The sequence below is a fragment of the Coptis chinensis genome, chromosome 8, assembly GCF_015680905.1.
Source record: "Coptis chinensis isolate HL-2020 chromosome 8, ASM1568090v1, whole genome shotgun sequence".
Taxonomy (NCBI): Eukaryota; Viridiplantae; Streptophyta; class Magnoliopsida; order Ranunculales; family Ranunculaceae; genus Coptis; species Coptis chinensis.
In genome coordinates, this window is record NC_141463.1 from 75,640,061 (window position 1) to 75,712,149 (window position 72,089).

General features: G+C 36.9%; 1 protein-coding gene, 1 long non-coding RNA gene and 2 pseudogenes across 4 annotated transcripts; 3 read left to right on the plus strand and 1 right to left on the minus strand.

Annotated features, from left to right (window-relative positions):
• The first annotated feature begins 13,848 nt into the window (after positions 1-13,848).
• Positions 13,849-15,888, plus strand: LOC147483077 (secoisolariciresinol dehydrogenase pseudogene; annotated as a pseudogene).
• A 1,216-nt stretch (positions 15,889-17,104) lies between these two features.
• Positions 17,105-17,422, plus strand: LOC147483078 (secoisolariciresinol dehydrogenase pseudogene; annotated as a pseudogene).
• A 513-nt stretch (positions 17,423-17,935) lies between these two features.
• Positions 17,936-20,128, plus strand: LOC147483079 (uncharacterized). Its single transcript, XR_015206144.1, has 2 exons — positions 17,936-18,496; positions 19,900-20,128. It is a non-coding gene; the product is annotated as an uncharacterized LOC147483079 (long non-coding RNA).
• A 4,221-nt stretch (positions 20,129-24,349) lies between these two features.
• On the minus strand, positions 24,350-35,688 carry LOC147483080 (TLD-domain containing nucleolar protein). 3 transcript variants are annotated; one of them, XR_015204524.1, is made up of 9 exons: positions 35,508-35,688; positions 35,327-35,429; positions 35,120-35,224; positions 29,276-29,361; positions 27,921-28,162; positions 27,190-27,376; positions 26,508-26,691; positions 24,922-25,278; positions 24,350-24,472 (listed from the first exon to the last, which is right to left on the minus strand). XR_015204524.1 is itself a non-coding variant. In XM_086577355.1 (8 exons), exons 1-8 carry the CDS (start codon positions 35,561-35,563, stop codon positions 24,973-24,975), a joined length of 1,269 nt encoding a protein of 422 aa, XP_086433481.1. In that variant the 5' UTR covers positions 35,564-35,688; the 3' UTR covers positions 24,720-24,972. The 3 variants fall into 3 exon arrangements, 1 of the variants encoding a protein (XP_086433481.1); XR_015204523.1 differs by lacking the exon at positions 24,350-24,472 and adding an exon at positions 24,667-24,693; XM_086577355.1 differs by lacking the exon at positions 24,350-24,472 and having other exon boundaries at positions 24,720-25,278.
• Positions 35,689-72,089: the final 36,401 nt, after the last annotated feature.

Consider the following 72,089-nt stretch of genomic DNA (forward strand, 5'->3'; position numbering starts at 1 on the left):
AATGCAATATTTTTGGAAGAAATAAAGGTAAACGCTCCATTATCATTTCTGTGAGATGCTACTATGAGGTAGTGTAATAATTGTAGATATTTCCCACAGGATTGTGGCTTAGTGCAATAATTAATTGGCACGTGAAATAAAAATATATTTGAGATATTCCATATAGTGTAGTGCAATATATGATTGGCACGTGAAATAATAAGTTTCGAGATTTGATATAGAGATACTTGGATATCGTGCAATGAATAGTATTGGCACGTGATAATGTGGATTGTATTATAACGAGAAACGTTGAGCTTCAGTACAATTAAGTATACTGGCATGAGATAGAACAAGAATTATTTTGAGATATAAATGTATGACACTTGAATAAATTACGTAACGAAAATCCTATAACCTAGTTACCACAACTCATGTGATTTGGCCCTTGTGATGGGCGTATGTGATATGATTGGCCCTTTTGGCGTTTCAGTGAATCTGAATGGCTCTTTGGACGAAAGTAATTTGATTGGCCCTTCTGGCGTTTCAGTAAATTTGAATGGTCCTTTTGGTATAGCCGAATAGTGGCTTGATTATTCCGTTCGCAAAATTAGAACGAGACGCGTGATATTTTAAGCCGAATAGTGGCAATACTCACATAATGGCTTTCGTGTGAGGGTTACCTGGTATGCGATATCCCGCTTAGGGTAGCTACGCATGGAGTGGTTCATTATGTGAGGAGAGGCATGATGATGTACATGTTCGGCTTTGGGTAGCGATTGTGGTAGCCAGGGAAACTAGGTAAGACATAGATACGACGTGATTTTAGGAACACGCAAAGAAAGCCTTAAATAATATAATTATGGTAATATGTTGGTTAATGATATATCTTTAAATATATGATTGTATATAGTTTTGCAGAAGGGTGGGTCAAACTAATTACTTGTGCAGAGACGACCCACTTTGTAATTGAGCATGAAATGTGGTAAGTATAGAATATGCTTGGCTAGTTAATAGTTTAGTTAGAACCTAAGGCGCCTCAGTGGAGGAACTGAATGCCTTTGTATTATTGTTGGGAAGCTAAGGCGCCTTAATGGAGGAACTACATGCCTTATTTATTATGCGTATGGTTTGTTGTATGGTTAGTGGGAAGTTAAGGTGCCTCAGTGGAGGAACTACCTTCCTTAATTGTTGTACTTAAGGATGTTGTATTATTCGTTAGATGTTAAGGCGCTTCGGGAGAGGAACTAACTGCCTTATGGAGTGTGTATATATATGTTTTAGTATAATTTGTATTTTTAGGCTACTCACACCAGCATTGTTTATAATGCTGACCTGATTTGCATGTTTGCTTATTGGGTGTGTTCATTAAATGAACATAGTTGATAAGTCTTGACAGGTTTAGTGTTAAAGAAGGTTGGTTGTTGTTTGTGGTTTGCGTTAGTATCGCATTTCAGGATATGTTTTGTTTTCCCTTAAGGTGTAATAGATTTTAGTTGAGACAAATGTTGTTTTGTATTTTCAGTTGTAATTATAATTGAAGAGTTGTTGAAAGGGGATTTGTAACCTAATCTTATTTGTGAATTTTTGTAATGAAGAGGACTTTTGTTTAATTTGAAATTTTTATTGGTTTTTAATTATCGGCATATTTAAACTGATTATGGATTTTTGGGAGTTGAGAGTGCATCACACCTCAAAAATCGAAGAGTCGGGAACAAATATTGTTTTTCTGAATTCTGTTAAAATTCGGGGTGTGCAGGGTATGAAATTAAGGGGTTCAGACATCACTTTTTATCTAATCTTCTTATTTACTGAATTAATGTATTAATACGAAGGAAAAGTTTCCTGAATGAACATGTTAAAAGGTCTAAGTTGTTTACTGAATTAATACATTTCAAAATGATTGCTAAATGAATGTATTAAATGGATAGAAAAAATGGTTATCCTAAAAGAGAATCCGATTACATAATTCAAATTTCCGATTTACTTCCGAATTTTGCCGATTTTGAAATTTCTGAAAATTTTTCGATTTTCCAAACTTTTCGAATTCGGAAAAGAAATTGTCATTCGAAAAATAATTGGATCGGATTTGAAAAGGATATTGCCATCTGAAAAAAAATTGGATTTTTTTTCAAAAACCTTTTATCCAATCCGAAGTCATCCCTACTCAAATTCCTACAAAAGTTAAAAGAAATATAAACAAAACACACAAATATTGGAGTTAGAGTCTTAGGATAGTGCGGGTCAATAGGGTTAGGTCAACGACTTTTGGAACGGTGTGGGTTGGGCAGCTCAATGAGTCAGGATTGAGCATATAACCCATAGCCAAACCACTTAGAAATGGTGGTAAGGCGGGAGCAGGTCTATTTTCGGGTCAGTGCAGGTTTGGGTGGCGGGTGATGATCGGGTGCCCTACCAGATAATGGGTCAACGGGGGTTTTTTTTTTTAACACTCCTATTTGTAGGTGTAAATGTTATATATATGGCTACCATATTCAAGATGGAGCGCGGTATTGGCAACCCACTTTATGGGATTGGCACCCGTTTGGCAAAAAGTAAAACAATAATGGTTATTCTTTATATGTCCTTTTACACCCCACATGCCCGATAGTTCTACGGCATCGGGTTGCCACAAGATCTCATATCTCACGGCAGGCAATAGCTGTGAGATCGCACAATCCACGGCATCGGGTTGTCGCGAGATCCCATATCCCACAGCAGGCAGTTGTCGCTGAACATTTTTTTTGTGTGTTTTTTGCTTTATTTTCACTTCAAATTTTGCATATTTAACACACATGACATATGGATACTTCATTTTATTCTTTAAAGCTTCTCTATACACTCAAAGAACAACACCAAAACCATGACAAAAAAAAAATACAATTGAGGCATAATTTTGCTATATCGCGGCAAATATTTTTATATGCTATAAAAAAAACTTGTGATCAAATTAATGAAGAAGAGTTTTAATAATTAACACAAGCAAAGACTCTATTTTAGTTAACACAACCATCTCGCGGCAACTAACTTTTTTTACGGTGGCTATTAAAAAATATTTAAAAGAAAAAAAGACCCACGGCAACCACCTTCCGTGGGATATAGGATCTCGCGGCAACCAGATGTCGTGAATTGTGCGATCTCGCAGCAACTTCTTACCATGAGTGTTTTTTATGTGATTAATGGAGGAGTGCTAGTACTTTTGAATTAGTCAAAGGGGTGTCAATTCCATAAAGTGGTGTGTTACTACCGTAACCCATTCAAGATTTCATTGGGATATATGGATTGGAATAGCATTTGTGACTTTTAGCTCAACTATCTTTTTAGGCAGACCCCTAACTCTATTGAGAATCAACATCTTACTTAACATGTTGTTTCCCTCTCCCAAGGGGTCCCACCAACTGACAAAATAAAAAAGTTTATTTTAGATTGTGCATCTACCATTATTATACCAGGCGTTTGTCCAACTTTTCATAAACATAATGGCCCACAAATTTTAAAATCCGGTTTTAAAAACAATTTTAAAATAATGTAATAACCATATTGCCCCTAGAAAATAACAAAAATATATAAAAAAAAATAAAGAAAATGATAAAATTGCCAAAATGCCATTGTGATAGAAAATTCACTATTGCTCGCACCCTAGATTTTTTATACTATTTAGATTTAGATTTAGATTTAGATTTAGATTTAGATTTAGATTTATATATGGCTTCTACATTATCCTCTCAACAAATGTTGTACTGTAGAGAAAAAGGGAGAAAAAAGGGTTGTTTGCGTTTTTTTCTTACTTAGCCAAAATTTTGGGTCGAGAGAAAGAAACAGTACTGGACTTTTCTCGGAAAAATTTTGTCAGGCGTACGCGCGCTCGGCTAAGCCTATGACAGGGCGCACCCATGCTCCACCGCATCTGCAGAGCATTCGACTGTTTTCGGAAACAGGATAAACATAAGCTTTTTCTCTAAAAACTTAACCTAACCAAAACCAGAAAAATGAGAGAGATTGTAAGAGAGAATTCTTAGTGAGTTGAGTGTTCATTCTTTATGAGTGAATTGAGAGCTCTTGTAATCTGTTACTCTGAACATCTAGTAAATGTTAGAACTCGCCGGTGGACGTAGGCACATTGTCGAACCACATTATATCCATATCTTGTGGTTTGTTTTCTTTTGCATTAGTCTCTTTACTTTATATGCTAGTTAATTGATATTGAGAAGTGTTGGGATAGTACTTGGAGGGTGTTGAAGTCTTGTTTAGAGAGAAAGATCAATCATTGTGTAGGGTTGATCTATTTGGAGTGGATAACGTTCTTTTCGCAGTTAGTTATCTACAACAATTGGTATCAGAGCGAGGTATACGACCTAGGATTTTGAGTTTTGGTGAATAACTATAGTGCTCAAAAAATTTGTAGACAAGGTGTTCGATAAAATTCCCGAGTGAAATATTTTTTGGGTTATTGTGTGTGACTTGAAAAATGGCTCCCAAGATGTCAAATGCTAGGTTTGAAGTAGAGAAATTTAATGGAAAAAATAACTTTGGAATTTGGCAAGTCCAAGTAAAGGACATCCTAATCCAACAAGGTTTGCACAAGGCTTTAAAGGGGATTAAATCAAAGGCGGCGAATATAAGTGATGATTATTATGAAGAGTTCGATCTACAGGCTTGTTCATCAATCCGGTTGTGTCTTGCTAATGAGGTTATGTATAATATGATGGGAGAAAATACCGCTGCAGGTATTTGGCTCAAGCTAGAATCTATGTATATGACCAAGAGCATGACGAACAAGATGTACCTTAATTAAGAAGCGTCTTTATCGGTACATGATGGTGGATAGTTCAATAATGCAAGAGCACGTTAGTGAGTTCTGTCGACGCCTAGCAGATTATTTGAATGTTGTCATGAAGATAGATGATGGAGATCAAGCGGCATGTTTAATATTCTCTTTGCCTGAAAGCTATGAGCATCTAATGACTACTTTTATGAACAAAGAATATGTTGATCTTGAAGAAGTTCAAAGTGTGCTTCTTTCTTATGAGTTGATGAAGAAAACACGAGTTGAGAATAGCATTGATGCAAGACAAGGGCTAGTGGCAAGAGGAAGGTCGTATGAAAAGGCCTCTACAAGCAATGAGAGGTCTAGGTCCAAGTCAAAGAAGTCGTTGAAACATGTGAAATGCTACAATTGCGATGAAAAAGGACATTATGCAAGTAATTGTCCTCACCCGAAGAAAGATAACAAGAACAATGGTAAAAAGAAAGGTAAGGCTAAAGTTGAGGCAAGTTTTGCTTCAGGCTTTGAAGGGGACGATGTGATTCTCTGTGTGTCCACACAAGACTATATGGCCGAAATGTGGATTCTTGATATTGGATGTTCCTACCATATGTGCTTGAATAGAAAGTGGTTTACTTCTTATGAAAGCATTGATGGTGGTTCCGTTTTGATGGATAATGACATTACTTGTAAGACGGTAAGAATTGGAACTATACGGGTCAAGATGCATGATGGTGTAGTGAGGACTTTAACCGATGTGAGGCATGTTCTTGAGCTAAAGAAGAATCTTATTTCTCTTGGTACCTTGGATTCCAAAGGCCACAAGTTTGTGGGAGAAAGTGAAGTCTTAAAAATTGTTAGTGGCTCTTTAGTTGTTATGAAGGGTCAAAGATATGGAACCTTGTATACTTTGATAGGTAATACAGTGACTGGTACTGTAGCAGTGGGTGCATGTAGTGATGATTATGAGTGCACTAAGATGTGGCATATGCATTTAAGGCATATGAGTGAAAAGGGTTTGTCTGAGTTATGCAAGCGAGGGTTCTTGAAGGACTTGAAGAAGCCAAGTATGGGGTTCTGTGAGCATTGTGTCTATGGGAAGCATTGTAGAGTCAAGTTTAGTTTAATCAAACACACGACAACAGGCATCCTTGATTATGTGCATACGGATGTTTGGGGACCCTCCAGAGTGACTTCAAAAGGAGGTAATCGTTATTATGTCTCATTCATTGATGATCATACTCAGCTCACTATGTGTGGGTGCATATGATGAAAATGAAAGATGAAGTGTTTGAGATATTTAAGAAGTGGAAGGCAAGGGTTGAGAATCACACATATAGGAAGGTGAAGAACTCTAAGGTCTGACAATGGTACTGAGTATACCTATGGGCCTTTCTTAGAGTTTTGTCTAATGAACAGGTATTGCCGCATTAATCGACAAATCGAGAAGCGCCTGTGAGAATGGGATGGTAGAGAGAATGAATAGAACCTTGCTTGAAAGAGTGAGATGTTTATTGTCTAATACTAGTCTAGGCAAAGAGTATTGGGCAGATGCAGTGTCCATGGCATGTTACCTATATAATAGGTCACCAGTTCCAGTTATACATTGCAAGACGCCTTATGAGGTGTGGTCAGGCAACCCAGCTGATTATAGTATTTTGCGAGTGTTTGGATCGACTACTTACTACCATGTGAGGGAAAGCAAGCTAGATCCTAGAGTTAAGAAGGCAATATTCTTGGGCTTCGTAAATGGGGTCAAGGGATACAGATTGTGGTGTCTAGAAGACTACAAGTTCCTGGTCAGCAAAGATGTTACCTTTGATGAGACTTCCGTGTTATCTTTCAGTAAGCCAGAAAAAGCTGGGAAGAATGGTGAGTCTGTAGAAGTTCAAGCTACTGAGCTTGAGTTGTCTAATGCAGCAGATGACTAGTTGGCTCATGATGAGGTACCAGATCATGGAATCATGTAACAACAGGAAGAAGAGCATGAGCATCCGCAACTTGTAGTTCCTGACCCTAGGCTAAAGAGACAAGTTAATGAAGTACACAAGTATGGGAACGATAAGCCGGTGAAACACTATGGTCATGTGGATTTAGTGGCATATGCACTAAATATTTAAGATGATGAGCCAGATAGCTTCAAGGAAGTTGCATGTTAGAGATGCTCATTACAGAGATTGGTTGGTTGCTATGCAGGAAGAGATGGAATCTCTTGATAAAAGTCACACATGGGACCTTGTTTTATTGCCAAAGGGCAAAAGGACTATCGGCAGTAAATGGGTGTTTAGAAAGAAAGAGGTCCTTCCTGAGTCTGACAGTACTGGGTACAAGGCAAAAGTGGTAGCAAAGGGTTTCTCACAAAAGGAAGGAGTCGACTACAATGAGGTATTTTCCCCGATGGTCAAACATACTTCTATTCGTGTGTTATTGAGTTTAGTTGCTCACTTCGACTTGGAGTTAGAGCAACTTAATGTGAAAACTGTTTTCTTGCATGGAGACTTGGAGGAAGAGATCTATATGAGACAACCTGAAGGTTTTGTTGTTGCTAAGAAAGAAGATCATGTGTGCAAGTTGAATCGGTCATTGTATGGTTTAAAGCAATCGACAAGACAATGGTACAAGTGCTTTGACACGTTCATGATGCAACATGAGTATACCCAAAGTAAGTATGACTGTTGTGTTTACTTTCGTAGGCTTCATGGTAATGACTTCATCTATCTCTTGCTTTATGTGGATAACATGTTTATTGCTTCCAAAAGCATGGTGGAGATAGACAAGTTGAAATCTCAACCTAGCTCTGAGTTTGAGATGAAGGACTTGGGTGGAGCCAAGAAGATATTAGGAATGGAGATTGACAGAGATAGGAAGAAGCGACGGATAGTTGTATCTCAGAAGAAATACCTTCATAAAGTAATTTATCGATTTGGTATGGAGAATGCAAAGTCTGTTTCTACTCCTTTAGCTGGGCATTTTAGGCTTTCAGCTAAGTTCTCTCCTAGTTCGGTGGAGGAACAAAAGCATATGGCTCATGTTCCTTATGCTAGTGCAGTGGGCAATTTGATGTATGTTATGGTGTGCACACGCCCAAACATTTCACAGGCAGTTAGTTTAGTAAGCAGGTATATGGCAAATCCTGGGAAGTAGCATTGGGAGGTAATGAAATGGGTATTGAAGTACTTGAAGAGTACCTTGGATGTGGGATTAGTTTATGGTGGAGGTACTTGTTATGTCAGTGGTTATGTGGATTCAGATTATGTAGGTGATCTAGATAGACGACGATCGACTACTGGTTATGTGTTTATGATGCATGGTGCACCGGTTAGTTGGAGGTCTATGCTATAGGCTACAGTTGCTCTATCTACTACAGAGGTAAAGTATATGGCAGTGGAGCAGAACAGTGTTGCTTTGTATTGTGATAATCAGAGTGCTATTCATTTGGCGAAGAACCAGGTTCATCATGCTCAGACCAAGTATATTGATGTCCATTATCACTTTGTACGGGATGTCGTTGAGGATGGTGATGTAGCACTTCAGAAAGTGGACACCCATGACAATTCTACTGATATGTTGACGAAGGTTGTCACCGGAGTTAAGTTCCAACATTGTTTGGACTTGTTCCAAATCCTACATGTTTGGAAGAGCCCTTTGTGGGCATGGCCCTTCGGGGCAGTTGACGGCGAGTTTCGGGACTAGTGCTTCTTCTGGATGTGTTCGACTTGGTTTTATGTTTTCGACTTGGTTTTATGTGTTAAAACCTCACCGAGGTGGAGAATGTAGAGAAAAATGGATGTTTGCGTTTTTTCTTACTTAGCCAAAACTTTGGGTCGAGAGAAAGAAACAGTACTGGACTTTTCTCGAAAAATTTTTGTCAGGCGCGCGTGCTCGACTAAGCCTATGACAGGGCACGCCCGCGCTCCACTGCATTTGCAGAGCATTCGACTGTTTTCGGAGACAGTATAAACATAAGTTTTTTCTCTAAAAACTTAACCTAACCAAAACTAGAAAAAGGAGAGAGATTGTAAGAGAGAATTCTTAGTGAGTTGAGTATTCATTCTTTGTGAGTGAATTAAGAGCTCTTGTAATCTATTACTCTGGACATCTAGTAAAGGTTGGAACACGCTGGTGGACGTAGGCACATTGCCGAACCACGTTATATCCATGTCTTGTGGTTTGTTTTCTTTTGCATTAGTCTATTTACTTTATATGCTAGTTAATTGATATTGAGAAGTGTTGGGATAGTACTTGGAGGGTGTTGAAGTCTTGTCTAGAGAGAAAAATCAATCTTTGTGTAAGGTTGATCTATTTGGAGTAGATAATGTTGTTTCCGCAGTTAGTTATCTACAACATATACACTTGTTGATCTAAGAGGGAGACACAAAATACAGAAGAGGCTCAACTGTACTGTACTTGACTAGGTGCAAACAATAATAGTAAATACAAATAATTGCTGCAATTGAGACTTCGTGTATGCTTCTAATAAGGGTTATTTAGACTTTGGTCCTACTATTAATAGCGAAATTAGGCTTTGGTCATACTTTTCAAATTTATTAGGTTTTGGTCCTACTTTTTCCTTTGACTGTGAGTCAATATAGTTGACTCTAGTCAAGCTGCTTGTTATTTCAAAATGGCCAGAATACCCCTCCTGCATTTTGAAAACTATCGTCCTGTAGATGACTTCTGGAATGAGATCTTCTATCTCTCATGAATAGGAGACCTTGTTCTCTTACTAACATGGCGATCTTCGTGGTATCTATCATGATATGGAGAGTGCACAACAGTTGCGTACTTGTCTTCCCCTCTGTCCTCAGGGGACATTGATTTCCTTCGATGTCCACTGGTTCTGAATGCTTCTTCAAGCTACGTCTCGCTAACTCAAAGTCTTTAACATCAACATCTTTTCCATAAACTGGAGACCTCAACCTACCATGAGCAGATTCTGATTGTATTTCCAAATGAGGATAAGAGTCCAAGCCTCCTTCTGTCCTCAGAACATCTTTATGAGATTTGTATTCGATGTCCCCATTGACACAGCTAGATGTTCTATCTTTGTGTCGCTTCTCCCGTTTCTTCTCCTTAAGCTCCACTGACTCATTATAACGCCCGTATTTAAAATACATATTTATTTATTAATTAATTAATTTAATTATTTATTTAAAATTCGCTGGATTGGATTTGGGATATGTGGGCCTGATTTCTGGGCCCAAGTCTGTGTTGGGCTTAGGTTTCAAACCCAAGTATATATTCATATTTTTCTAAAGAATAGGGTTTGTAGAAAAATAAAATAAAATAAAAATGGAGGCGGAGATAAAAGCTTGAATTGCTAGAGCATTGGAGCGCGACAATTCGGACGATGAGGGATTCGTCGAGTTTTAATATAGGTGAGTAGTTATGTTTTTCTTTTTCATCGAAACTAGAGTTTGAAAATAAAAACATTTACTGCCGAGTTTTTCTGCTCAGTTTCTTTGTGTTGCCCTTACTCTTCCTTCGATATTTTTCGTATCGCGCTGAAGTGTTAAACTTGCCAAATTGTTAAACTGATTACTGTTATATATGGTTTGTTGCTCTTAAATTATTAAAATTATTGAACTGTCGAAGCTTCAAGAAGCTGTTAATGGCGTCGCCAAGCCAAAGGAACAAATTGTCATGCTTTCTGTTTGAACTCTTTTTCTTTGCTATGGTTTTGAATTTGTTGATTGATGTTGGGGGTTAAGTATTTGATGTGGTTGTTGGATGGAATACGGTGGTTGGGCTATCGATTTGAGCTTGTGATGTCGGGGCTGTTGAAGCTTGGAATCCAGCATCAATGGCGTCGCATGTACTGCCCGTTTTTATTTTGAACTCTGGTTGTTGTAGTGATGTTTGGTTATTGATGGTTGAATGGGTGCTGGAAAGGGGTAAGATTGAAGCTTGAAGAAGCTTTAATGGCGGCGAGAAATTTTAGATCTAGTTTTGATGAAGAATAGTAATTGAATGATGTGAGGGTTTTGTGTGAATTAAAGTTTAGGGGTTTTTGTTGTGAGTATTTTTGGTTAGGTTGGAGTGTCGGACGAGTGGGGATTAGTGGTGGTTGGTGGTGGAAGAGAAGCTGCAGGCGCTGGAGGTGAGGAATCGAGTTGGAGCTTTCATTAAAGCTATAGGGTTTTTGTTCATGAACAAAACCGCTGGAAGGAGGAGGTGAGGAGTGGTGGTGGTGATGTGCGGTGGAGGAAGAGGTCTTTGGAGCGGTGAGAGGAGACGACTTGGTTGGGCTTGGGTCCAAAATCTATTTTAGTTTTTGGGCCGGTTTAGTTTAAGTTGTTTGGGCCAAAACTAATTAGTTTCCTTTGGGCCGGTTTCTAATTTTATGTGGGTTGGTCCTTATGTCCCCAATTGGGTCAGGTTGAAAATAAGTTGGTTTAGACTTTTGGGGCCGGGTCCTAAGGTTTGGGTTTATGGTTGGCTAGTTGGGTTAGAACCATTACCTTAGTCATGAGCCCAAGAGCCATGCACCTTGCCCTTAGCCATGAACCATAGCTATGACCCTGAACCTGTTGAACATGGAAATGACAGTTTGAATTTGACAATGACAGGTTGACTTTGACATTGACCGTTGACCATTGACCGTTGACTGTGGACTGTTTAATTGTGCTATGTTTTATGTTGTAAACTGTATGGACAAATCAAATGTTAAAATGGTGCGGAAGCCTGCATAATTGGTTTGTCATTATCTAAGAAAGATTTGACGTTGATGTTGTGTATTTTAACACGTGACGAGATAGAAATCTTAGGAGACATAATATTCCTAAAACGCTATAAAAATATTATGCGATACGTTTGAAGCAATTGTGACATTATATAATATGTTGGGATATATATATTAAATGCAATAGTTTTGGAGAAATAAATGGATATAAACGCTCCATTATTATATATGTGAGATGCTACTATGAGGTAGTATAATATGTGTGGATATTTTCCCACGGGATTGTGACTTAGTGCAATAATATATTGGCACGTGAAAGAATGAAAGTTGTTATGAGATGTATTGAGATAATTCTAAATATATTTGGCTTAGTGCAATAATGTATTTGACATGCACGGGATATAGTGAAATGATTATTCCGAGATATAAATGTACGACACTTGAATAAATTACGTAACGAAAATCCTAGAACCTAGCTACCACAACTCATGTGATTTGGCCCTTGTGATGGGCGTATGTGATATGATTGGCCCTTCGAGCATTTCAGTGAATCTAAATGGCCCTTCTGGCGTAAGTAATGTGATTGGCCCTTTTAGCGTTTCAGTGAAACTGAATGGCCCTTCTGGCATAGCCGAATGGTAGCTTGATTATTCCGTTCGCAAAACTAGAACGAGACGCGCGATATTTTATGCCGAATAGTGGCAGTACTTACATAATGGCTTTCGTGTGAGGGTTACCTGATGTGCGGCATCCCGCTCAGGGTAGTTACGCACGGAGTGGTTCATTATGTGAGGGGAGGCATGTGGATGTGCACGTTCGATGTTGGAAAGCGATTGTGGTAGCTAGGGAAACTAGGTAAGACATAGATACGACGTAATTTTAGGGACACACAAAGAAAGCCTTAAATAATATAATTATAGTAATATGTTGGTTAATGATATATCTTTAGATAGATGATTGTATATGGTTTTGCAGAAGGGTGGGTCAAACTAATTACTTGTGCAGAGACGACCCACTCTGTAATTGAGCATGAAATGCGGCAAGTATAGAATATGCTTGGCTGGTTATTAGTTTAGTTAGAACCTAAGGCGCCTCGTGGATGAACTAAATGCTTTTTTATTATGCGTATGGTTTGTTGTGTGGTTAGTGGGAAGTTAAGGCGCCTTAGTGGAGGAACTACCTGCCTTACTTATTGTAGTTAAGAATGTTATATTAGTTGTTGGAAGTTAAGGCGCCTCGGTGGAGGAACTAACTGCCTTATGGATTGTGTATGTATATGTATAAGTATATGTTGTATTTTAGAGCTACTCACACTAGCATTTTTATAATGCTGACCCGATTTGCATGTTTGCTTATCGGGTGTGTTCATTGAATGAACATAGTTGATAAGTCTTGACAGGTTTCATGTTGAAGAAGGTTGGTTGCTGCTTGTGGTTTGCATTAGCATCGCATTCAGGATATGTTTTGTTTTCCTTTAAGGTGTAATAGATTTTAGTTGAGACAAATGTTGTTTTATATTTTCAGTTGTAATTATAATTAAAGAGGGTTGAAAGGAGATTTGTAAGTTAATCAGATTTGTGAATTTTTGTAATGAAGAGAACTTTTGTTTATTTGAAATTTTTATTGGTTTTAATTATCCGTATTTAAACCCGATTATGGGTTTTGGGAGTTGAGAATGCATCACACCTCGAAAATCGAAGAGTCGGGAACAAATATATATTGTTTTTCCGAATTCTGTTGAAATTCGGGGTGTGACACTCATAATCCTTGTCATCAGCTTCGTCAGTTTCATAAGAATCCTTATCAACAGATTCCAAGTCTCTCCTATTAGCAGGTGATTTAAACACGATATCATTTTCCACTAAAACATATGATTTCAACACCCTATCAAACCAATCATCACAAACATAAATTTATATCCTTTTAATCTAAACATGCCTCAAACTCATTCTCCAAACAATTGAATTACAATTCAACCGATAAAAGCTGGGGCCGAAATATATCGGATTGAATTATCCTCCAGGCTTAGTTTCACCAGATTTAGCATTAGATTCCACTTTATTATCTTCTTCTTCAAGAATCTCACCTTCCTCTTTATCATAATTATCATTAATAACAACTGGTACAATTTTTTCTTCTTCTTTCTCATGTTCACATGAACATCTTAACAAAAAAGCTACCACTATTCCAGCGAGATTCGAAAACGAGTCTCTTATTACAGGTGACTTAACTTATATTAACATAAGTAAGTTTAAATAGTTAATATTTTTTGGAGTTTTGTTCAACAGTGATGTGAAGTCAATTTGAAATCTTGCTAACTCTACTTTGAATTTGAAAGAATTAGGGCATTATGTTTGTTTTGGTTGATCGGGAGTTGTAAACATGACTAGAGCAGTTGGTTCTAAATTTATTAAAGATGATAATGGTGGCTGGTGGAAAACTTGAGATTTCTGTGTCTCATGACAAGCACACTGAAGGGTAATGTTGTCATTTTGAAAATACAAACAGATTGAACAGGGTTAACTATATTGACTCACAATCAACAAATAGATGTAGGACCAAAGCCTAATAAATTTGAAAAATAGGACCAAAACCTAATTTAAGCTATTAATAGTAGGACCAAAGTCTAAATAACCCTTCTAATAATTTGTGTTTATTCTAAAAGGAAGATACACCATTTTTTCTTATATGGATTCTGGAATGTATTAAATCTGTTCCTGAACAGATTTGGAACAAAACCTAAGCGTTCCTGTGAACTGCGTCCCTAAAATGATGGCACATATTTGGTGCGTTCCTGTTTAAAATTTTGGAACGAACTGCAGGTGTTAGTTGTTACAAAGCTCTCCTGGGACATACCTGTTTTAAAAGTTTAATATCTCAATCACAAAAACGGATAACACGAGCTAAATTCATCTAGAGTCACTCTATGTAAGAAATAATGTATATGTTATTCTTTTTCATAGCACCTGTTACTCTTTGCCTTTTGTTATATATTCCAATATCTAATCTCGACAAATGCAAGACCATTTGAGCTGCGCGCTAGCTCCAAAGCCCAGACCCCTTTCACTTGCTAGATTGAGGTGAAGATGACATGTATTGTTGGGCTGTGGAACCGTCGAGCGAAACTCCGGTGTCTCACCAGCAAGCTTGGACGACGTCGAAGCGTCGATGTTACGAAGCCTCTACGACCTGCCGAGGTCATTTGAGAATGATGCTCTTGGAAATAGCTTGAACGACATGTTGGCATCGTGTGGGAAGAGAGCCAAACGACTTGGCGAAGTCGTTTGGGAAAAGCACTGAGCGGTCTACATGCACCATTTGGAAGTAATGTTGCTGGCTTACCTCCCAACGACCTGATGGTGTCGTTTGAAACTAAAGTTCTGAAACTTTTCGGAATTTCGACAGTTTAACAAAATTTCGGCCCAAAGCCCATTTTCTCACCTTTTTTCTTTGTACACCTATATAAAGGAAATAGATTAGGGTTTTGAGACAACTTTTGAGAGATTCATTTCTTGGGTATTGTGGGAGCTCTATTGAGCTAGGGTTTAAGTGAGGCCTCTTGTTCTTGATTCTTGATATCTCTTGTAAACTCTCCAATTTTTGCTATAAAGGAAACTCGGCTCTTGTGTGGATGTAGGTAACATTTACTGAACCACCTAAATCTTTGTGTCTCTTTGCATTATTTACTTCCTTATTTATTGTTTGCTTATTATGGGTGATGATAAATTAGTGGTTTTGCTTGTTTGAGTTTGTTGTGATAACTACCAAAGTCTTGGGTGGGTGATTTATTTGGTGTGAGCTCAAAGTTGAAATCATTTGGGATAGAAAATAGCTAGATTGAGGTGTGACTTTCTAGTGAAATTTCCCAACATGTATTTCTAAGCAGGTACCCTTAGCGAAAAGGTGAGGTGTATAAATGTGTATATGGATTTTAACTTATAGCGCCTTTTAGTTTTTTCGCAAAATCAAGATTAAATTAAAAGAACTAATAAAGCCAGGAATTCTTGTTTTGCAGGTTAGAAGGTAAGGTAGCACTAATAACTGGTGGTTCTAGGGGAATTGGTGAGACGACAGGGTGATTGTTTGTTAGCCATGGTTTGAAGTAGTCATTGCGGACATTTTAGACAACCTTGGCCACTCACTCTGCAAGGAGATAGGCTTGGGAGAAAATGTATCGTTCATTCATTGCGACGTTACTCAAGAAAATGATGTCAGAAATGCCATTGATACCACCGTTGCTAAACATGGGAAACTTGATATCATGTTCAATAATGCTGGCATCAGTGGCGAATTTGGTCAAAGTGTCGTGAACTGCACAAGCGAAGATTTCAAGAGAGTCTTCGATGTAAATGCCTATGGTTCATTCTTGGGTGCTAAACATGTCGCGAGAGTGATGATCCCAGCAAAGAAGGGAAGTATAATCATCACAGCAAGTGTTGCTTCGGTTATAGCTGGAGCCTAGTGGCGGAGCCAGGGGGGCCAGGGTACGCCCCGGCTCACCCTCAACTTTCCGGAAAAAAAAAACGCCATAAACCCAAACAAAAAAACCCCTCACGCACTCCACTTCTCTTTCCTAACTCCCTTCTCAATTATTCTACTAAAAGATTTATACTCTTCTTAACTTCTTGTGGAGTAACTAAGTAAGACTCACATTATTTAATTTATTGTCTTCTTTTTTATCTTTTTGTACTGATTCCTAGACCATATTATTTAATGGCAACTCTTACTTAATTTCTTGTCGTGAATTCACTAAATACTTAGGTTTACAACTCTAAGGGCAATTTGTCGGTTGTCTATTCTGGTTAATTAGGTCCATTTATGGTTGTATTTAAGAGTTTTTGAGGGGAGTCAATGTGTTCTAGTGTTAATTATGGCTGTCATTATTGCGACTGCCGACTGAGACATGAGGTGTGTTTAATTAAATGGTGGAGTTTACTTTTTTTAGTCAATAGAGGTTGTGTTAGGGACTTAGGGATGAATTTTTATACCAGACGCAAGATCCCATATTGGTGTTGCTTATAAAGATTGAAGATGTTCCAACCCATGCTAGAGTGTTGGAAAATAATGACTGTAAATAGGTCCTTACGTGGATATGATGACTTTTGGTCTAAGGTTGTGGAAATGGACTTGTTACTCGTTAGTGAAGCTGGTAAACTCCGTATGTGATCTTGGTTAATGGGACGTTTGGTAGCTGCTTTTGTACGTGCTCAAGAAGGAATTTGCACCGTGATCTTGTTCTACTAGTGTTTTCATTATATATTTGTTCAGTGGTGGATTTTAAAATATTAAAATGCTCATATTGAGATCTTTTACTCTCGCAACAATGCTCTGCTTGCCAGTCTCTGCCTCAAGTTTTTGCAAAGGGTTGCATACCTTAGCGTTGACATTTACCCGTTCACTTCAATATTCCACATTGTCTAGTTGTCAACGCTTTCTACCGGTTATTGCCCTCTTCTCCGGATATTACATTTTAGAGACTCTTGATCTAATGTTCCTATTGTATCCTTTTATAAGATATTTGATGTTCGAAATATACTTGTTTTGTAGTTGGGTTAAGTTTGAATTATTACTTAAAAGAAATTAGTTATTATTTTTTTTTTGTATGTTTGGTTGTCTGGGTGGCTCACCCTCACTCAAATTTCTGGCTCCGCCCTGGAGGAGGAATACCGCATTATACTATGTCAAAGCATGCTGTGGTAGGATTATCAAAGAGCTTGTGTGTCGAGTTGGGACAACATGGAATAAGAGTGAATTGTGTTTCTCCTTACGCAGTTGCAACAACAATGGCAAGGAGCATGATGAATGTTGAGGAAGACAGAGAGGTGGAGGAAATATTTGGTCAGGCTGCAAATCTAAAAGGAGTACAGCTGAAGGCGGATGATATTGCAGAAGCAGTGCTATATTTAGCTAGTGATGAGGCTAAATATGTGAGTGGCCTTAACCTTATTGTTGATGGGGGTTTCAGCACTACAAATCCTATTCTTCCCCAACCATGAGACCATGATAAAATGTAGAAGTTGGTTTTTCTAATTATGTTGTGTGAGTTTCTCTCTGAAACAACTAATTTGTATTTGTATTATGAATGCTTAATTATTATTAAGAGGTTCTTGCATTAAATCTACCATGATTAAGTCGCTTAGTGTATTAGGTTCAAAATCCAAATAAGTTTATCAGGGGGAAAATTTGGGAAAAGAAATTGGTAAAGAAATTTATCAAGTAACACTAAAAGGGTTGTAGACTTGTTGTAGGAACCAAAGACATGCAAATGAAACACACAGCGTTAGATGTGAAAGGATGCTCAATAGTTTTCAAAGGGAAAACCTACCAATTTAGATACCTTGCATTAGATTGGCCGAATGTAATTCATGCGTATGATCTGTACCGGTAGGTTTATTGAGTAAGGATTTATAGTTTGATTTTCAAGTGAGGATCTCACTCACCAGTTGTACTTTTTGTGTTGTATACACCCTCCAAGTGTATATTACTTAAAAAAAAAAAAAAAAAACAAAGGAACCAGAAATTTGCAAGTCCCAAATTATCATAATGAACAATCTGGTAAACGATTTTTTTTTAACATAGTTCTAGCAGGAGCACCTTCTCCCATCTAGAAGAGATATTTGTTTATTGTGTTGGCCAAGCATCAAATCGAAAATACCAACAACCGGGTAGATTCTTCTTTTTACCAATTAAATATATGCGGATCCAATCACCATCTTATAATCTTCAAATAAGAATCAATCATTCAGTCCCTTGTCATTTGAATAATTGAGTTTGCATTTTTGAGAGCGAGAGAGAGAGAAGTATCCAACGTGGACCAGTTCGTGGGATATCTTTGAAACTTGAAGAAGAAGAGAGAGAAAGGAGATGGATTTTGTTCCTGAAGAATCTGCTATTAAAGTTGAGACTATTGAAGTGGATAAGGAGACTATGGATATGCATGCTGCTCTTGGTATGGGTGATTTAGAAGGTGTTAGTAGGCAAGCTGAACCTGAGAGGAATGCTCCTTTTGTTGGTGGGTATGGTGGTGGCCGTGGTTAGGGTGTTGGTGATCGTGGTGGCGGTGAAAGGAGGTACTGGTAAAGTTTTTTACTTTTTTTTTTTAATGAAATGGGGTTGTTTGTGTGTTTGGGTACGTTTTATTTTGTGATTGTTTAATGGTTTTGGACATGGAGGTTTATGTATCACTTGCTGTTGTGGGAAATGGGGGTAGATTAAATGTTATTTATCATTGATTGGGTTTAAGAATGATATATCATGAGTTATTATTATTTGTTTCAGTGTAGATATTTGAAAATTGAATGATTTTTATGCTGTTTTGGGGAATTTGATGAGTGATACTTTAATGGTTTTAGGGTAGTTTTGATTTGGTTTAGCAGTCTTGGGTATGATTTCAAATTGAAGATTGCTTGTAGGTTATTACTTCTCTTACTAGTTATGGCTTATGAGCTGCATTTTTGTGGTGGTTTTAATAGAGATAGTTGATTTAGATGATTCTCATGTTATTGTGGTAGAATTTGTGAGATACTTGAGAACTTTGAGCTTATATGAATAGACCTGTTTTAATATTTTGAATTTGGTTCATAAATGTGGTGCACAATTTGGTTCACTGTGAGGCGAGGCTAGGTGCTTGAGTCTTAAGCCTCGATAAAATTAAGTAAATAATAAAATGAGGAAAAACATGTTTGGAGTTTGGACGATGGAAGTTTGTAGTTTAAAACAAGGACCAAAATATCGATATCGGTGTATTCAAAAACCGATATATATCGGATATATCTATTTATTTTGTGACTAGTTCAAATTATTTAAAATATCGGAAATATTGGATATATCGGAAATATAATATCAAAAATATCAGAAATATATCGAAAATATATTGGAAATATCGGATTTATATTAAAAAATGGTCAAAAAGTCAAACGATATATATTGTAAATATCGTATATATCGATTATATCGGCGATATAAAGTTTTATATCGGAAATTCTGATATATATCGGGAAAAAAAGAATTCAATATTTGGTAGATATATATTGGAAATATCGATATCGGTGTACAAAAAATCGGTATATATCGGATATATCGGCGATATTTTGGTCCTTGGTTTAAAATAGAATTTGGTGTTTTAATGCTCAAAACATAACCTAATTAGGTAGTTTGTAGTATTTAAAGAAGTTACGAGGGGTCAAGTCATCAAAGAATGTGAAAGAAGCTGAAAATAATATGAAATTATGCAAAGCTTAAGCCTAGTGCATTTTTGAAAATCTTGGGCGTACTTTAATTTGATGTTTCGCTGGTAATTGTGTTGGTTTATGTGTTAGAAATGTTTGTTCTATAGTTGTATTGAAACTATAGTTGTAAGACTATAATTTCAATATGACTGCTATTATAGATTTTAATAGGGATATTTTCTTTTAGTGAAATTGATAACTATGTAAATGTTTTTTTTTTTATAATGTTCTGTGGTTTGTTTCAGTTCTGTTGGTGTTGCTGCGCTTAGCTGGGGATTCTGAGAGCTGAGGATTTTAATGACTTGGTTTAATTTTGGTTTTGTCCTATTGGAACTGTTTTAGTTTCGTGTTTTTCTGTTGTTATCGGTACTTTATTTCATTTTAAGGCAACTATGGCTTAAGACTTGAAATGTTCATGGTTACTATACTCTATTACTTGGTTCAATGGAGATATTTGATGACTGCAATACTTAATTTTTTGTTAGGATGCAAGGAATTTTGCATTTATGGATTGGGGTTTGGTATTATGCTTAGTTTGTTGGCATGGATCTGAATCTGGTTGTGATTTTTTTATTTGTGTTATGTTGTCAATCATGAATGGTTACTTCCATAGCCCTTTACCCCTCGTATACCGCCTTAATCTTTTCTGTGTGTGCTTGCCTGCTTGGGAGGGGCAATTCCAATGTTTGCAATGATCAAGTATATAAAAAAAATGAGGTAAATTGCGGATATAGATGGGTCTTCTCTTTAAAGCCTAGGTTTTCTTTCCTACCTACATGTTTTTTTTACATGCGCGAAATAAATTGGATATGCATGTGGTTTGGGATGGAGATGTGCTTTTGTGCTCTCTTGTTTGTTTCAGTTCATTAGTTTTTCTTGTGGAATGCTCATTAGATAGTAGGTTTTGTGCCCCATTCTCTGTCCTGAAGTGCATTTTCTTTTTGTTACCATTTTTGAACCTCAGTCTCTTTCATAGGGTGGAGATTTTAATTTCTCTATCATCAAATTGATTCATGTACTTTCTTAGATTCAGGTTCTTCCTCCCATTCTTTTATTCTCTTTTCTTCGTAATTATGGCACATGACTGCGGCCTGTTTGGTGTTTCCTATTTGGCTTTTAACAGTTATGTCTTTCCTGCAATTGAGAGAACAAAGTTGATTGTGTTAATTTTCAAATTGTACGATAGCATTTTTGTGTGATGTTTCAACTGGATGGGTTTTGGTGTGTCATTCACGTGAAGTAGTTTGTTAGAGCATTCCCAATGCAGGTCGGGTGGGTCTGTGACTTTATTCACCTTTTTTTTGTTCAAAACCTTTGCCCAATGCAAAGGTGAATATGGTGGTGACTATTTTCCCAAGTCAAAACGAAGGTGAAATTTTCAACCGAAATAGTGGCTGAGTTGTGAACTTTGGACAGAATGTTGGATTCCGTTTCGTGTTTTTTTTTTTTTAAAAAAAAATGGGTTTTTTTTTCGGACGAAATGTTTCATTCCGTCACGTGTGATTTTTCGACTCTTTTTTTCGGTTATTTTTTTAATTTCAGATGAGATGTTTCATTCCATCTGGAGTGTTTTTTCGATTTTTATGTCCAGACAGAATTTAACATCCTGTCCGAGATTAATATTTACCTTTGCAGTCAGTCTCATTTTGTTTTTCACCAAAACGGTGGAAAAGAGGAGAAATACTGCTTACGTGGAGGTGAATAATAATCGACTGCATGTATTGGGAATGCTCTTATAGGTTGAATTTGAATACTTCAGGTGATTGTAGGATTTGTAGCGGTGGGCATGACTTTAATGTTAAGAGAATATGTTTTGTAACCTTCATTCGTACTTACAGATAGGCATCAGATGTTGGAGTTGTGGTGTGCCTTTGTCGGGGTTGTGCATCTAAATGGGTTTAGAGTGCGGTCGGTTAATAACACCTGTTTGAGAATGTTTGTTTTGTTCAAAGAAGAAATAGTAAGCAAGAAATTGGGCCTAATACCCAATTTTGGAGAAAATGAAGTCTAGAAGACACGGTTTTTGGTGAGTAGCTCACAAGGACAAATTCTAGCAATTAGTAACTCACTAACCCACGATTTCAAATTTAGTAACTCTCAAGGACAAAATAAGTCCCGCCATTTTATTTTTTAAAATGCCGGTTATACCCTTTTCGTGAAAATAACCCTCGAGGACAAATGACCCGGATTTAAAATAAATATTTTCCAATTTTACCCTTTTCATTTTTTATGAACAATGAGTGTTCATACCTTCTGCTGGTGTATGAACAATGATTGTTCATATCCAAATAGGTGAATGTACCTTATACAAAATGTTCATACCAAAAGGACTATGAACATTCAATATTCATACCCAATCAATATTCATACCTAAAGACTATGAATATCGAATGTTCATACCTAAAGGACCAAGGACTATGAACATCGAATGTTCATACCCAAAGGACTATGAATATTGAATGTTCATACTTAAGGACTATGAACATTGAATGTTCATACCCAATCAATATTCATACCCAAGGACTGTGAATATTGAATATTCATACCCAAAAGAGTATGAGCATTGAATGTTCATACCCAATCAATATTCATACCCAAGGACTGTGAACATTGAATGTTCATATCCAAACATTGAATGTTCATACCCAAAAGACTATGAACATTGAATGTTCATACCCAATCAATATTTATACCTAATGACTGTGAACATTCAATGTTCATACTAAATACACGAGGTCGTTTCGTCTGGGTCGGGCCATTAATTATTTTCACTTGACATTTTATCTACCCGATCCGTTTTTTATTTCACGTCAAGGGTATGACATTTCATCTACCCGGTCCTTGAGAGTTATAAAAATAAAAAGTGTCCTTGAGAATTACTTTTTCGGCATTTTTGTTCTTGAGAGTTATTCCCTGAATAGTAAATTACTACAGTTCAGCAGAGCTTTCCCCTGAATTTTTTATTTGTCTTTGCAAGTTCTATTTTATTTTACTATTTTTTTTTTCACGATGATAAAGTTTATTTTACAGAACTGCCCTCTTCTATACTATCCGTATTTTACTACTCCAAGCATACAACGAAATTGAGGTCTTGTATACATGCTATATGATGTGTAGCAAACCAGCATTTTCCCTTTAATCTTTGACGTCCTACCTCTGTTGCTGTTAAGGATTGTTCCTAGACTAGCTTGCCCACTTGTTAAGGTGGAGGACAATGCATTGTAGTCATCTCATTAAAGAGTAGCCCGGCTTGGCGTTTCCGTTTCCAAGTGTGAATATTAAACGTAGACGTTTCAAGTGTAGAAGTTCAGAATCTTCGTTGAAACATAAACCTTGCACATAAGAGGCCAGTCCTGTACGCTAGCTTTTCTCATTTGATTTTGACCAATGAGGGATCATTGTCAAATGTTTGTAATTTGATCTTATTAGAGGCTTTCAAATGGGTGGTTGGACGGTTCTTGTATTACCTACTGATATGTATCTATCAGCCTAATGAGGCATTTTTATCCTTAGGCAAGTGAAAAGAGTACATTGGTGGGAAAGTTAAGAAAATTGTGAAGATTCGAGAGGGTTGCACCATCCTCATAATCCTATAATAGTATTAGAGTGAATTTCACTTTCACTTTCCAAAAAATGACGTGAATGCCATGTCCAGATTAAAAAAAAAAGTGCACGACAATAGATGCTACATGATCATGTGTTGAACACATCAACATGCTGATTATTAAGGAAAAATTGATACGAAGATTTTCGATAAATAAGCTAAGGCTAAGAGCCTAAAAGAGAGAACAAGTAACCGTACTGGGCCACAACCATTTTAGGGTCCCGAAACCTTTTTTGAGCCATGAACATTTCCCATCGAGTTGTTACGTCTTGGGCTAACGAAAGACGATGGTGGGCTGGATACTAACTTGTTTTACTGCGATTTTGACTATCTTTGGACTTTTAGAGAAGAAAAAAGATGCAGGTGATTGGGCTTTCACAAAAGAAGAAGATGCAGTTGGTCTCACGAAATGGTAATGGTACTTACGGATTGTCATATTCTTTTGGTTCTGCAATGCTATATTTGCAAGTCAATTGTCATACTTCTCGGTTTTTCATCAGGAATGAGTTTCCTCCAATGCGTGCAAAATACCTGTGCAAAAGCTCCTCACTTGTACGTCGTGATCTTTAACGAGTTTGAGAGTTATTATAAATGCATATTATAACTACTTATCTTAGTCCATAGAGTTTAGTTGGTGAATCTCATACAATCTTTGTTTAATATAGTGTAAGGAATTAATTAAGATGTTGAAAGAAACCAATAATTATTGTATATACGGGATTGTGATTGAACGTGTTCGATTGCAATATAGATGTTTCTGATTCACAATAAATTAAACAATGGAGCCTATTCAATCAGAAACAAAATGGCCTCACCTATGCATTGTATATTTCGAATTCTGGCGTTGTAAATAAAATTGTGCTTTTTTTATAAATGTACTTTCTCGATTTCTCCACCCTTTTTTTTTGTTTTTTTATCCCCTTGCTAAAAGCATTTATTTTTACTTTTATCCCCTTCCTAAAAGCAACGAAAAAAGTCAACATTTGTAAGCCTCTCAACGACATAGTGACATTTGGTAATTGGAAAAAAACTCAAGTTTAGTAATTCACTACACTGAAACTCTAAGAGCTCAAACATGTACCTGCCTCTCCAGTGCTGGTCAAAACAGATACACTATCTCCGTAATAAGCCCGATGGCAAAAACATTTAGGTTTCAAGCTTGTCGACAAACATATCTCTCAAAACCTGTCACAGTGTCGCCCCAACTAGCAATCCTGAATAAGATAAAAATGTAGGTTTCAGCAAGCAAAATTTGTTACTGTTAGCAAAAATGATACCATTAATGGTGGTTTCAAGTGGCCCGTGCTAGAACCTGCCTCCCAACAACTCTAACCAGAAGCAGAACAGTATAAAGCCCGCTTGTGTTCCAAAAAGAAAAGGAAAGAACAACGAATCCACAACTGTAAAGTACATTCCAGAGTTCCCCTGGCAAACTCTACCGTCGAATAAAAAATTATAATCAGTGTATAAAGTCATTAACTTATTTTATATTTTTCTGAAGAAAGCTGCGGGAAAACAAAGATCATAACATAAATTCACAAGAAATGGGGGAAAAAAAGAAATAGAAGACGCCGGAAGCAGTTCTATGGTATATACACTAATACACATTACAAATAGCATTCTGCACAAAAAGGTTCCTGATGTCAGGATTGATCAAAACTACCTGCAAATGGTACATATTTTGATGTTTTAGATAAGAAGTTGATCACCAGAATCATTCGCTTGAATTTGCAAGACCAACCATGTTGAGCATGTGTCGATCCTCCTTGAACCTATCCAACACACTACCCTTGATAGTGTCAGACTTTTCCTGTTGGTGCACTTTCGATACAACTCCCCAGCATTCTATCACCTCTGGATTTATTTGAGTAGCCTTGGAAAGGCATGGATTGCCAAAAGTGCTACTGGTGAATGTGTGGCCTTGGTCAAAGCTTGCCGAAAGGAACAGGCCAAAGTGATTTACTTGTCCTCCAAAACCAAGTCCGTTAGGAATGCTTCCCGAAGTGAAATTCACTGCACACTATCGATGCATACCCATTACTAATAGAAACACTAAATAATACTAAAATGATAAGACAATGACAGAGTAATGCTATACATAGTTTTGTAAAAATTTGTGTATGCCTAGATCCTGACATGCACCTCCATAAGGACAAACTGAGGGAACTATGATTGACACAATGGCCACCCACGACAAATAAAAGCAATAAAAAATTAGATTGGTCAATCTTTAGCAATGAGACGTAAAATTGGTACATGTAAACCTGATATGTATGGATGAATTTCTCACAGCAATTCATAATGAACTTCTCATCTTCCAGTGATGTGAATGAATATACACTTAAATATAAGGGTTAACTAGTATTACCCCCCCACTAGATGGGAAATTAGGGTCTCCCCCCTAAACACACGGTCAACTTGGTTTGACCGTTAACTTTCAAGTCAAACAATTGAAAATTACACAAATGCCCTCATTATTTTCAAAAAGAAAATGTTCAATTTTAATTAGGTGGGGGCATTTATGTCATTTTTTGTTGTTTGACTTGAAAGTTAACGGTCAAACCAAGTTGACCGTGTGTTTAGGGGGGAGACCCTAATTTCCCATCTAGTGGGGGGGAAATCCTAATTGGCTCATCTAGTGGGGGGGTAACACTAGTTCACCCTAAATATAATTATATACTATGGATGAGTTTGCCAAAGCAAGACCAAAGGATGAGTTTGCCATCTCTACATAAAAGGTGTTGATTCAAGAGAAACATATGCCCTGATTTTTCAATGTTTAGTAGCTTGAAAATGAAAACTATCTAAATGTGACAACACATATCAAAATTCTTGGAGTACACTTACGATAAAAAACTCAACAGAAACGAGTAAGATAAAACTTCAGCTGCCCGTATATTACGACTATCTGGGAAACTGAATTAAAGTAGTAATATTGTACAATAGTATATGGCTGGAGTAAAAATAAAGGATACATTATAGTTCATAGAAAACACAAGTGCTTTACTAGGTAACAGAAAGATATACAGAAAAGCAGATACAATTAACTGGAAATAAGGCTTGGATGATGGGGTAAGAAGTATGATATGCCTAAGGACAACAAATTGCTAGCTTAAGTGATAAAACATAGAGAAGCTGGAATTGGATTAATTAGAGAATCAGCAGAAAGACTAAAAACTGGAATTCTTAATTTCAAACAACTTCTGAATAATAAATATGCTTCTAATTATTTATACAAGTAAACCTTACCCATTGCAAGTTACTATTTGCCCCTGTAGGTCGGAAAATGGATGCCATAGGATATAGCTGGAAAAGCAAGGACTTCATATCCCCATAGAATCCACTATGTTTATCCCAAGGCTGAGATGCATAGCCTCCATATATGTAACCAGTTTTATCCTTGATAATTAGCACCGTTGACCCTTCTCCAGCCCTGTAGTGTAACATAAATTAAATATTCAGCTTTCTAACTGAAGGAGAAAAGCAGTGCTCCAGGAAAAAAGAAAATCTGACAAGGACAGTTTAGTAATAACCAGGCAGTTAAATATAAGATAACAGAGTATCTCAAATTCTCAATGTGCCCGTTACATCTGTTTCCATATGATACAATAACAAAACTCACATCAACATTACATATGTTCTATGTTATGGCATATCTTAAAAATAATCTTTGTCGCATATGTGTCCACATATCCATGTCTGACACAACACAAATGCATATTGTATGTGATATACCTTGACCTCGAGCTTTGGTAGTTCAGTGTCGGACACTTTGTATCCATGTGACATAGGGTACTAGGTAAGTGAAAAATAGATTCAATGTGCTTCAACGAACCTACCTTACAAAGGTAACACTACTGCCCATGACTGTTTAACCATTATGATAATCTACTTGATGGCAGATCAAACTAAGGAAAGCATAGATACTCACGATATGCTGCCCAAGAAAGTGTTGAAACTAAGACCATTCACTGAACTATGGTACAAAAGCTTCCATTCTTCCAGTTGATGTTGAGATAGAGTGCCCGCTATATGCCATGCATATTCTCTCCTTAACAAAAGTATATTAGAATCAATGTTTCCTGAAAGTAGATGAGGAACTTGAAAACAAGGTCTCCCTGCGCAAAGATGTATTTTATCAGAGATAAGATAATCCATAATCACATTCACTCTAAGAAGTATTCTTGAAGTAGAAACATCTAAAAGTTCAGGTTATTGCTAATGATTTATAACAACTAAATTAAAAGCTAGACCCTGTTGGTAAGTAAATAAATGAAATTACTTAGCAGAAATATTGACATGCACAATAAATATATAAATAATTTTAGAAGTTATAAGTGAATAGCATGTAAGCCAATCACTTCAGGGACAAGTCAATTGCTTCAGGATTAACTACAAGACGACTCAAATCAATTAGGAAAGACCATAAGTTCCGTAACCACAAAAGGGAAGTTCTGTAACCACAAAATGGAGTCGTCCAATAAGGTTCCCCTTATTGTCGTGAGGGGATAATGTGGCATGTGTACATGGACTTCCAAACAAGTCTTTTTGAGTAACAATAAGCATCATATTTTGGCATTATTATACCGGAGCAGCTGGTTGCCTTATTACTTTATCATTCTATAGATCATGCACACATAAAAGTATGAAATCGAAGAACACCTGTATATGGGGGCATTAACAAGCTTCCGAGAAACTTCCTGACAGATGGCAGAAAGCTACACCAGCTTTTATAATCTTCAAAGGTCATACTATTTTCAGCAAATCCTTCTAGTTTTTTGGAAAACGTTCCAGCATTTAGAAATACGTCAATGCTACCCTTAGGTGAACTCATTCCAGACTCAGCATCTTTTGGACAAAAAATGGCATCAAGGATTGCGTTTAAAACAGCTTCTACATCGGTCCTGACATATAACTTTATAGTCATTTTCATGTAGCCTTTACAGTAAAACCTTAAATACTGAGACTACTATACTTAAAAAGTAATAAACAACATATACAACATGATTCAGAAGCTAACTGCAAGTCTATTCTATGTAACATATTTACTATGTAATCATTTGGATCAATTGGAACACCAACTTAACTTTTATTGATTAAAAAACTAAGAACTTTCTTCCGAAAAATACTTTAGAAATGAATGTGCGCTTAAAGAATTTTGATTGGAAAAATAAAAGGTTAGGGATACACACACACCATCATCAAAAATATAAAGGGTTGGACCTTGCAACTTGGTTGGGGGGGCGAGGGTGCGGGCAGGGCATAAGTAGGACTTGTGTACATTGCTTTTAATTCCTTCACACATGAAATCAACATGTTTTAGCTACGCAAAGTTTTTAAGAATCAGAATAGCATAAAATTAAGCAAAAATAAGTTACCGCTCATCCTACAGTTTGACACCATATAAATTTTGTTGAGAGATGTTTAGTCCCACATGGGATAAGTAGGACTTGTGTACATTGCTTTTAATTCCTTCACACATGAAATCAACATGTTTTAGCTACGCAAAGTTTTTAAGAATCAGAATAGCATAAAATTAAGCAAAAATAAGTTACCGCTCATCCTACAGTTTGACACCATATAAATTTTGTTGAGAGATGTTTAGTCCCACATGGGATATGTAAGCTTTGCATTGAAATATATAAGTTCCTAGGTCTTTCCACTTATCACCAATTAGTTTTAACTTTTAAGTTGGACGCCCATCTTCAATATAGTATCAGAGGGCAATTGTTGTTGGCCCAAAGGGCCTGTTTCCTCTCCATGTCACCTAATATGTTGGTCCATGTGTTAGGCTCAAGTAATGCCACACGTGAGGGGGAGTGTTGAGAGATGTTGAGTCCCACATGGGATATGTTAAGCCTTGCATTGAAATATATAAGTTCCTAGGCCTCTCCACTTATCACCAATTGGTTTTAAGTTGGATGTCCATCGTCAATAAATTTCAACCCACAAAATGCAATGACAGATCTCTAAGATACTATGCAAAGAGGCTACAAATTGCTAAAATTTGGTTATACCTTGTCAAGATGCCATCTCCTGTTACATCCAGTAATTGATAAATGAACTCTTCTATTTCATCTCTTGTTCCTTTCTCATATATCCCCTACATAAAAACGACACTTATACGTCAACACATTTCGGGGTGGTTTTATGTTTCTTATTAGGAAACAGAATTTGTGGTGGCCCCAAGGACAAGGTTTAAGTTGAGTTCATAATTAGATAAAAGCAAAACTTAAGATCACATGTGGAAAACAATAAATTCTATGACATAAGGAAATAGATCGATCACATTGGAGTATATAGTGTATTTGTCTAACCTTTAGACACAGATATGTGGCAAATTAGTAATTTACATAGAAAAGGGGCATAGTAGCATCTATACAATATAGGGAGCCAACTTTCTCAAACTAAGGAAGTCCTGAGCTACTATTTTGACATCACTGAGGAAAATTCTGGTTAAGCCATTAGTCAGATGGGAATGTATTTAGCAAGCAACATTTGGATTAGGACAGCAAGGCCATTCTTTAAGTTAGAGAAGAAGGCTTGGTGGTGATTACCATTATTAGATTGGGGTCAGATAAGAAAGATTAGAGGGTGAGTGATGTATCTTGTTGGTGGAAGCTTCAACAATGGATGATGAACATCAATAAAATTTAATAAATCAAACACCTAAATCTAAGGTTTAAACCTTCAAACATGAAGAACAATTCATAAAGAATTAATAATCAATAATAACCAACCTAATAATGAAGGCCTAGATGCCTTTATATAAGAAAACAACTACTAAACTTAATTGGAAACCAAATAGGAAACCATCTAATTCCTATTCCTAATTGAATTAGGAAACCAAACAAAATAGAAACTACTAATTAATTAATAATCCATGCTCATGCATCATACTCCCCCGCTTGAAAGAAACTCGTCCTCAAGTTTGGAGTTATAAAAATCCATCAACACACAAAAGCTCTTCATAGTCGTATACGTCACCCTCCCGTGGTTCAAAGGAAGTCAACCTCGAATTTTGCCCAAGTAATGACTCGCAAAAAGAACCGAGTACCATGCATTATTTCCCCAATTCACTGAATGAACATGCTTTGTTGCCTGGCTAAGTGTTAATGCCTCATCTCCGTCGGGTATTCTTGGTTGACCAATACAATAACCAGAAAAGTAATATTTAGAATAAACAAAAATACCAGGATCAAAAAGAACTTCCGATTCTTCTTTCTTAATATTTTTAGCTGCCCCCGGTGAAAGTTGCACCATTGTAGAATCCAATAGGGGTTTCTCCTCTTCAATTGATAATAGTTGTTGTCGAGAAGGGAATAGATGATGCTTTACAAAGAAGTATCATATCTTTGAAAGTTGGTTGGATTTGTCCTCACTTACCAAGATACTATTCGAACCACATGAAGGCGCCGGGATTTTGTATCATCTTCAGGTTGGTGTAGAAGTAGAATCTTTTGAAGCATTCCTTGGATCATTTGGTTGGTGGTCGGTGTGTTTGTCCGTCGTGGGATCAATGGCAAAGACAAGTTTGTCGATTCACGAGCTTATAGAGGTCGCTTTCGAAACAAAAGGTTGGTATTTGCCGCCGCTTTCATAATTAGACGGTGGAGGATGTTCCCATGCAGGATCACTGTATCGGTGTTTCCTTGTTTTGGATAATTTGCCTTGTTGGTAGGAAGAGAAGGTTCGTGGGTTCGCCTAACTAACAAAAGTGACTTTTTTCCATGGTGGTGGTAGTGACAATTTTTAAGAGGGGAAACACCATCTCTCTGTGTGGTCGGAATCGGAATCATACATTGATTCGTGGGAGGAAAATTCGCATCCCTTCTCTGACTTGAATTTTCATCGCAAACTAACAACCGGTGATGGAGGAGGTGAAGGAGGTTCATACCTTCTTGAAGGAGTAAAACTCTCGCGGCGGCTACAATCCATATCGTAAGTTCTCCCATAATTGTGATTGGCTACTTCGACGCATGGAAATTTTGATGATCGGGCGGCGGCGGTGACTCTCTTCTATTTCTCTTACGATACTCCATGACAATTAACCAAGAAAATTGAATAAAGTTTTTATCTTTTCGCAGTGAATAGTGTTCGGTGAACAATAACCCCATGATGAACAGTGCTCCGGTGAACAGTGTTTCCTTAAAAAAAAATTCCCAAAAATCAATTGGCTCTTGATACCAAATTTGATGTATCTTGTTGGCGGAAGCTTCAACAATAGATGAACATAAATAAAATTTAATAAATCAAACACCTAAATCTAGGGTTTAAACTTTCAAATATGAAGATTTTTTTTTTAAGAATTAATAATCAATAATAACCAACCTAACAATGAAAGCCTATATGCCTTTATATAAAAAAAAACAACTACTAAACCTAATTAGAAACCAAATAGGAAACCATCTAATTCCTATTCCTAATTGAATTAGAAAACCAAACAAAATAGAAACTACTAATTAATTAATAATCCATGCTCATGCATCAGTGAGACTTCAAAAGAGTATCCCACGCATACTCTTTTTATTATAAATAGATTTTTTCCACATGTAACTGTGTCCTTTACTCCTACTTATACCAAGTCTTATTGTTTATAAACAGGGTTGAGCAAATCTAAATGAATTATTCCAGCAATTTACAGCAATCTCACTATAAAAATATATTATTTATCTGTAATTTTATCAAGATGATTGCTCGCGGTACAAGTAGGAGTTTCTTGTTTACCTTTGCATCTACTATCTATATACTAAAGTAGAGACCTCTAATGGAGAATTTTCTCTTTCCTAAGTGGCACTCTAATATGAGAGTTAGCCTTTTCTAATATCCCCTACAATGCCACATAGACTTCTCTCTCAATTAAAACTTTTGACTTCTTGAGAAACCCTATAATGCCATGTAGACTTCTCTCTCAATTAAAACTTTTGACTTCTTGAGAAACCTAAAGACCTAAAGTAGAGACCTCTAATGGAGACTTTTCTCTCTCCTAAGTGGCACTCTAATATGAGAGTTAGTCTTTTCTAATAGCCCCTACAATGCCACGTAGACTTCTCTCTCAATTAAAACTCTTGACTTCTTGAGAAACCCTATAATGCCGCGTAGACTTCTCTCTTAATTAAAACTCTTGACTTCTTGAGAAACCTAAAGACCTCCAAATTGGCAAAGCTTTCTATACTACCTCCGCTTATCTCTCTCGAGTCTCGACTTATATATATTTTCTTGATGGGGCATAAAATATTTAATACGTTGAGCTTTTTTTCAGAGACAATATAAGAAGATTCAATCGATACCAAGTATGTGTACTATGTGAAACTACCATAATATAGCTTAAATATCTGTACTATCTAAAACTACTAGAATATAGCCGTCTGAACCATACATACCAAATTCAAGGTAACCAACATTGATGAAAATGCCAGAGAATCAAATGGTATATCATCCAGAGCAAACATGCGATTCTAGAGACTCGGGGCCTGACAAAAAGTAGGGAGTCTTCAATTTTGCTCAGAAAATTATATAAGTCTGCTCCAGATGCAACATCAGTAAATATACAATCTTTACAGAGTCCACAGCAAGTCAATATCAAACTCCATTTTAAAGAAAATAGATTTTGCACAACACAACACACAGCTTCTTTGAAGAGTTTGAGTGTATTATGGTATTTTCGGTATTTCCACTTTCCATAAAATAGGTTCTGTACAAATCCAATTTCTCTTTGGAACACATAGCTGAAGAGTTCGAGTGTATTTCGTTATTTCCAATTTCGGTTCTGTACAAGTTCAATCTCTTTTCCGGATTCATTGACAAACAAAATAATACAATTGGAATTTCTATATATACTTTCAGTCTTGGTTCTCATAATTCCCCACATGATCAAGTTCTTTACTTCGATCTTCCCATCTATACTCTAAAGAAACGATGATTTGCTCTTGCATAGGTGAGATAATAATTAAGCTATATAAGATCTTTGAATGTGTGAGCTATAGATTGTATATATATAGTAAGAAATTGCAACTTGCTCTTTGCAAAGATAAGATAATAAGCTATAGAAGATCCTTGAATTTGCAAGCTATATATTGCCTATAGATAGTCGATAAGTATTCAAGAACATCAACACTTTGAATGAGGTTTTTGTTAAGAGATAATTGTGTAACAGTAGAATTTTAACTTGAATCCTCGGACTCCTTAAGAAATTTTACATAATCTACTATCAACAGAACGAACAGTTATTAAAAAATTCTCAAATGCTATAGCTTAGACGTAGATGATGGCTTAGAGTTGGGACAGAATTAGCTTTTCCGATCCCCTGAACCCACTAAGAGATCTCAATATTATCCCCCTTCGTTGCAGCAAGAATCATCTAACTTAACTCTCCAAATAAGCACAAGGACTCCAAGGCACTAGAGCTGCCTTAGCTTCAAACAATAACTCCAGCCAACTTGGAGGTCAACCATGGGAATAGGCAAACAGTTGGTCCTCCCGGCCCTGAAGTCTGAATAGTCCATCAAACACAGAAGCCATTGGTTGTATTTTTTTTTAAGAGGCAATGTTTATGAGCTGGGAACTTTTTGATATAAACCTTTACATGGGAGAGTATGCGTAAATGTCTATTGGGATCCTCAGAAATTGTTGACCTTAAATCTTCAGAATTTTTTTATTTATCTTCACCACTGGTAATGCATAACCGACGACAAAGAAGAATTCATCAATATTAGCGATAATTATTGAAGATTTGCATTGTTTCAATTATTAGTTTGTTTGTTTAATTAAATTTACACAAAATAATAGTCAATTAAAGAAATTATATTGTATGTTCAAAAATAGTCTAAACACTATGTTCTCTCCATTAATTTTTGTTTAACATGTTATTGTTCCACTCAGTCCGACATTACATGAATCACACATTATAAAAGTGATACTTGAGGAGAGGGAATGTGCAGATGAAGCAAATTGTTAGTAATGTTAGTAGTAGGTCACTGGGTTTAGTAGCTTATACTCATAGGAGACTTCCGTGAAAGAGACATATAACTTAAATCTTTTCCATCAAAAAGTGCTAGACCAAAACCACAACCGGAAATGGATGCCTTACCTAGAGTGCATAGAACACATGTGATAGATTGATAGAGTGCGCATTGGAGCATAGAACACATTTGACCTTAATAGTGTTTTAGTACATAAATAATGTTCGAATATTGAGATTTATATACGCAAAATACCTAAAAGATCTCGGGCATATGCCCGGGTTCAAAATCTAGTATCAAATTATATCAGTTTCCTCTATCAAGTTGTTTCCACCCATTCAAGATCAATTTCTATAACAACTCTTATCTGTGAGCGGAGGGAACTATTGGTTTGGGTGAGGGGAGGCTAAATGTATTTTGGCATCTCTCTGAATCCCCAAGAAGGCAAGAAGAGATTAGCACTCCTCAATTCCCACTGTCTTATTATACTATTGTTTGGTAATATACAGATTTATTACAACAATTTTTCGTTCTTCTTTTTATTTATTTATTTTTAATAGCACCTTTCATCATCAATGTCTTTCTTCTCCATCATCGACAACACTCACACCCCACTGCCCTGCAGTTGCTAGTATATTTAACACAAGTTTGAGACGAGCAGCCAATTGCTCAATAAACTACCATGTTTTTCAATACGCAACTTTATCAACTCCTATCCTTGTTCAACAAATGGATGTGATCAAAGTACATGAGCCAAAAACAAGTTGGCTTAACTAATATAGTTCATATCGACCATAATTGCAGCAAGCCTTTGTAAAGAATCCTTTCAGTGATAGGATTAGTCAAAACATAAAATAATGCACATATATAAAACACGAAACCGCTGAATAAAAAACTTACTTTAGCTATCACAAGATCTTCAAAGGTGAGTTTTTGGTCTTTCCGTTTCCTCGTAACCAAGTCGAACAGCCTATCACCAAGTGGTCCATGAACCCGAAAATAAGTCTGCAAATATTTAGACGCTATTCATTAAAATCTATCGAGTTAAGATTGAAACTATTGGTTAATATTTTTTAAAAAAAATATATGGGGATTTAAAAATTGAACCTGGAAAACAGAAGGAGAGATGAATTTAGAGTTGCTGTTGGATTGAGCAGCAAGAGAGGTGAATAGTGTTTTCAGATCTTCGAGTTCTTTCTGTGAGAATGACCTGTGTATTGAACAGTGTTATAGATAGAACTTAAAAGAGACGGAGAGAGAAGTGAGTTGAAGAGAGTGGTGAGTTTACCTGGTTGCAGAAACAAAGTGTGGATCGGTTGAAGAAGCTGATTGCGAGTTGCCCATCGCATGGGGCTTTTCGCGCTTGCGGTATATTATGCGCCGTTCGGCTCTTGGCGCGGTTTATTCCACACACATGCCTTCGAGGATTCCTAATGTAAGGTGACTACAATCACCTCCACGCTGTACCTGGGACAAAGTCACGAGTTGCCTGGTGGCCTCGTGCAATGTACACAAGTATAACTTTTAAAAAAGAAAATAAACACATAGGCTGCCATTAGGATTTTACACAGCCCACGAGCACTCTGATGTATTTCTCAAATTTTGTCACTTCAACTAATATCTCAGATTACAAAACAATCGCACTTAATACAGAGCAACGTCTGAATTATACACTTTAACGAAAATAAAGTGTCATTTGACGGTTGTTGATAGTTTAGAAATCAAAACCACATTGTAACTCGCATTGCATTGAATTTTGTTTTTGCTCACTTACCTAGCAGACTAGCATAGTTACTTTGCAATACACAAGTACATTTTCGAACTAAAACATTCGAATAAAATACAACAAACAAGCTCTGCTGCGGCTGAAAGCAGTTGCCTCTACCTTGCATAACTGATCTATATCTTCCCTCTCCCCTTTCTGAGGGTCTTAATACTCTGGTTCTGGTTGTGCCATATAGCTTCTTTGTAGTCTTTCGTAGTTTCATATCCCCCCCGCCCCCTCTACCTTGCATAACTGATCTATATATATCTTCCCTCTCCTCTTTATGAGGGTCTTAATACTCTGGGTTCTGGTTGTGCCATATAGCTTCTTTGTAGTCTTTCGTAGTTTCATATCCCCCCCTCTCCCATCAGTCCCCTTCTGGTAGGTTTTACATGGAACTCAGGTTAGGGGTTTCAACTAGTAGGTTGGAACCAGGAGATTCATCAAAGTCCAAAATTGAAGTTCTGCAAGATGAAATGCAAAATCTTTTCTGCTCTAAGGAAAAGAGAGGTAGATATTGGCTGCAAAAATGAAGAAACTAGTGCTGAGGGGCAGACCACTTTGCTGGGTAAGTTGTTTTGGGGGAAATCAATACCCATACAAGCTTTGGCAGAGGAACTGCACCGTTGCTGGCAAACAAGAGGTAGTACAAAGGTAGAAGCTATATCAAAAGGGTTATATAAACTGTTTTTTGAGAGCTCGGAAGAATATGATCATGTCAGGAAAAACGTCCCTTGGATGGTACAGGGGTTTATCTTCTCTGTTAAAAAATGGAAAATTTCTCAGCTAGTGGATGAAGAATGGAAATTCAACATGGTAGATTTTTGGGTCCAAATCTATGGAATCCCAAGTAATCAGATCAATGAAGAAAATGTTAAAAGGGTGGGACTCAGCCTGGGCAAAGTAAAAAATGTGGACCTTTTATGCTCGTCGGAGTTTAAAAAACCGGTGGAAAGGGTCAGAGTTGAGATTGATATCAAGGAAAGGCTGCTGAAAGGTTTAGATCTCAGAACAGAATTGGGAGAAATTTTCCCAGTAACTTTTAAGTATGAGAACCTGGATATTTTATGTTATTTCTGTGGATGTATTGGGCATGATATTCACTTCTATAACCAAAGAGAAAAATATAGTATGGATATGAGGAAGTTTGGTGGATCCCCAAGAGATGTCAAGAACAATTTTTCCTTCATGATGCGAGCAAATGTGTTCTACAATGGTGTGGCTAGTTTTTGCCCTATGTCAGTGATGTTCTCTGGTACACCACAAAAACCGAGATATGACCAGATTCCAACGAGGAACTGAGGATCACCAGCGAAGAGGAATTGGAATGGGGTTGGACTTCTAGCAACACCACCAAGTAAATCATACGTGGCAACAAGCTCTGGAGACAGGCAGATGGCTTCTAAGGAAAGAGAATCAGGAAGGACGATGGACAGAATGGCTAATTCTGCAAGGGTAGAGTCAGAGTCAGTGACCGTTACTGTAGCTGGACTGGGGGGGCCAAATTACTCGGATAAAGATATGGGGCCCGAGATGAATACCCAAGCCCAGGAGAGAAAAAACAGACAAGCAGATGGACCGCACGACCATGGACCATCTCATGGGGCCTTGGTGGTTTGGAAACCGGATGAGAGCTGGGTGGGTATGGAAGTGGATATGGATACGGGTAAGGAATGTGGACCAAAAGGAACGGGCCTGGCCTAAGGTAGGCCCACAGGTTCTGAAAGGCCAGAGACTTGGCAAGAAATGGGTCGCAACACTGTAGGAAGAGGAGACCTAGAATTGGAGATTGTTAGCTTGGGAACAGGGAAAGTGGTAGGGAATAATAATGCCTCGCTGCATAACAGTTGTTCTCATTTTTCCGAGGCAATTATTCCTCTACTAGAACACATTGAAACAGATGGGACTAAGCGTGCTTCGATCAAGGCTGGGGCAGAGATACCAAGTTTTCGGTTTATTGGGCTACCTACACGTGGAAGAGGATACAAATCTTTGGCTTATCGAGGAGGAAAAAGGAGGGGTTTATCTGGAGGTGGTAGGAAGTTTTCTGCAGAGGTTGGTGTGGGTAAGAAAAGAAAATCGGTTAGTTTCGTTGAAAAAGAAAGGAAGACAAAAGAAAATCGGTTAGTTTCGTTGAAAAAGAAAGGAAGACAGTTGATATGGGAGATCATGGGTGGGGAAGGATTAGTTTAAGGTTGGCAATGCAGAGATCAAAAAGGGAAAAGCTGGAACCGGATGATTTGAGGGCAAGAGGGATGGGGAATTTACTAATACTGGAAAATGCTCCTACAATCTCTATCTATAGTGATTCGACCGAATCAAATGAACCATCTCATTCTGATCATTCTAGGGTTTCTAGTGTCCCATCTCAGTTCTCTAGAGCTAGCATTCCTGAAGAGGAGATCCCCTCAGATGCTTTCACTGATGAGGATAAAGAGGACCAATCAAAGGAAGAAGAAGATGACACAACAGAGGAGGAAGAAGAGGATATATATATCAGTAGGAGGGGGCCAAGATATGGTGGTGTACAATGAATACTACTATGATGAAGTCTCAATGGGAAATGCACCCAAGGAGCTGGTACAAGGCAGTCAAGAGAGGGTAGGGTATAAGTCTGAAGAAAGCATTTCTCAACCCCAACCTCTTGCAGTTGATGATTCAACAGTGGTAAGATGCCCAAACTTCAATCTCTGTAAACAGAAGAAAGGAAAAAGGTATTATGGAAAAAAAAGGAGAGTCTAGTGGTTATGGTGGAAAAATAAGGTTTAATGGTATTAGTGGTGAGTCTAGTAGCAATGGAGGTCTGTGTGGTCCTCCTCCAAGGTTCGCGGTGGCTGTCCCCAAACAGCTGCCTCATCAGAAATGATACATGCCTGGAACTGTCGAGGAATGGGTTCCTCCACGGCAATTTAAAATCTAAAGGATCTGGTGATACAACATCAACCAGATATTTTATGTTTATCAGAAACTAAAGTCAGTGCTAGTAGGGTTAGTATGTTAGAGAAAGTTATCAAGTATGATAATGTCTTTTGTGTACCGGCTGCTGGAACTAGAGGTGGTTTGGCTCTTTTGTGGAAGGAGGGAGTGGACCTGGAAGTGATGGGAGCAACAGCTAACCAAATATCAGGTAAATTAAATAATTATCATAGCAATGAACCTTGGTTTTTCACTTTTGTGTATGGGGAACCTAATGCATGTATGAGACACCGGTTTTGGACTGAGTTAAGGGAAGTGGCTCCCTACATTCCTGGTCCATGGCTGGTGTTTGGAGATTTCAATTCTATTTTATCTCTTGATGAAAAGATAGGAGGTAGATCTGTTTTCACAAAAAGCTTGCAAGATTTCAATTCGGTTATGAATGATCTGGGGTTGATGGATTTGGGATATAGAGGTCCTAAGTTTACTTGGAATAATAATAGAAGGTTTGCTGATAATATTATTGAAAGGTTAGATAGAGCTCTTGCTTCTTCTGACTGGTTAAATAAGTTTCCCCAGATGATGGTTACTAATGTGGTTAATGCTACGTCTGATCATTTATCTATGAAGATCTCTCTGAAGGCTAATGAGGAACAAGCTGAGAGACCTTTTAGGTTTTATAGTATGTGGCTGCAAGATGAGTCTTGCAGACCTATTATAGACAAAGCTTCGAACTCAGTTTCTCATGACCTTCCTGACTGGAATGTTATAAATAAGCTAAAAAGTGCTGCTGAGAGTCTAAAAAGCTGGAATAAAAAGGTTTTTGGAAATATTTTTTATAATATAAAAAAGACTCAGAAAGAGTTGGATAGAGTTTTATAAAGGCCTTTTAACCCTTCAAATTTAGAAAAAGCAAAAGTTTTAAAAAATCAGTTATTTGACTGGTATGAAAAAGAAGAAGTCTTCTGGAAACAAAAGTCTAGTCAACATTGGATTAAAGAGGGAGGAAGGAACACTAAGTTTTTTCATCTATCTACTATTTATAGGCGTAGGAAAAATAACATAGATAAAGTTAAAGATGATGAGGGGGTTTGGAAAGAAGGCAGAAAAGAAGTAGGTGATGTTCACCTTTTGCGTATGTTAGAGATTTGATTCTCTAATTTGACAAAGTGCGAATACAAAGATTTTTGCCTTACTCATGATATTCGTGTGCATAGTTTTGAGTAGGGATTTCGAACCATCCTAAGTCTAAGACAACTTACAATTTGTTTTTGCTCTTTTAGGAAACTAGTGAGTAAGTTTTAAAGTATGGTTGAATTGATACTAACTACTTGGTTTCTTTTAATGCAAAAACTGAAAACTTTAAGTTACGTAAACATGCAACTAAAACAAAGATAAAAATTTACTTCTAAATAGGTGTGGAGAGTTAGTTTTCCTCATGTGAAGATAACCTCTATTGTAACCTTCCTAGAACTCATAGACAAGTCCTAATAAAGATTAACTTGATCCCTAACACTATGACTCATCTCTAAGATCATATTACTAGCATGTAAAACCAAAGCAATAACTCATCTCTAAGATCATCACCTTGATTCCTAACTAGTTGACTCTACACCAACTACCATTTTGGGATAGGATGTAGGTCTAGTTGTTCTTCCTAAACAACATACTAAAATCACATCACAAAGGTTATCCCTCACATGAGCATCATTAACCCCCCACAAAGGGAAGGTTTTAGCTCATGATCCTAGGGATAAAAATGAAAGATGCAAATAGATATGTATATGAGAAAGAGAAAGAAGAAGAAGAAGAATACAAGAACTCACTTGCATTAAGAAGTTTAGATTTTATTTAGAACAAGAACACAGAAGTTTCTACCGCACCATTAAAACTATTACAAGCTTTTTCATAAAAACTCAAAACTAAAACTAAACTAAGAACTTCCTCCGGAACTAAAAAAATAATAATGCATGATAAAGGAAAAGAAGTCAAGGGAGTAAATGGAGTGCATACCCCCTTGTTTTGTTTTTTTTTCCTTTCTTTTAGAATTCTCTCCCTCATCCCACGTGAAAACATACACACATATTTAATTCACTTTTATCCACCACATTAAAACAAAGTGACACCTTGCTTTTTTTTTTTACTATTAACACCTAATATTATTAATTACATGCAAGGTGTCAACTTTGAACCAATAATTTGGCACTTTTGTCTTGACATGCTCCATGATTGATGACTCACTCTTCTTGTGGGCCCAAAAGGTGGGTCCATGTGCTATGTCCATTGGTGGGTCTGGACGTCGATTTATACAATTTCTGGCCTAAGGTACAGCTAGTCATACTGATCATCCGGGCAGCTTACTTGCCGAAATCGGAGTCCAGGTTAACGAGATATGAGCTCCGAAAGTTTATGTTTTTCTTCACATAGTCCCATTCTGACTCGATTCTGTCATGTTTGAGTCCCCGACTTTGATCCGTCTTTGTTTAGCTTCACATGGCTGATTTAGAAGAATTCATATATACATCGTTCTCCGTGCTTTAACGCAGGTTTAACCAATATTTTCATGTTTACTGCGAAGACCTGCAAAAGTACGAAAATATATTTATTTCATGATTATTAAACACATAATTAACCAAATTTATATGTCTCAATGGGGTTTAATATTACAGTTTTGGATGCTTATCACACTACCCCCAAACAGCACTCTGTTTGTCCTCAAGCAAAGAAGAGACACTAAAACAGATAAGTGGCCAAAAATGTGTAGTCCTAACTACTTCTCGTTTCAGAGTACGGTTGCATTGACCATATGCAACAAGGCCTTAAACCACTAGGAATTCCCTAGTGGATGAGTTATAGTCTCGTGAGAGTTTTCCTGAGAAGATACTCACAAAGCTCATTTATACTACAATGACTCAGTGATAAAAACTCGTTTCCTAAATTAATCTCGGATATCCATATATCTCCTTAGCAGGGAACGAGGATTGATTTCTTTGAAACTCAAGTTAATATGCATTCAATAATTAAAATATCTACATATGATCATACATACAGTGAACTCTTCATTGAAATGTACAAGCAGGGCCGTTTCTGGATCCTTTGGAGAGTGTACCTAAATGGGTTCTCACAGGTGTGTGTCGAAACACAAATTCGCTCATAATTTTTCCACTTAGGTTTTGCTAACTCCAGTGTGCAGTGGGCACACATTTCCTCACATACTCAATGACAGTCAGAGGAGCTGAGGTCGATCAATCACGTCTACTACTTATTATCACACCTTCCTACTCCTAATTGAGCTAGAGGTCTTTATTAGGTATTGTGGGGCTTAGGTGATGGTGTAGAAGAAAATGAAAATGGATAATCAAAATTGACGAGTATGAGAGAATAGGGTCTTCAAGATATTTAAACTGGAGAAATCCTTGTTTTCTTTCTTGTTTCTAATTGAGTTTCCCAACCTTGCTCTTAAGCCTCTAGATACTGATGATAACTTTTTTTTTTTTTTTTTTTTTGAAGTAAGTAACTGACTTTTATTTGGGACAACTCTTTCTCTTTATTTTTCTACATTTCATTCTATTTCTCATACTCCTCATTTGGGTAGGTTTAATTTATTTAGGGTTACTAGACAGGTAAGGGATTTTTGGTGAAAATGAAAGGTTCAGTAGATTGACTAGTGGTAAAATTTTTAACAGGTATGAATTTTTGGCTATGTCGATCCAAAGATGGCCTAAATTCTTGCCTAGGGTTCGGATGGTGATCAAGTAAGTAGACGCGTGATTTTCTCTATTCGGAAAAACTACTCATCTATGTCATTACTCACATATCACACATATCGAGGCTTTTTGGTTAGATTTTCACAGGATTGATCGGTTAAGTAACTAACCACGGTTTCCAGAAACTTACTGCTATGTACAATCGATGATACTCAGTACATGAATGTTCATGAAAAGATGTATAAACTATTGTATACGTATTATCTTAAGTTTCTTAAAAACAATCCTAATTCGGATACTAATGTGAGATTTCTAGACAATTTTCATCATTGAAAAGGAAACAAGACTTTGTCACTAAGTACAACTATTAACAAGAAAATAAAAACTATATACATGCTACAATTTGCCTAATTTTTGCTACAGGTTTAAAGCACCCCCAAACAGAATGATGCTTAGTCCTCGAAGTATCAATAGATTAAGAAAGAAATTACCTGAGAACCGTGAGCAAAATTAGAGTTAGATTGCTAAAAAGAAAGGTTGGAGAACATAATATATTATTCAGGAAGAAACAACAAAAAACAATAGCACATGAAACATAACTATTTATAGCTAGAGATATGTACAATGTCCTACAAAGTCACCATCCAGTAGGACTTGCTGGTCTGGCGTCTTCTTGAATGAAATGTATTTCCTTAGCATCACGCCAAAAGATAATTTGCTGCCAAATTTCTGCCCATCGTTGTTCTCCGGAGTTGTTCAAATGTGCCAATAATTTTTCGTCGTTCGTGTAACAACGAACATGCCTCAGGTACCTAGCAGGACGTCTCCATTGCCGAAACCTTAATGAACGAATGATTTTGTTTGCCAGACACATAGAATCAACCTTAACCCAGTCATGAAATGTAGCTGAAAACTGCGGGAAATGTGTCCTCATAATTCGACAAGCAGTTACTGACAATAGTATATACTGATCCTGAACAGTGTCATTGGCCATAGAAAAATGCCAATCTCCCATGATGTTCAGGAGTATAAAGAACATCGCAGTCCCTATGTTCATGGTCATACTTGCTAAGGGAATGGTGATGGCTCGCCATTGCATCGGTTCAGTTCCTACTTGTTTAATTTCAAGACCATCACCGTATGCTGCGCGAAAAGTTGGCCAATGAAAGGACATATGAGAATTATGAAAGTTGTAATACCATGCTTCTGCTGGATCGTGATAGGGAAGATCCAAAGTTAGGGCAAGTTGCTATTTAGAAAAAATATGACGTGTGCCACCAACTATGATTGTGATCCCGTCTAAAAAAATGTCATGCACATGGTCGAATGATGGTGTGTCTTCCATATTAGCATAAAAGTATGTAGCCAAACTTGGTGAATAAGTTTGGTCAGGTTGAAGAACTAGGGAAGACCACCCAATGTTAGTGATGTAGTCACGAAAGAGATGGCCATAAGTATTGGAATCCATCATAAACTGAAAGGATTGCTCAGGAATGAGTTTCGGAGGTGTTATGTTTGATGAAGATTGATATTAGCTTTTTTTACTACGTTATAGATTTGACTCTCTAATTTGATGCAAAGTTTAACTCAAAGTTCCTTACTCACGATCTTCGTTTAAGTAAAGTTGGAATAAGGATTGAACCAACCTAAAGTCTAGGACAACTACAAATTGGTTGTTACTCTTAGGGAACTAGTGAGTAAGTTTTACTACTGCTAGGTTTTTTTCCTATACAAATATTAAAGAAAAAACATTAAGATTTGAAATCATGCAATTAATACAAAATTCAATTTACTAAAGAAAAGGTGGATAGCTAATCCTCCTCATGTGAAAATAACATTTAGTTGTTGATTTGAAAAAGTTCATTTGATTCTTCCTAAACTCATAGACAAGCCCTAATGGAAGAAAACTTGATCCCTAACATGTATGGCTCATTAAAGAGTTCATACATGCTAGCAAGTGGAACCAAGCAATGACTTATCTCTAAGCTCATTACTTTGATTCCTAACTGGACACTACACCAACTATCATTTTGGGATAGGATGTAGGTCTAGTTGTTCTTCCTAACAACCTACCAAGCCAACCACAAATATTCTCCCTCACATAAGATGGATTAACTCCCCAAAAGAGAAGTTAGCTCATGATCCTTGGGATGATGAATTACAAGATAGAAGAACAAAAGAGAGAGAAAGAAGAAGAAGAAAAACTAACTAAACTCACTTGCTTTTTATTTATTTCCTAGAAGAAAACCAAGGTTTCCTCCATTAAAACTATTACAAGCTTTCTTACCAAACAAAAAAACTAAATAATATGAATGACTAAGGAACTAAAATAATACAAGGTAAGGAAAAGAAGTCAATGGAGTAAATGGAGTGTCCCCATTGTTTTGTTTTCTTCTTCATTTGAGAGACATCGCATTTCCTCCCATGTGAAACATCAAACCACTTTTACTCCATTTTTATCCACCACATTAAAACAAAGTGACACCTTGCCTTTTTTTCACTATTAACACCTAATCTAATTAATTACATGCAAGGTGTCAACTTTGCACCAATAATTTGTCATTTTTGTCTTGACATGCTCCATGATTTATGACTCATCCAATCTTGCGGGCCCGTATAGTGGGTCCTATGTGCAGTCCAGTGGCGGTCCGGTATTTGGGCAATTTTACAACTTCCCACCTATCGTAGAGTTCATCATACGATTGTCCGAAAGCAGCTCACTTGTCGCATTTGGAGTCCCGGGTTCCGAGGTAGGAGCTTCGGAAGTTTGATGCTTATGTGCGGATTTGGAAGATTTCATATATATGTCGTTCCTCGTGCTTTTATCGCGGGTTTAAACCATATTTCCATGTCTACTGCGAATACGCAAAAAGTATGAAAACATATTTATTTCATGATTATTAAACACATAGTTAACCAAATTTATATGTCTCAATGGGGTTTCATAATACACTTTTGGGTGCTTATCACCTGACCCCAAAAAAGACACTTTGTTTGTCCTCAAGCAAAAGAAGAGACACTAAAACGGATAAGTGGCAAAAAGCGTGTAGTCCTAACTAAGTCTCGTTTAGCGAGTCGCGGTTGCATTGACCATGTGCAACAAGGCCTTAAACCACTAGGAATTCCCTAGTGGACGAGTTATAACCTCGTGAGAGTTTTCGAGAAGATACTCACAAACTTCATATATACTACAACGACTTCGATTGTGATTTAACTTCGTTTCCTAAATTAATCTCGGATATCCATACATCTCCTTAGCAGGGAACGAGGATTGATTTCTTTGAAACTTAAGTTAATATGTATTCAATAATTAAAACATCTACATATGTTTATGCATGCAGTGAACTTTTCATTGAAATGTACTAGCAGGGTTGTTTCTGAATCATTTGGAGAGTGTACCTGAATGGGTTCTCATAGGTATGTGTCGAAACACAATTTCACTCAAAAATTTTCCACTCAGGTTTTGTTAACTCCAGTGTGCAGTGGGCACACATTTCCTCATATCTCAATGACAGTCAGAGGAGCCGATGTCGATCAATCACGTCTACTACTTATTATCACACCACCCTACTCCTAATTGAGCTAGAGGTCTTTATTAGGTATTGTGGGGCTTAGGTGATAGTGTACAAGAAAATGGAAATGGATAATTAAAATTTACGAGTATGAGATAATAGGGTCTTCATATATTTACACTAGAGAAATCTTTGTTTTCTTTCCTTCTTCTACCTGAGTTTTCCAACCTTGTTCTTAAGCCTCTAATGGATTTTTTTTTTTTTTTTTTTTAGATGGCTTAAGAACATGATTCTATTTTTCTTTCCTGAAGCAAGTAACCGACTTTTATTTGGGACAAGTCTTTCTCTTTATTCTTTCCACATTTCATCCTATTTTCATACTCATCACTTAGGTAGGTTCTTTTATTTGGTTTAATAGATGGGTAAGAAATTTTTTGGTGAAAGTGAAAGGTTTGATGAAAGGTTCGATTGGAGTGACTAGCGGTAAAATTTGTAGCAGGTAAGAATTTTTAGCTATGTCGATCCAAAGATGGCCTAAATTCTCGCCTTTAGGGTTGGTGGTGATCAAGTAAGTAGATCGTAATTTCTCTAATAGGAAAACTACTCCTCGTGTCATCACACACAAATCACTCATGTCAAGGTTTTTGTTAGATTCTCACAGGATTTATAGTTTAAGTAACTAACCGTTGGTTCGAAACTTCTTGCTATGTACAATCAATGATACTCGGTACATGAATGTTCATGAAAAGATGTCTAAACTATTGCATACATATTATCTTAAGTTTCTTAAAAATCAAATCCTAATTCAGATACTAATGTGAGATTTCTAGACAATTTTCATCATTGAAAAGGAAACAAGACTTTGTCACTAAGTACAATTATTAACATGAAATAAAAACTATATCTGAGGTTACAATTTGCCTAATATTTGCTCTGAGGGTTAAAGCACCCCTAACGAGAATGATGCTTAGTCCTCGAAGTATCAATAATTAAAGAGAGAAAGTACACGAGAACAGTGAGCAAAATTAGGGCTAGATTCTTTGGAACGAAAGGTTGGAGAACATAATATATTATTGGAAAAGAACAAGAAAATGTTCAATAGCACACTAAACATAGCACCACCGAAATAAAAACAATAGCATACTGAAACATGAAAAACAATAGCACACCAAACATAAGGTTTAGCTAGATATATGTACAATGGAAAACTCAAGTTTACCATCAGCAGGATGTGAAGTTCTGGCGTCCTCTTGAAGGAAATGCATTTCCTTAGCATCGCACCAAAAGATAATAATAGCCGCCAATTTTGCCCATTCTTCGTTTTCGACTTTCCTCAAATGTGTTTTCATATTTTCATCTTTCGAGTAACAACGAACATGCCTCAGGTACCGAGCGGGACGCTTCCATTGCCTAAACCTCAATGAACGAATGATTCTGTTTGCTGGGCACATAAAATCTACCTTGACCCGATCCATGAAAAGTAGCCGCAAACTGTGGGAAATGTGTCTTCATGATTCGCAAGCGGTGGCCGGTAAAGAGTATATACCCGATCACGAAAAGTGCGAGCTCGTTTTAGGTTGGAGATAACACAACCTATGACGTTAAATAATGTAATATGACCTTGAGCTAGGGCGCGAATCAATATAACGCGCACCCTCATTGGCAGTAGAAAAATGTCAATCTCCCATAATGTTCAAGAGTACAAATAACATCGCAATCCCCATGTTCATGGTCATGCTTGCTAAGGGAATGGTGACGTCACGCCATGCCACATGGCCATTTCCTTCTCGTTTAATCTCAAGACCATCACCATAAGTTTCCGTAAGCGCTTGCCTTTGAAAGCACCGCGGTAAGAATTATGATAGATATAATGTCATGATGCAACATGATCGTGATATGGAAGATCCAAAGTTAGTGCAAGTTGTTGTTCAGAAAAGATATGAGGTGTGTCACCAACTTGGATTGTGAACCCGTCTAAGTAGAAACCATGCGCATGGTTGAAAGCTGGTGTGTCTTCCATATTAGCATAAAAGTATGCAGCCAAACTTCGGAGAATAAGTTTGGTCGGGGTTGAAAAATTAGGGAAGACCATCCGATGTTTGTAATGTAGTCACGGAAGAGATGGCCATAGGTATTGGAATCCATCATAGACTGAAAAGGATTGCTTTCGGGGAATGAGTTTGGGAGGTACCATGTTTGATGAAGATGCAATTGATGAAGGCGCCATAGTGGATGAAGTAAAAAGAAATAGGTAACGACAAAGGCAAACTGGATGGATGGATAAGAGAATAGACCTCTCTGTAAGCACATGTTAAATTATATTAGTCACAACGCAATGAAATGATGACAATCCTATTAAGCATTTCATACAAAAGAAGACACAAAAGTAAGACAAAATTCATAATACAACGAAAAATGTAATAACATATATGAGTATTTATTTATGGACTTAGTAATAGTGGAAAATTATGGATTGTTATGTTGATCTTGGAGACGCATATCGTGCACCAGACTGTTTAGGTCTTCCATTTGTTGGCCGAGTTGCATCTGAATGTCTCCTTGGGGCGAGAGAGTCTGAGTTTGATTTTCTATTAGGAGAGCGTGATTTTGCAAGGACTGAGAATGATTTTCCAAGATCTCCTCTTGTTCAACATTATGCATTGCTTGACAATCTTGGAAATCCTGAAGAGTTGTGATGATGATATTCTGACGAGCGTGTAGTTCCCTCAAACCATGATGAAGAAGTTTAATGCCTTCCATGGGATTAATAATGTTCAGCATGGCATTTTCATCAAATAAATGGTCAGAATTTGAGCTTGGGTCGTTCTATTCCTCTATCAGAGTATCAGGAGTCCAAAAACCAACGGAGTAATCTGTTTGGAGTACTTTTATTTGTGCTCTTTGAAGGGTGTCTCGGAGAAATTCTTGGATAACCCCAACGCATCATAATCTGCGTTACTAAAGTGGGTAGAGTCTTGACCTTCTTGTTTTCTTTGTGATTACGTTCGAGGTGTTGGATTAGACAAAAGTCATCTCTTTGAGTCCGCAAAATCCAAAGTAGGTGAAGTTGAGGCTTTGTGACTTCGATTGGTGTGATGTACCTACCACATTGTGTCCCAACCCGATTGGAGCACAACACGTTGATTCTGTTTCAAAGAGCGTTGAAGAACAATGTGATGTGTATTTCGACTTTCGTCATGAGATACGGTAGCTCGTAGTAAAGTTTTGGCGAAATCAAATGATGACTCTTGAAAAAGGGACCCTTGGTATTCCTTTGGGATTTGAAGTATGTCGGAGATCATTTTCTTAGTCAATTCCAAGCGTTGTCCATAGGCATTGAAGTAGAATTTTCCATTTTCAGATCCGCTAAATTGGTAGAACATTAAAACCAATTCTCGGGAATAACCGACTCTTTGAATGATATAGAAGAGGCGTCCATCCGTGGACGATATAATTTCGGTGTCAAAATAAAGGAAAAACGGCCATCTTGAAAGTTTTGGTAGTCTTTCTCTGCCATTATTTTTCTTGGTTGATCCATTGGTAGTATTCTTGAGGGAAGGATAGTGAAAATTGTTTGAATAAGAATGGCTGAAAAAGAAGAGATTTATAGCCAATCTATGAGTCTGTACCCATCTGGATTCCAAGTGTAGTTAATGACCCATGTGATTATGAACGACATCAAAGGGGATCCACGATGTAAAGTCATGTCATGTCGGATATCCAAATACAATTAATGAGATGGTTAAATGTTAGAAAATACGGAGGAAAGTTTCACAGGGGTAGTTAGACTTACACGTAATTTCAGAAATGATGATCATAACTTCGGTAATAGAATATGGATAGAATAATCGAGTGCATGTGTGACAAGTGTTATCGTACCTTGTAGCGTCTTGCGATTTTCTCTCGAACACCATGTGTATCCATTAATTATTTTGGTGAGTTTTGGATGGCCTTTCTTTGTTATGGTTTGTTTATTTATTACTTATTTATTTTTTTATTATTATTATCATTTTATTTTTTTTTAGAGAGGAAAAAGACAACTAATATACACAAAGATTTAATCTGGAACTTCTCCATTTAATCGTAACCGCATACAAATGTGTGAGAATTATTTAACATACCATACTAATATACAAAATGAAAATCAGAAAAAGAGATGGTTACATAGATCTAGATGTTCTTGATCATGTTATGCATGAGTGACAGGAGAATAATGATAAACACTGTTATCACGAATACTGTGATAGCCCATTCGCGTTGCTCCTTTTCCCATCGCTCTATTTGATTCATTATGTTCAAGAAATTGAGACTTTGTGAAAAAGAATTTGTGAAGAGGGAGAGAAGGGAATGAGTGAAAGTGGAAAAGGAGAGTTGTATTTATAACTTGATTTCTGACTGTTGGGCATCTGACCGTTGGAATCAGTCCGTTTGGTTCTGACCGTTGGGCTTTGAGAGTAGGCTCAATGCATCAAGGGACAACTAATATAGTAGGAATTACAATAATTGCATAACATAAATAATTTCTCATTTAAAACGTCTGGAGATACAAAATTATGAGAAATCAACCGATATATAATATTTTTATCACAAGAAAACTAAAAATGCAATGCATAAGGGAAATAAACAGCTACTGGGAATCCTCCGGGTTAGCAGAAGATGAACCAGGTTTTACGTCGTAAAATGACCGACGACGAACCACAGGCTGAGCTAACTAGTCTGGAATGTGGCCTATAGACTGTAGCAATTTATCTTGGAATTGCAGCTGATTTGCCAACATCATTCTCTGGAAACGGCCTTGGCGATTGCGCATTTCTTGCTAGAAGTCATTTTGGGAAATAATCATCTCTTCCTGACGAAGAAACATCCTGCGCATACTAGTGTTCATGTATCTCAAGGCTTCCATGGGAGTGTTGATTCGGTGCATGGTAGCCTCATTAAAACAGTCGGGTGGTGAAGGGGGAGGAGGAGGTACGTTATCACGCTCAATGTCATCTCTAGCTACTAGGTCGGTGGTCGAACACAAGTCTCGAAAATTCGAAATTCTTGAAAGACCTTGTTGGAATGAAAAAGTAGCTTAACTGGAACCCTAAATTAAGCATAAGCTAAGTAACAAGTACTGCAAGAAGAGGAGTGACTGTTTGTTTAGTGTCGTAAGAATATGGCCCGAAAATGGACCATCTGAGAAAGTGTGCTTCTTCTCACGGAGGATCCACAAAGAGGTGCAAGAATGTCTTGTTCATGTCGGGCGTCTTTGAAGTTCAATGGCGTTGCAAGCCGACCCATCGAGTGGCGGCTAGTTGGTTTAGATAAATGCGGCGAGTCTTTGGTACACGCAGTTCAAGCCATCATTATACTCTCCCTCGAGAAGCATGTCAAACATCAAATCCCTCGTAGTCGGATACTCTGACAATAACAGGGTGGGACTATCAGAGTTTATCGGAATCTGTGCTGTATTCGATATTAACTCCAGTGTGAGTTCACGTTCCAACCCATCCGCCGTAATCCAAAATTCATCACCCCGGAAACCTCCATTGTTGTAAAATTTCAACACTAAATCTTCGGAGTACTGAGCTAAAATTCGGTGCAATAGATATTCCCACTCTCTACTAGCAATTTCCTCATCGAAAAATGGGTGAAACATCCCGGAATTATAGAGGTTTTCGAAATTCCTCTCAACTGTGATTCTCCGCCCGTCTTTGCCATAAGCGCAATGCAGATGATATTTTAAGGGTTGAAATAGCTAGGATTGGTGGAGGAGATGGTCTTTGGAGGAAGGATTTTCAATTTGGTGGAGTTTGGCCAGCGTCGCGTTGCGGGTTGAATTCACATCGACGAGTCAGCGTCTTGCGAGGGTTGTGTGGGGAGACCAAGATCCGGATTTTGAGGGGAAGAAATGAGAGGTGTGTGGGCGTGGTTACCCAGCGTGTGGGTTTTGTAGCGGGTCAGTGATTTTGGGTTAGGTCCAATATTTTTGCCCAAGCCCAAATGATTTCCAGAAATTCCCTTTATGTCGAATTGTTTGAAATTTCAAACTTGGAATTTCGATTCGTTTTAACTCAAATTGAACCAATGAGATATCAAAGCGATCGACATTAAAAATTCCATCCACTGGAATATGACATAATCACATTCAAACTCAATTTTTTTTTTTTTTTTTTGGTTTTTTATTTATTTACACTTTTATATACAAATGTACAAGGCGAAAGGCGCGTGTCAACAACACCGAAATCCAAAGAAAACAACACATCACAACAACTTAACTTTCGAGGCAACTTTCATGGAAACTCGGGGGCGAACCCAATCCTGTGGTGGCTTAACCTTTATGTTATAGGGGCCTAGGGTTCAGGACGGTACCATCCCTGACCTATGTGCAATGGTCTAGTAATAATATTACCCTTAGTACATATGATATAGCCTCAAACCGCCCCTTGATACAATCACATAGAAAACCCAACGGGGTTGGCCTAGTGGAATCCATTGCCCGCACGAACTAGGAAATGTCCAATGTTGCATATCACGACTTTCTTTGGGCACCATGCTTGGTGCTAAGGAAAAAACGAGTATATACATGTTGAGTCTTTTAACGTCAGATCCTCACGACGAATGTGAGTCTTTTAACGTCAGATCCTCAAGACGAATGTGAGTTTTTTAACGTCAGATCCTTAAGACGAATGTGAGTCTTTTAACGTCAGATCCTCAAGAGGAATCCACACAATGGGAACAACGGGACGACGGCGAAGTTTATCTTCTTTGGTGGTGTCGGACAATAATATACCTTATACCGGCTCATCTCGGATAGAAGATCAGAGACGGACGAGAAAGAAGTTTGACAATTCATACACCACCCCATCCTTTTAGCCCATTAAGCTTCGAGCAAAAAGTACTACGACCATTACCTATTCGAGATGGGTGAGATTTGGACCAAATGATGAGTTGGAGTTAGCGAGGAAGAGAATAGAAAAGGGAGGAGAAAGAAGGAGTTGAAATTTTTGGTACCCATTGTTTTCCGGGAGGCACGTTTGCTTTCGATTATCGGAAGACATTTATACTTTCGGTTCACGAAGTAGAGTTTTGTGGACTATGGTTCGGGCTTGCAACCACACACTCTAGGGATTTAAAGAAAGAAAAAAAAGAGGGGCCCGGCTACCCAAATGGCGTACTTTCTCTGTTTAAACTCATGGAAAGAAGTACACCATCGAATCTATTAGTCTATGTAGATTTGGTCATTGAGAAGAGTCTCTTCGACATCACGGAGAGCGCAACTCTTGATAATGTTTAAAGCGTTGGCCATTTACTTGAAATTATTTGTCATCATTTCGTTTTCAAAGAAATAGCCCCATAAGGGGTGACAAAGAGCGTGAAAGGACCGGACCATAGAGTCTTTAATTTTCACGAAAAATGTGTAATCTTGATTTACAACAAAAACTTTTTGACCCACTTTGAATTCTTTTTCTCAATATGTGTTTGTCATGCACTCTTTTCATGTTGGCTTTATAGGATTTGAGAGATCATAGGCATCACTCGAATTTCCTCAAGCTCATTTAAGCGCAATTTTCTCTTGGCGCTGCGCGTTAGTATTATAATTGAGGCTTTTGATGGCCCATAGAGCCGCGGTGCTCAAGTTCACGGCCGGCAGATGACAAGGTTTTCCAAAAGCGAAGGCGATAAGGAGACATCCCTATGGTGTCTTAAAAGGCATTACGTATGCCCACAAGGCATTAGATAATCTTAGAGACCAGTCTTTTCTAGATGGATTGACAGTTTTTTTCAAAATAGATTTGTTCTCTCTATTAGAGACTTCTACTTGACCACTGGTTTGAGGATGATACGGAGTTGCCACTTTGTGCGTGACTCCATATTTCTTTACTAATGATTCAAAATTTTTATTTGAAATGTTTTCTCCCATCACTAATTATAGCTTTTGGAACACCAAATCGAGAGAAAATATTTTCTTTTTCGAACAAAACGACCGTTTTATGATCATTAGCACGACATGCCAATGCCTCAATCCATTTTGACACGTAGTCAAGCTGCTTTGCTAGTATGTATAGGAAGCCATGTGAATTTGGAAATGGACCCATGAAGTCGATGCCCCATACATCAAAGATTTCCACAATTAAAATGGGATTTAAAGGGCATCATATTGCGTTGAGTAATCGTCTAGGCTTTGGCGGCGATTGCATGCTTTGCAATGTTCATGTGCATCTTTAAAGCGGTGTTGGCCAATAGAATCCACATTGTAAGACCATGGCGCAGTTTTCTTACTACTAAAATGACCACCACAAGATTGTTCATGACAGAAGGATAACACATCATTGTGTTCCCAATCGGGGGATCTGGTGGCCGGATTAGTTGGTTGGAACAATACTTGAAGAGGTAGGGATCATCGAAATAAAATTTTCTGAGTGGATAAGAACTTTTTCCGGTCATTCTGAGACCAAGATGAAGGGACTTCTTCGGTAACTAAGTAATTTACTATGTCGGCATACCAAGGAGGCGAAAAATAGAGTACAAGTGTTCATCGGAAAAGAATCGCGGATAGGTTCGGTATTAGTATCAACATCAGCGACAAAAGTCGTGATAAATGGTTTGCAACCACATTTTGCAACCTTTTTATCTCTAATTTCTGGAGTAAACTCTTGCAAAAAGGAGAATCCATCGGATCAACCTTTGTTTTGCATCTTTTAAGCTAATAGATAGCGAAGTGTCGCATGGTCGATGTAGACAATAGTTGGAGAACCCACTAGGTAAGACGAAACTTATCCAAAGCATATCTGGCGGAGAAACTCTTTCGGTGGTGGTATAGTTACGTTGTGCTTCATTAAAGGGTTTTACTCGCATAGTAAATGACAACTGGCTTATCTTCTCCGTTGCCCTGAAGTACGACTCAATAGCATAGTAATTTCGCATCACACATTAATTCAAAAGGTTTAGACCAATCGGTGGTTGAATTATGGGGGGCGGTAGTTAATGCGGTTTTAAAATTTCAAAGGCTTGTTTGCAATTGAAACTGAAATAAAAAGCGGCATCTTTAAGAAGGAGATTGGTTAAAGGTCGAGCAACCTTTGAGAAATCTTGAATAAATCTCTATAGAAACCTGCGTGTCCTAAAAATCTTGCGAATGTCTCAAACTGATTTTGGTATAGGAAGTGAAGAAATTTTTTTTCTATCTTGGCTTTGTCGACTTCGATTAGTCCTTTGAAGCGATATGTCCTAAAACTATTCCTTTTGTAACCATGAAATGACATTTTTCCCAATTAAGAACAAGGTTTTCTCTTCACTGGCGTGTAAAGACTTTTTCAAGATTTGATAGACAACTATAGAAAGAATCTCCATATATGGAGAAGTCGTCCATGAACACTTCCATAAAGCGTTCAACCATATCTTTGAAAATGTGAAGCATGCAGCGTTGGAAAGTACGGTGCATTGCAAAAGGCGAAAGGCATTCGTTTTATATGCAAATGTACCAAATGGACAGGTGAGCGTGGTCTTGTCTTGATCGGCGGGGTCTATGACTATCTGAAAATAACTGAATAACCATCAAGAAAACGATAATATGCATGACCCATTAAGCGTTCGAGCATCGATCGATGAATGGGAGTGGAAAGTGATCTTACGGTGGCGACATTAAGTTTGTGATAGTCGATGCATATTAAGCCATTTCAACTGGAATATGGCGGAAATGCATTCATCTTTATCATTTTTAACAACCTGTAATGCCAGATTTTTTGGGAACAAGCGTGTATTGGACTCACCCAAACACTATCGGAGATAGGGTAAATAATACCGCATCGAGTAATTTTAAAACTTCATCTCATTACCACATCTTTCATGGTAGGGTTTAGGCGACGTTGCGGTTCATGACGTCTTAGCATTTTCTTCAAAGGTGTATCACGATGGGTGCACACGATAGGTGCAATGCCTTTAATGTCGTGAAGGACCATCAATAGCGAGAACAATGTTGTTGAATGACATTAATTAAGCGAGCTTCACGATCATCGGTTAATTGTGAAGAAATGATAAGCGGGTGGCGACCATTTGGATCAAAGGCATGCGTATTTTAATTCGAAGGAAGAGGTTTTAAATCGGGGGTGGGTGGAGTGGGTATTAAAGATTCTTGAGGAAAGTCATCATCCATGCGAAGAAAGCAGATTGATGTTCATCAAGTTCTTGGACATCGGTCGTAGGGTCAAATAATGGTATTGACTCTAATAACTCATTTACTTCTTGTGTATAATCATTGTTCTCAAACTTCGGATTAAGCTAAAGGAAAGAAATTGGTACACTTCATCTTACGGAAGCGAGTTTGTTAAATACTCTTTGCGGAATCTTTGTCAACCCCGTTCACCTCACCATCAATATCAGGCTCTGGAATTTGTTTCATCAACTTGAACACATTTACCTCTACCGATAGATTTTCGAAGGACATGGTCATTGAACCATCCCTACAATTAATAAGAGCATTAGCAGTTGCTAGGAACGGACATCCTAAGATGATAGGAATGGAATCATATGCAACTTTTGTATCCAAAATAACAAAGTCTACAGGATAGAAGAAGTCTTGGACTTTTACGAGGACGTTTTCCACAATTCCTTTTGGATACTTTATGGAACGATCGGCTAATTGTAGAGTCATGGTGGTAGGTTTGAGCTCATGAAGACCTAGTTGTTTAAATAATTAATATGGAAGTAAGTTCACATTAGCTCCTAGGTCTAGTAGCACAGTAGCCGTATATTTGTCACCTAAGGTGCATGGAACCGTTGGTCTACCAGGGTCTTTGTATTTGACTATACCTTTGTGTTCTGTGATGGATGGAAACTGTTCGGTGAGGAACGCTTGTTGAGGAACATTAGTTCTCCTTTTTGTGGTACACATATCTTTCAGAAATTTTGCATGTTTTGGTAATAGTTTTAAGGCATCGAGAAAAGGCAAGTTAATCGTCAAATTTTTAAAAGTCTCTCGAATTTCAGCAAAATTCTCATCGGGTTTATTCTTTGCCAAAGCGCGTGCGAGGAAAGCGGTGCCTTAGGTGAATTTGGAAAAGGGTCTTCTTGCTTATTTCCTAAATTACGAGATGTTGACTTTATTTGAACGGTGAATCGTGCGTAGGTTCATTATTAGAACTAGGTTCATTGGAACCTTGATTCCTTTGGTTGATCATCGGCATACGTATTTGATTATCTACCATTTTTTCGGATCGTAGAGTAGTGATTGCATGCACCTCACCTTGATTGGAGGTGCTTGTACCGAGAATGCATTAGTAAGTTCAAAGGCTATGTTTTTGGTTTAGGGTTTTGGCTGCTTGTCAGAAACACGCCTTTCTTCGACTCTTTTCTCAAGGCCAATTGTTGAAGTGATTGTTGGATAGATGTTAAAATTTTATTTGTTGGTTCATGTAAGCTAAGAAAGTCTTGTTTGTCTATCCAAAGCGGGTTCAGCGGAGTTAGGCAGCAAGGTAGTAGTTCACGATTATTCTTTGAGAAGTTGTTGATTATAGTTGGGATCTGGATTAGGATTTGGAACAAGGCTGCGGTTGGTTTGATAGTTAGCATTGGAATTATTTTGAAATTGACCTTGTTGGTATTGTTGATTATTTCCTTGGCGGTATGGAATAAAATTGTTGGTAGGCGAGCAGTGGATTAAGCGAAACACGGAGGAGCCCCCATTTGTTGGTTATTTTGGCCAAGCAAAATTCGGATGTTGTCTCCACGGTGCATAGGAATGTTGAATGCACATGCCTCCTCCGATTGTTGAGTAGGGGAAGCATATAACAAGGGACAATATGCATCGGGATGGTCGGGACTAAGACAAAGGACACATGGGGCGGTGTCAACATTTATGACCGGTTTTGGTAGTTGATCGTTTACTTGAAGCGCAAGGGCATCTACTTTTTAGTTAGGGATTCTATCAAATTTTTATTTCGGGATCGGGTTTTACCTCCTCAAAATAGATGTGGCCTTTGTAACATTGTCCTTTGATGACCTAGGCGACTTCGGTGTTACCCGGTATGTACCTTTTTTCGCTTGTTTTTCAAGAAAAGTATAAGCCGGTAGCTCCTTTGTCCATGAAGCAACCGCCGTTCATTATATCAAGAGCTTCTTTTTGATGATCAAAAGACCATTAAAGAATGAGCGAACAAGGACGACTTTGTCCGGTTGGTGATGAGGACATTCTAATAGAAGATCGATAAAAGCGACTCCATGCTTACGTAAAAGGATTCATGAGGATTTTGATGAAAGAATTGAATTTTCTGAAGCATTTCGGTTGTTTTTTTTAAGTGTAAAAGCTGAAGCATGAAAGCTTGAACTAGTTTATTCCATGTGTCTACGGATGGCGGTTGTCCCGCTAGCCAAATTGACGCTTTTTCCGCTAAAGTGAATGGAAGCGATCGAAGCAAAAAAGTTGTTCCTTAGAGACTGCTGGATGGTGAAATGTTGTTGCCACTTGTTGAAGCTTACGAAGATGATTGTAAGGTTTTTCGTGCTCCAAACCATGATATATAGGTAACAAACTGAAAATGTTTGGTTAGATACGAAAATCACCGACAATGTCCTCAAGTTTGATGCAGGAAGAAGGTCCTTCCTGTAATACAGTATAGAAGTCCAAGAGGGGCTTCTCAGCTGGTGGAGGATCGTCGGCCATAATGACAGAAGTTGATGGCGACGAAGGATCGTGATGAAGGTAATTAGCAGAAGAAGAACAATTTAGGTGAGAACTTACGCAATGTCTTATCGTATTTTTTGACGATAGGTATGTTCAATTTCTTTAGTGAAACCAGACCTTAATCTCATGCAAGCATAAAATTAGATCTAACTTACAGAAGGAATTTAGTAAGACTCGAATTTTATTATTATCTTAAGCATTAGAGTTGAAGAACATATGCTGCCTTTCTGCCGCTAACGAAAGCGATGAAGCTAGAAATACGTGTGCATAAACCAAATGAATGGAAAGTCACAAGAGAGATATGAGGGAGGCTTTCCGTGCAAGCACGGTTCTAATTAAGTAACCTCAATCTTTCAAGTTTCCTAGACACCATTGAAATATGATTAAGATTTATGGAATTAAAATTTATGCAAAGGCGGTATTAATTTTAATTTAATTTGTTTTTAATTAATAATAATAATAATAATAATTATTATTATTATTATTTTAAGATTTATGCAAGGGTTAAAATACAAACATGCAAATACGATCTACTCATACAATACTATGTACGGTAGCATGTGAAGATACTCTACTCATACGTATAGCTATACGAATAGGCAAGCTTGTGTCATCGATAAATACTTCCATACGTACAAGCAAATATACATCAGTAATACGTATATGTACGCTAATTTGTAAATCGATATTACGTAAACGTATATCAACAGTAACAGGCAAATTTGAATCACTCATACGTATCTAAATACATTAGCATGCAAATATAGTATATATACGCAGATAAATACGATAAAACTAAACATGCAAAGTATTATACATAAACTAAAATACGACTCTTGTATTGCATAATAATTCGATTTCGACAATACTCATTGAGATTGCGAGTGTCATATAGAGAGCAGCTTTACCCCGTAGGGTTTAGAAACAACTTACCCAACTCAAATTTTAACCATCGTTGGAATGTTCTCCTCTTTCTTGACAAAATCGACTTATTAAACAACACCATTTTCTAAAATGATGATTTTGGAGGGGAAAACAGTTGATTTTGACCTCGAAAATGACCTCCACCGCCGAGCACCGAGCTTTTGCTCGGTGGAGCCATCGTGCGCGCCGTCGAGATCTTTCCGAATTAAGCTCACACGCGTGATTCAGAGAACCGTAGCCAAAGTTATGGCCAAAATACCAAAACACATCCTAATTACTATGTATAACTCCTAAGTTATAGATGCTAACATGCAAATTATCACTCATTCGGTAATATATATGCTAAACATGTGACTTAGATATATATATATATATAACCATGCAAAACAGTTCCATTTGTATGTATATATACATTAACCAAATTTATATGTCTCAATGGGGTTTAATATTACAGTTTTGGATGCTTATCACACTACCCCCAAACAGCACTCTGCTTGTCCTCAAGCAAAGAAGAGACACTAAAACAGATAAGTGGCCAAAAATGTGTAGTCCTAACTACTTCTCGTTTCGCATTGTGCGGTTGCATTGACCATATGCAACAAGGCCTTAAACCACTAGGAATTCCCTAGTGGACGAGTTATAGCCTCGTGAGAGTTTTCCTGAGAAGATACTCACAAAGTTCATTTATACTACAATGACTCAGTGATAAAAACTCGTTTCCTAAATTAATCTCAGATATCCATATATCTCCTTAGCAGGGAACGAGGATTGATTTCTTTGAAACTCAAGTTAATATGCATTCAATAATTAAAATATCTACATATGATCATGCATACAAATGAACTCTTCATTGAAATGTACAAAGCGAGGGCCGTTTCGGATCCTTTTGGAGAGTGTACCTAAATGGGTTCTCACAGGTGTGTCGAAACACAAATTCGCTCATAATTTTTCCACTTAGGTTTTGCTAACTCCGGTGTGCGGTGGGCACACATTTCCTCACATACTCAATGACAAATGAGGAGGCCGAGGTCGATCAATCACGCCTACTACTTATTATCACACCTTCCTACTCCTAATTGAGCTAGAGGTCTTTATTAGGTATTGTGGGGCTTAGGTGATGGTGTAGAAGAAAATGAAAATGGATAATCAAAATTGACGAGTATGAGAGAATAGGGTCTTCAAGATATTTAAACTGGAGAAATCCTTGTTTTCTTTCTTGTTTCTAATTGAGTTTCCCAACCTTGCTCTTAAGCCTCTGGATACTGATGATGACTTTTTTTTTTTTTTTTTTAGTAAGTAACTGACTTTTATTTGGGACAACTCTTTCTCTTTATTTTTCTACATTTCATTCTATTTCTCATACTCCCCATTTGGGTAGGTTTAATTTATTTAGGGTTACTAGACAGGTAAGGGATTTTTGGTGAAAATGAAAGGTTCAGTAGATTGACAAGTGGTAAAATTTTTAACAGGTATGAATTTTTGGCTATGTCGATCCAAAGATGGCCTAAATTCTTGCCTAGGGTTCGGATGGTGATCAAGTAAGTAGATGAGTGATTTTCTCTATTCGGAAAAACTACTCCTCTATGTCATTACTCACATATCACACATATCGAGGCTTTTTGGTTAGATTTTCACAGGATTGATCGGTTAAGTAACTAACCACGGTTTCCAGAAACTATTGCATACGTATTATCTTAAGTTTCTTAAAAACAATCCTAATTCGGATACTAATGTGAGATTTCTAGACAATTTTCATCATTGAAAAGGAAACAAGACTTTGTCACTAAGTACAACTATTAACAAGAAAATAAAAACTATATACATGCTACAATTTGCCTAATTTTTGCTACAGGTTTAAAGCACCCCCAAACAGAATGATGCTTAGTCCTCGAAGTATCAATAGATTAAGAAAGAAATTACCTGAGAACCGTGAGCAAAATTAGAGTTAGATTGCTAAAACAGAAAGGTTGGAGAACATAATATATTATTAGGAAGAAACAACAAAAACAATAGCACATGAAACATAACTATTTATAGCTAGAGATATGTACAATGTCCTACAAAGTCACCATCCGGTAGGACTTGGCTGGTGCCAAGCGTCTTCTTGAATGAAATGTATTTCCTTAGCATCACGCCAAAAGATAATTTGCTGCCAAATTTCTGCCCATCGTTGTTCTCCGGAGTTGTTCAAATGTGCCAATAATTTTTCGTCGTTCGTGTAACAACGAACATGCCTCAGGTACCTAGCAGGACGTCTCCATTGCCGAAACCTTAATGAACGAATGATTTTGTTTGCCGGACACATAGAATCAACCTTAACCCAGTCATGAAATGTGTCCTCATAATTCGACAAGCAGTTACTGACAATAGTATATACTGATCCTGAACAGTGTCATTGGCCATAGAAAAATGTCAATCTCCCATGATGTTCAAGAGTATAAACAACATCGCAGTCCCCATGTTCATGGTCATGCTTGCTAAGGGAATGGTGATGGCTCGCCATTGCATCGGTTCAGTTCCTACTTGTTTAATTTCAAGACCATCACCGTATGCTGCGCGAAAAGTTGGCCAATGAAAGGACATATGAGAATTATGAAAGTTGTAATACCATGCTTCTGCTGGATCGTAATAGGGAAGATCCAAAGTTAGGGCAAGTTGTTGTTTAGAAAAAATATGACGTGTGCCACCAACTATGATTGTGAACCCGTCTAAAAAAACGCCATGCACATGGTCGAATGCTGGTGTGTCTTCCATATTAGCATAAAAGTATGTAGCCAAACTTGGTGAATAAGTTTGGTCAGGTTGAAGAACTAGGGAAGACCACCCAATGTTAGTGATGTAGTCACGAAAGAGATGGCCATAAGTATTGGAATCCATCATAAACTGAAATGATTGCTCAGGAATGAGTTTCGGAGGTGTTATGTTTGATGAAGATTGATATTAGCTTTTTTTACTACGTTAGAGATTTGACTCTCTAATTTGATGCGAAAGCGAACTCAAAGTTCCTTACTCACGATCTTCGTTTCATAAAGTTGGAATAAGGATTCGAACCAACCTAAAGTCTAGGACAACTACAAATTGGTTGTTACTCTTAGGGAACTAGTGAGTAATTTTACTACTACTGCTAGGTTTTTTTCCTATACAAATATTAAAGAAAAAACATTAAGATTTGAAATCATGCAATTAATACAAAATTCAATTTACTAAAGAAAAGGTGGAGAGCTAATCCTCCTCATGTAAAAATAACATTTAGTTGTTGATTTGAAAAGGTTCATTTGATTCTTCCTAAACTCATAGACAAGCCCTAATGGAAGAAAACTTGATCCCTAACATGTATGGCTCATTAAAGAGTTCATACATGCTAGCAAGTGGAACCAAGCAATGACTTATCTCTAAGCTCATTACTTTGATTCCTAACTAGACACTACACCAACTATCATTTTGGGATAGGATGTAGGTCTAGTTGTTCTTCCTAACAACCTACCAAGCCAACCATAAATATTCTCCCTCACATAAGATGGACTAACTCCCCAAAAGAGAAGTTAGCTCATGATCCTTGGGATGATGAATTACAAGCTAGAAGAACAAAAGAGAGAGAAAGAAGAAGAAGAAAAACTAACTAAACTCACTTGCTTTTTATTTATTTCCTAGAAGAAAACCAAGGTTTCCTCTATTAAAACTATTACAAGCTTTCTTACCAAACAAAAAAACTAAATAATATGAATGACTAAGGAACTAAAATAATACAAGGTAAGGAAAAGAAGTCAAGGGAGTAAATGGAGTGTCTCCCCATTGTTTTGTTTTCTTCTTCATTTGAGAGACATCTCATTTCCTCCCATGTGAAACATCAAACCACTTTTACTCCATTTTTATCCACCACATTAAAACAAAGTGACACCTTGCCTTTTTTTTCACTATTAACACCTAATCTAGTTAATTACATGCAAGGTGTCAACTTTGCACCAATCATTTGTCATTTTTGTCTTGACATGCTCCATGATTTATGACTCATCCAATCTTGCGGGCCCGTATAGTGGGTCCTATGTGCAGTCTAGTGGCGGTCCGATATTTGGGCAATTTTACAACTTCCCGCCTATGTGTAGAGTTCATCGCCCTGATTGTCTGAGCAGCTCACTTGTCGCATTTGGAGTCCTGGTTCCAGAGGTAGGAGCTTCGGAAGTTTGATGCTTAAATGCGGATTTGGAAGATTTCATATATATGTCGATTCCTTGTGCTTTATCGCGGGTTTAAACCATATTTCCATGTCTACTGCGAATACCTGCAAAAGTATGAAAACATATTTATTTCATGATTATTAAACACATAGTTAACCAAATTTATATGTCTCAATGGGGTTTCATAATACACTTTTGGGTGCTTATCAAAGATGCAATGTTTGATGAAGATGCCATGTTAGATGAAGTAAAGAAATGGGTCAGGATAAAGGCAAACTGGATGGATAAATGTGTATGGAAGAAAATAGACCCTCCTGTAATGACATTGAAAATCACATGTTAAAATTGTTCTTGTCATAACGTGAATTAGGACAATTCTAGTACGCATTTCTTACAAAAGAAGACACAAAGATAACAACAAAATTCATAATATGACGAAAAATGTAATGATATATTCGATTATTTATTTATTGATTTAGTATTATTATTTGATTTTTATTCAATAAGAAAATCATGGATTATTATGATGATTCTGGAGACGCAAATCGTGCACCACACCATTTAGTTCCTCAATTTGTTGGCTGAGCTGCATCTGAATGTCCCCTTGGCTGCCAGAGAGTATAGTTTGATTCTCCATTAGGAGAGCGTGATTTTGCAAGGACTAATAATGATTTTTCAAGATTTCTTCCTGTTCAACATCATGCATTGCTTGACGTTCTTGGAAATCCTTAAGAGTTTTAATGATTATTTCCTGACGAGAGTGTAGTTCCCGCATGCCTTGATGAAGAAATTGAATGCCTTCCATGGGATTAAAAATGTTTAGCATGGCATGTTCATCAAAGAAATGTTCAGAGTTTAAGCTTGGGTCATTCTGTTCATCTGTCAGAGTATCAGGAGTCCAATAACCAACGGAGTAGTCTATGTGGAGTGCACTAATATTTGCTCTTTGAAGGGGTGTCTCTGGAGAAATTATTGGATAACCGACCCAACGCATCATAATTTTCGTGACTAAAGTAGGTAGAGGTGCTAACCTTCTCGTTTTACTGGTGATCGCGTTCCAGAGGTGTTAGATTAGACAAAAATCATCCCTTTGAGTCTTCAAAATCCAAAGTAGATGAAGTTGAGGCTTTGTGACTTCTGATTGGTGTGATGTACCTACCACATTGTGTCCCAACTAGTGGAGCACAACTCATTGATTCTGTTTCAAAGAGCGTTGAAGAACAAAGTGATGTCTATTTCCGACTTCGCCACGAGATACGGTAGCTCGTAGTAAAGTTTTGACAAAATCAAATGTTGACTCTAGAAAAAGGAACTCTTGTGTATTTATTGGAATTTGAAGTATGTTGGAGATAATTTCCCTAGTCAATTCAAATCGTTGTCCATAAGCATTGAAGTAGAATTTTCCATTTTCAGGACCGCTAAATTGGTAGAACATCAAAACCAATTCTCGGGAATAACCAGCTGCTGAATGATATAAAAGAGGCATCCATCCTCGACGTACAATTTCTGTGTCAAAATAAGGAGAAAACCGGCCATCATCAAACATTTTCAGGTAGTCTTTCTCAGGCATTATTTTTCTTGGGTGATCCATTTGGAAGTATTACGGAGGGAAGGATAGTGAAGAATGCTTGAAATGAGAATGGCTGAAAAGAAAAGATTTATAGCCAATCTATTAGTCTGTACCAATCAGGATTCCAAGTTTAGTTAAATCCGGAATTAATAGGTGAAAACACAAGTGACTCATATGTTGTTGTGACACATACCTTTATGAACAACAAATATGGGTATCCATAGTAAGTCTTTTCATGTCAGATTTCTAAAAACAATTAATGAGCTGTTTCATTGTTAGAAAATACGGATGAAGGTTTCACAGTGTTGTTAGACCGACAAGTAATTTCTGAATTGTTGATCATACCTCAATAATGGAAGATGAAAAGAATAATCGAGCAGCGTGCTCAATGGTTTTTAGGCGTATCGTGTAGCGTGTGTGATATTCTGAAAATAATAAGTTCAGATTGAATTATTTTGGTGAGTTATAGAATTTTCTTCTTTGTTATGGTTTTGATGGGTTTTTTTTTTTTTTTTTTTTTTTTTTTTAAAGAAAAAAAATACAACTAATACACACAAATTTTTAAAAAAAAAAGAACTTCTCCATTTAATACGTAGACCGTACAAATGTGTGAGAATTATTTAACACACCATACTAATATACAAAATGACATAGGGAAAGGGAGATGTCAGTTACATAGATCTAGATATTCTAGAGCATGTTATGCATGAGCGATAGTAGACCAATGATAAACACTGATATTACAAATAATGTGATAGCCCATTCGCGTTGCTCCATTTCCAATCGCTCGATTGGATTCATTATGTTGAAGAAAATGAGAATTTGTGAAGATGAATTTGAGGAGAGTGAGAGAAGGGGATGAGTGAAGGTTGAAGAGGAGAGTTGGATTTATAATGGAAAATCTGACCGTTGGGTATCTAACATTTTGGATCAACCTGTTGGGTATTGACCGTTGGGTTTAGAGAGTAGGCCCAGTGCATCAAGGAACAAGCTACCATTTTAGGAATGACAATAATCGCATAACATAAATAATTTGTCATTCAAACCGGATGAAGATACAAAATTATGAGAAATCAAACTATATATCGTTTTTCATCACTAGAAAAATAAAAATACAGTGTATAAGGGAAATAAATGACGAGTCATTTTTTAGACTAAGAGGAACAAAGTCACACCGTGAATCCTCGGGGGTTATGATGATGAACTAGGGTTCCGATAATAACGGCGAAATCGCGAACTCTTAGTTGAGATAATTGTTCTTGTATGGTTGCCAAAGACCTAACCACCGTTCTTGAAATTGTTCTTTGATTAGCCATCATCATCATGTTTGAAATGGCCCCCGACGATCACGCGTAATTCTGCTTTGAAACTTATCCCCGGTGGACAAACATGTTACGCATTCCCGAGTTCATGTGTCTCAAAGCTTCCATGGGAGTGCTGATTTGGTGCATGGTATCCTCATTAAAACAGTTGGGTGGTGAAGGAGGAGGAGGAGGTACGTTATCACGCTCAATATCATCTCTCGCTATAGGTTCCCAATGGTCCATGACACATGTCTCGAAAATCGCAAAATTTTCAAAAGACCTTGTTTGAATTAATGGACTAGCGGACTGGAACCCTAAATTTATCATAATCTGTGTAACAAGTACAACAAGAGGAGCTGACCTGTCAGAAGCAGTCGTAAGTACATGGCCAAGGAAATGGACCATGCAGAAAGTTTCCTTCTTCTCCGAAGTATCGGAAGCAGATGCAAGAACGCGTCTTGTTGGCGTCGGACGTCTTCGATGTACCGATGGCGTTGTAGGCCGACCATTCGTATTTGCCGGTTGGTTCCGTCAGAGGGAATGTTTGTACACGCATCTCGAGCCATCATTATATTCACCCTCGAGAAGCGTGTCAAACATCAACTCCATTGTATTCAGATACTCCAATATCAGCAGTGTCGGACTATTAGAGTTGATTGGAATATTCACCGTAGTCGATATCAACTCCAACGTGAGTTCACGTTCCAACCCATCCGCCGTAATCCAAAACTCATTCGCCGGCAGCGGCGCCATTTTGATGTTCATCTTTTGCGTATGTTAGAGATTTGATTCTCTAATTTGACAAAATGCAAATACAAAGATTTTTTCCTTACTCATGATATTCGTGTGCATAGTTTTGAGTAGGGATTTCGAACCATCCTAAGTCTAAGACAACTTACAATTTGTTTTTGCTCTTTTAGGAAACTAGTGAGTAAGTTTTAAAGTATGGCTGAATTGATACTAACTACTTGGTTTCTTTTAATGCAAACACTGAAAACTTTAAGTTACGTAAACATGCAACTAAAACAAAGATAAAAATTTACTTCTAGATAGGTGTGGAGAGTTAGTTCTCCTCATGTGAAGATAACCTCTATTGTAACCTTCCTAGAACTCATAGACAAGTCCTAATAAAGATTAACTTGATCCCTAACACTATGACTCATCTCTAAGATCATATTGCTAGCATGTAGAACCAAAGCAATAACTGATCTTTAAGATCATCACCTTGATTCCTAACTAGACTCTACACCAACTACCATTTTGGGATAGGATGTAGGTCTAGTTGTTCTTCCTAAACAACTTACTAAAATCACATCACAAAGATTATCCCTCATATGAGCATCATTAACCCCTCACAAAGGGAAGGTTTTAGCTCATGATCCTAAGGATAAAAATGAAAGATGCAAATAGATATGTATATGAGAAAGAGAAAGAAGAAGAATAATAATATAAGAACTCTCTTGCATTAAGAAGTTTAGATTTTATTTAGAACAAAAACACAAAGGTTTCTACCATTAAAACTATTATAAGCTTTTTCATAAAAACTCAAAACTAAAACTAAAGGTTTAAATACAGAAATATGCAACGTACTTAGGTCCTATTAACACTTGTATCAACATAGAATTTTTTTTCACAAACGATACAATGTACTATGCCCGATTTCACAAAAATAGCAATCTGTTAGGTTCCGTCAGTTAAGTGATGATGTGTCATTGTTTTTTCATTTTCGTTTTATTTGTATTTTCCACTTGGCATGCCACATCAGCATTTTCTACCAACTCAGCATTTCCACCTCAGCATTGCCAACTCAGCACTGCCAACTCAGCATTTTCATTTTTTTTAACTGACTGAAAAATAAATTAATATTTTTTTTGAATTAATAAATATATAAAAAAGAATAAATTAATAATTATATAATAATAATAAAATAATTATATAAAAAATAAAGAAATATATAAATAATATATTATTTTATTTATTATATATATTTGAAAATTATCAAAAAACTACAAATAATAAAAAATATATATATATATTATTTTATTTATTATATATATTTGAAAATTATAAAAAAACTATAAATAATAAAAAAATATATTATAATATAATAAAATATATATTTATATATAATAAAAAATATATTATTTATATATTTCTTTTTTTTTATATATATATTTTTTATATTATAATTTTTTTTTTTATAATTTATAGTTTTTTTTTTTATAATTTTTAAATATATATAATAAATAAAATAATATATTTTTTATATATTTTTCTTTATTTATATATTTTTTATATTATAATATTTTTTTATTATTATTTATAGTTTTTGATAATTTTCAAATATATATAATAAATAAAATAATATTTTATTTATATATTTCTTTTTTTTTTATATAATTATTTTATTATTATTATATAATTATTAATTTATTCTATTTTATATATTTATTAATTCAAAAAAATTATTAATTTATTTTTTCAGTCACATAAAAAAGCGAAAATGCCGAAGTTAGTAAGGTGAGGTGGCAATCTTTGAGGTGGAAATTTGAAGTTGGTAGAAAATGCCGATATGGCATGCCAAGTGAAAATACAAATAAAACAAAAAATGAAAAACAATGACACATCATCACTTAACTGATGGAACCTAACAGATTGCTATTTTTGTGAAATCGGGCATAGTACATTGTATCGTTTGTGAAAAAAAATTCTATGTTGATACAAGTGTTAATAGGACTTAAGTACGTTGCATATTTCTGTATTTATACCAAAACTAAACTAAGAACTTCTTCCGGAACTAAAAAAAATTAATGCATGATAAAGGAAAAGAAGTCAAGGGAGTAAATGGAGTGCATCCCCCCTTGTTTTGTTTTTTTCCTTCCTTTTAGAATTCTCTCCCTCATCCCACGTGAAAACACACACACACATTTAATTCACTTTTATCCACCACATTAAAACAAAGTGACACCTTGCTTTTTTTTTCACTATTAACACCTAATATTATTAATTACATGCAAGGTGTCAACTTTGCACCAATAATTTGGCACTTTTGTCTTGACGTGATCCATGATTGATGACTCATCTCTTCTTGTGGGCCCGAAAGGTGGGTTCATATGCTATTTCCATTGGTGGGTCCGGACGTCGATTTCTGCAATTTCTAGCCTAGCCGAAATCGGAGTCCAGGTTAACGAGATATGAGCTTCGAAAGTTTACGCTTTTCTTTACATAGTCCCATTCTGACTCGATTCTGTCATGTTTGAGTCCCCGGCTTTGATCCGTCTTTGTTTAGCTTCACATGGCTGATTTGGAAGAATTCATATATACATCGTTCCCCGTGCTTTAACACAGGTTTAACCAATATTTTCATGTTTACTGCGAAGACCTGTAAAAGTACGAAAATATACTTATTTCATGATTATTAAACACATAATTAACCAAATTTATATGTCTCAATGGGGTTTAATAATACAGTTTTGGGACCAGTAGGTTAATACTATTAATGAGTATTTTGAGAATGTGTTTGAATCTAGTAATCCTTCGAAGAGTGAGGAGATCAGTAATCTGTTTACTCCCTGTATCTCTGAAAGGGAAAATCATATTCTTAGTGCTTGCCCTTCAAGAGATGATATTTGGCATGTGGTTAAGAAGATGGGGGCTCTCAAGTCCCCTAGACCAGATGGGTTTCAAGGTATTTTTTATCAACAATGCTGGGATGTGGTTAAGGATAGTATTATTGATTATGTTCAAGATTTTTTTTATGCATGGTAAGATGAATGCTAGTTTTAATGAAACTTTTATTGCTCTGATTCCTAAAATTTCTAATCCTGATCATTCCTCTAAGTTTAGAATTATTAGCCTTTGTAACTTTTGTTATAAAATCATATCTAAGCTGTTGGCAAACAGATTAAAGACTCACATAAATAAGATTGTATCTCCTTTTCAAGGAGTTTTCATAAAAGGTAGAAATATAGGAGATAACATAGGTTTGGCTAGTGAGATCTTCCATAATATGAAACATATGAAATCTAAAAAAGGTTTTGTTGCTCTTAAGATGGATATGTCGAAAATCTTTTATTGATAAGATTTTCCAGAATTTGGGGTTTAATGAAAAGTGGAGACTTCTCATCTCCTAATGTCTTACTACAATCTCTTTTAAAGTGTTGTTGAATGGAGCTCCTCTGGATACTATTATTCCTGATAGAGGGCTGAGACAGGGAGATCCACTCTCCCCTTACTTGTTCATCTTGGTCTCAGAAGCTCTGTCTAGGATGATAGCTGTTGCTGAGCACAAAGGGGAGCTACATTGGATTAAGATTAAAAAATGGGCTCCACCTATCACTCATCTGTTGTATGCAGATGATCTCTAAGGCTAATCTTACAGAAAATGGAAATTTGAAAAAGATTTTGGAGGCTTATTGTAAGGTGTCTGGACAAAAAATTAACTATGATAAGTCTAGCTTTTATAGTAGTAGGAATGTGAACAATAAACATAAGAAGATTTTGAAAAGATTTTGGAAAATGAGGTTCTTTGGAAAAAAAAAAAAAAAATACTTGGGGGTTCCTATAGTCCTCTCAAGAAAGAAAATAGAGGATTTTGATTACTTGGTTGATAAAGTTCATGGGAAGATCAAGGGATGGAGGGCCAAAGTTCTTTCCTTGGCAGGAAGAACTACCCTTATCCAGGCTGTTGTTCAAGCCACTCCTATTTTTGCTATGGCAACATATCTCCTCCCAGTTTCCACTTGTGAAAAAATAGATAAGGCTTGCAGGAGTTTTTGGTGGCATGGAACAGAGGAAAGTAAAAGCATCCACACCATGGGGTGGGATAGCATTTGTAGACCTAAGGCACAATGTGGCTTAGTGTCACACCCCGAATTTCGACAGAATTCGGAAAAACAATATTTGTTCCCGCCTCTTCGATTTTTGAGGTGTGATGCACTCTCAACTCCTAAAAACCCATAATCAGTTTAAATACGCGGATAATTAAAAACCAATAAAAATTTAAGATAAACAAAAGTCCTTTTGATTTCCCAAGAACTCACAAATATGATTAAATTACAAATCTCCTTTCAACAACTATTTAATTATAATTACAATTGAAAATACAAAACAACATTTGTTTCAACTAAAATCTATTACACCTTAAGGGAAAACAAAACATATCATGAATGCGACGCTAACGCAAACCACAAGCAGCAACAAACCTTCTTCAACACTAATTCTGTCAAGACTTATCAACTATGTTCATTTAATGAACACACCCGATAAGCAAACATGCAAATTGGGTCAGCATTATAAACAATGCTGGTGTGAGTAGCCCTAAAATACAAATC

Coding starts and splice junctions, on each gene's coding strand:
- LOC147483080 (XM_086577355.1), bottom strand. CDS start 35,563: ATGGGCAACTCGCAATCAGCTTCTTCAACCGATCCACACTTTGTTTCT. Junction 28,163..29,275: donor GGAGATGGCATCTTGACAAG/GTATAACCAAAT, acceptor GTTATATGTCAG/GACCGATGTAGAAGCTGTTT. Junction 26,692..27,189: donor ACTTTCTTGGGCAGCATATC/GTGAGTATCTAT, acceptor GTTACACTACAG/GGCTGGAGAAGGGTCAACGG.